The sequence below is a fragment of the Melitaea cinxia genome, chromosome 11, assembly GCF_905220565.1.
Source record: "Melitaea cinxia chromosome 11, ilMelCinx1.1, whole genome shotgun sequence".
Taxonomy (NCBI): domain Eukaryota; kingdom Metazoa; phylum Arthropoda; class Insecta; order Lepidoptera; family Nymphalidae; genus Melitaea; species Melitaea cinxia.
Genome location: NC_059404.1, coordinates 2899403 through 2971491, shown reverse-complemented (window position 1 = coordinate 2971491; position 72089 = coordinate 2899403). Strand labels below are relative to the sequence as shown.

General features: G+C 31.5%; 1 protein-coding gene across 1 annotated transcript; it reads left to right on the top strand.

Moving 5' to 3' along the window:
• The first annotated feature begins 36507 nt into the window (after positions 1 to 36507).
• On the top strand, positions 36508 to 58233 carry LOC123658001 (neuropeptide CCHamide-1). The gene is made up of 7 exons (XM_045593479.1): positions 36508 to 36538; positions 37206 to 37283; positions 43080 to 43115; positions 53461 to 53552; positions 54344 to 54423; positions 56982 to 57087; positions 57658 to 58233. The coding sequence occupies exons 1-7, from the start codon at positions 36508 to 36510 to the stop codon at positions 57679 to 57681; spliced, it is 447 nt and encodes a 148-aa protein (XP_045449435.1). The 3' UTR covers positions 57682 to 58233.
• The last annotated feature ends 13856 nt before the right edge of the window (positions 58234 to 72089 follow it).

The following is a 72089-nucleotide window of genomic DNA, read 5'->3' as shown; positions in this document are numbered from 1 at the left end:
ATACAGCCACCCCTCTCTTCTCGTGGGTGTCGTAAGAGGTGACGAAGGGGTAATATAGGTCTACTACCACCTTGGAACTTAAAAAGCCGACCGATGGCGGGATAACCATCCAACTGCTGGCTTTGAAATACACAAGCCGAAGACGGGCAGCCGCGGTTTTTGTGCGACAAAGCCAGCGCTGCGGTCACCAACCCGCCTGCCCAGCGTGGTGACTATGGGCAACACACATGAGTTCACGCCGTTTTTGGCATGAACTTGTGGATGCTTATATCCAGTAGTGGACTGCGATAGGCTGAAGTGATGAAGTGATGATTATTATTTAAGTGCTTTCTGAAGGCATCCAAAGTTTTGAGCTATAGATTACAAGTTTATAGTTTCTGCCCAACAAAGGCGTAACTAAAGTTACGGTTCATCCTCCCGTATGATTTAAACTGTGCCTTTAAACAACATACTATTCAGGCAAACTTATTTCCGGACATAGATCTAATAAAGACATAAATTTTTTGAAATAAGGGATGGTTATGTGTATTTATACAAATATTCCTTTCCGAGGGATGTCTGTCCTTGTGGGTCTTCCCACCCGTACCTCGCAGAACTCGTTAAGCACGTCGGTCCCGGTTGTTATCGTAGACACCTGATAGTGATCCTAACTCATAGTAGGAATATAGTAGAAGCAGTGGAACATCCTGATTGAAAAATAATAATTAAAAAAAAACTAAATTAATTATGGTCGAATTTCGACCGTTATTATTAAGAAGTAATAGTTTTGCTTTTATTGTAGACCTTTCCGTTGGCCGATGCCCAAATGTCTGAATTAAATAAGTTTATCATAAACTTAGAAATCACAAAGTTGTTACTCTTATAGTTCACTTGTAGCTTTTATCATATCAGATTTTAAAGTCAATTTTAACCTTATTACATTAAATTACCATAAAATATTACTTAAACATTAGTTGTTATCATACTAGTGTGATACGTCCAAAGAGTTTCGTGATGACACAATATTTTGACTGTGATTAGATATACGACTTAAATTTATAATATGAAGATTTGGAAACCATACTTTCAGATATAGATCATAAGCATGTAGATGACCCTACCTCGGCTGTGAACAGAACGTATTCCTAAGAGCTCTGCCTACCTAAATCACCACAGAGACACAATATTGCTGAAGACCTTTATTTAAACCCCTTAATAAATGAACGCCTCACACTCAACGCCCCCACTACGATTAACTCCTTTGTTTGGGGATCTTGAAACACACACAATACACAACCACAAATACACATACCACGGCAAACATCTTTATGGCCAATAGAAATGTTTGCCATGTGCGGAAATCGCAAATGCAATTGCCTGCGTAACAGCCACACTAGTGACCATTGGGCCACCGCGTCGTCTAAAATTTGGTTGGCTAAATTTAGCTGTATTCTGTAATTTTTGAAGGAGCTTACCCAGTCAGGCGTATCTTGTAAAGCAGAATTTTAAATCTTTTGATTAAAATTTTTAATGCATGTAGTGTATTTTTTGTTTCTAGTACCTGAAAATAAGTACATTGTTATGCTGTCATGTTTGAAAGTTTTTGTAATTATAAATATGTTTTGGTCAATTCCTAAGAATAATAAAATATAAAGTAATATTTGTTTTTTTTTATTTAAAATAAAAAAAAACTAAATTTCTGTTTTAATCTTATTATTTCTTTTAATATACTTTTACATTTAAAATATTAAAATAAATAGAAGTAAAGTTATCTCTAGGTGAGTTTTTATCTGAAAAAATCAGTTGTATGGAAACAGAATTCCTTTAAGAGTAAGCTTTTTAATAACTCTACAAGCAGTGAAATGCTGGACTCAATCGATTGTATCTTAATATAATATATTCTATTTTAAAACAACTGTGTTATTTATATCTTTTAAATACAAAAATAAAGTTATCAAAATATATTTGAGGTTTGAAAGATTTTTGATGATATATTTTTTAATAACACTAGGGTCAGCAAAAAGTGTAAGCGTGATGGTCAGCAGACATCATAGATTATAGACGCCTACAATCCAACTGCTGGCTTTGAAAAACACAGACCGAAGACGGGCAGCAGCGTCTTCGTTGCCACAAAGCCAGCTCTGGGGTCACCAACGCGCCTGCCCAGCATGGTGACTATGGGCAAAACACGTGAGTTCACGCCATTTTTGACGCGAACTGATGTGTGAGATGCCTACGATACCAGAAGTAACGCAAGCGCGTTCCTGACCCTACCACCGACCCTCCCCAGGAACTCTCCACCTTACTCACCACAAGAACACAACACTTTCAGAGCATTATTATTTAGCTGTGATCTTTTGTAAGGTTAAGATACTTCCCCAGCGGATCCAGTTATTGATTCAAAAAAAAAAAAATCTCCCATCTCTATGATTTTTTTTTTGCATTAGAAATTAATTTAAATCGAAATAAACAAACGATTCCATCATTTGCATTCCATTTGTAATGTTTCATTAGCTTTGCTCATCACCGCGACAAATTAACGTGACATTGCACGGCCGGAGAGTCTTAATTATTTACTACACTACTTTCTAATTTTATAACGCCTACATATTGATGTATATCTTTATAAAATGATTATTCGTAATGTATTTTATAACTGTATTATTTTAGCCTATTTTATAACTGTATTATTTTAGCTTATTATTGATAGCTTTAGAGTGAAAGGAAGTAATCAAAATCAGTTCTATGATTGGAGATTTTTGTAGAAATCATATAAACTGTTAATAAAATTCATTATCCTATTTACATTAACACATACATACATACATACATATAATCAGGCCTCTTTCCCGTAGGAGTAGGCAGAGACCTATTCTTTTCACTTGCTACGATCCTTACATACTTCTTTCGCTTCGTCCACTTTCATTATTCCCTTCATACATGCTCTTTGGTTTATGGTACTCTTGACCTGGCCTTTTTTCAAGACGTCCCTTATTTGATCTCGGAACGTCCGCCTAGGTCTACCCCTTCCAACCCTTCCATTCACAGTCGCCTTATCCACTTTTTTCGTCAATCGTTCTTCACTCATTCTCTCGACACGGCCAAACCATCTGAGCATACCTTTCTCAATTTTTGTTTCCTTATCTCACTATTTCTTATCCAGTTTCTCAGTTTAACATTTATATTTACATTAATAATATTATTTAAATAAAAAAATATAGGAAATATCTGTCGTCCTATCAATTAATAATTAATTAATAAACGCTTCACACTCAACGGATCCCCCAATAGGATTTTCTCCCGTGTTGGGGGTCCGGATTGATTTTAAGTGAAAAAAAACTTAAAATGAAGTACGCATATTGTTTTCTAATGTTTACGAGAATTTCACTTTTTAATGAAACAATTCTTTCCGATATTATCGTGGTTTATTAAGTTTACCATTCAGTCCTCCGGTGACCATGTTTACTGTATCCGAAACATCAGGCATTTAAAAAAAAAAAAAAAACCGCGATAAAATCCGAAAAAGTTGTTTCATTATTATCAAATACGTATTTGATATTTTAGTGTCTTTTAAGGTCATAACTGAAAAAGTATGTACATAAGAAATTGACAAAACTTTTTTATTAATTTTACCGGTTTTAATAATCTATCTATTTATCGCGGTAAGAATTACACATGTGAACTATATATGTAGATATTTTTTTTTTTACGTGGGGAAAATCCATCATGGATACCCTCCAGCACGGGGGCGCCAGAGGGTTATGTCAGACTCCTACTGACTAAAAACCACCACGTGTGAGCAGTCGTCCGCCTGGGTGGGGCGAGATGGGGTCGCGTTAGCATTCGCCATCTATATATGTAGATATAACTTAGCCCATTGGCGTAGTTTGTAAGGGGTCTTGTTATGTGCTTTCTGCTCCGCGGGTTGCGGGTTCGATTCTTGCCTGAGCCTGGGTGTAATACTTGTATTTATATAATTGTATGTGTATTGTTTCGAATTTTATTTATGAAAAAATAATAAGAGGCCTAATCGTGAATCGAAATATCATCATGTAGTAATGAAAAAACGCAAAAATTCAAAGCTTTTAAAATACAGTACGTAATAATTCACTTATGTACATAAAAACAATATTAGAAAAAATAACTATATTTATTACATAAATATATAAGAGCCATGTTTTTTTTATATTTAAATATAAACTACTTTGTCCACGGATAAGTTGCGATGGACGAGTCTTTTTAACTAAGAGAAATATGTGCTTAGAGGTATAAGAACTTGATTCATAGGAAAACTTCTGCAAAGATTAAAAACGTCTTTTATAAAATGATCTAATCTGTTATGAAAAGGTTTTACTTTACTTTTTATTTAAAGCTAGTTAGCCACACGGATTTACCTATGTCGATGGTTATAATGACAGATAGATAAACTGACAAACATAGCTTCAAGCGATGAAACGAAAAAAGATAAAAAACGCATATAGTAATGTATGTTTTAGTGGATGAACCTAAAATCATACATACATTTTTTTATTCAGATATATTTTTTATCTGTATTGATACAACAGTGTTTTAAGAAAAACACAAATACTAGTAAACCAACAATCAAATAAAAACTATAAATATAAAGGTTAGCCACTATATCTTCAATAGTCTTATAGTATAGTATAAAAATTAAATAAAAATGTTTGAAATATCATTTTATGTACGGAATGAGTTATATTACAATTTTATTATATGTGCATAAGATACAAATTAAAGTACAAACCAAGCTTAAAAGAATCCCACACAAAACATACAATAAAACTGTTCGCGCACTGTCGACTTTTTCACTAAAGCACTAAGGAGTTGCATGGTCCTATGAACATGGTTTACAGGAAATGTTACGTTCATAAGTCGTTAGTAAGTTGCCAACATAACGTTTTTGACGCGTATATAAGGCGGGAAATGGCTACGCTTTAAGTAGATACCTGTGTGCCGTTGACAGTGGTGGCCGTTAGGACAATAGTTACTGAAGTAAGTTTAAATTTCGATTTATAAAATTAAGTGTTAGACCTGTTTTTCGTAACATTATTTTTATTATATTTTTTTTTAACTTCCTGCATTTTAAAAAAAAGTTTCTATAATATTTTTACTAGTAAAAAATACCGTATTGAGTTAAGATGATTTTTTTTATGAATGAACTTATTTTTAGTTACAAACCCATGTTAATTATGAAATTAATATTTATGATCTTTAAGGGCTTAAAGTTAAAATGCCAAAAAGGTACTAATTTAAATTCCTTATTAATCTTTCCTTCTATGTTAATTTTCTCTAACTTATTTATTAAAATTTCTTTTTACACATACTCTTAAATTTTCTTTTTAAAAAAAATGTCAGAAAATTCTTAACATACCAAAAGATATTTTATTGTGTGATGATATTAAATTAAAATAATTGTTGTTAAGTTTTTCTTTTGTTTACTTTTGTTTTTACGTTGCAATAAAATGTTTTAGTTATTCATTTTCAAATAAATAAATATGTGTTTTAATAATAAAAATAACTTAAACCGATTTATCAACATTTAAAATAAAAGTAACTCAAAAATCGTATATGAACAATCATTTATTCAATCACCTGTAACATCCCATTGCTGGTCATAGGACTTTTTCTCCATGTCCTACATTAAAAGGATTATTGTATAGTGAAATATATTAAGTCAAGTTTTTCTTTTGTAATGATTACACCTCATTTTATTAAATAGTATGTATTAAAAAAATGTAGCGGACAATGCCAATGGGTGCTTCACGCATTCGTGATCACTGCCATAATCCATAAGTTGATGCTAGGATTTATAGAAAATGTATAACTTTGCGATTTTCCTATTTAAAATACTGTCCTAAACATTTACTAAAATCAATAGTATATCAGATATCAACGGTGCAAAAAAAATCGAAGGATTCAAAGTCCAACAAGACCAAGTCTTCCCTGTATTCCGAATCGCTAGTAGTTTCACGTTAATTATTGTTAATTATAATATAATCAGAAACAAGTATCATTTTAATTTGTAAAATAACAAAAGTGCTTTTGAAGTCTTCTTCAATAAAATAAAAAATTTGATCCTGATTACTTTATTTCTGATAAATAATAACCTCGTAGATTTAAAAACATAAATAAAAAATATGCGTCAGTATTATAAATCTGCTTCGGATTGTTTTTCCACATCGTACACTTATAGCATAATTCGACTGTCCCTACGTACAGTATCGAAACTGAAAATTTTCTATTTTTTTATTGCATAAAAAACTACTTTTTACGTATATTTTCAAAGAAAAAAAGAGAAAATGCTATAAAATACACATAAAATCAAAAAATAAAAATGAGTTTATACTCATTATGGATACTTAACAAATCATTCAGCGTAAAAAATGTAAAGTGCCTTTTTTCAATTTCGATATTATACGTAGGGACAGTAGAATTATATTTAGTTAAAGTAATAACAATTAACACATATACACATAAATTAATCACTAAAATTATACAAATGCTATAAATTTCTAAAACGAATCACAAATTAAAATTAATTTATTAAAATTAAAGAGAACCACCACTATAATCATGCACTAAATTGTTATATAAATCTATTTAAAAATAGATTTTTTCTAAATTTACCTTTTTCTAAGTTTTAAAAACTTTTTTAGTACCAGCCTCAGAAGGTAACTTAAATTAAGCTTAAATATATATATTTTATACTTAATATATTTTTCCTTGAAACGTGAACATTTTTGCACGTGTCATTTGAACATGTATTGTCAAGTTGAAGTCCACGGCTGTGAATAATTTTTTTTATTAGAATTATATACTAACTGAATTTACTAAAATAAACTCTAAACTAATGTCTCCTCAGTCACACTTGCTAACATATTTTACAGATATTGTAATAGGCTTTTAATAAACCATCGATGCTGAGTTTGTAACGATAGAATTCTGCTTATGAATTTTTACTCTATACCAAAATAAAATTAAAAATTTGTTAAATGTTTCTGTTAATAAATAAAAATATGGCTATTAAAATATACGTCTTTGTTTACGGGCCTTTGACTCTACCACAAAAACCAAAAACTTAATCGACCAAGATATAATAAAAATAACGTTTTGCATAATATACCCCAAATATAGCAAAATAAATGATCGGTAATAATTTATTTTAAAAATGATAATTTTAAGTACATTGTCCTTCCATAAACATTCCTTTTTAATTGAAAAAATAAGGTTAGTACCACTGTTGGAAAGAACATAAAATAAAAATTTAAAAAAAAAAATTGAATCAGTCTCTTCGAAGTCAGTTGGTAAATGTTTTTTTTTTTTTTTTAATTTAGAATTCGATAATTACGCAATTGAACTTAATCTGAAAAGGCCTAAATGATTTACTGTTGGGCAAATGTCCCTATTTTTTAAGGAAGCTTGGCTTGCTTTAACTAAGTTAGCTTTTGTATACCATTGCAAAAATATTACATCACATTTCCAATAAATTATATCCTAATACCCTTTCTCAAACAATATTCCATTCTGTTTGATTGCAAAAATTACTTTAAAAACTATTTTACAAATAACGTTTTTTTTTTTTTAAATATTGTTATTACGAAAATAAGTTTATTATTAGCGTATTTTATGAAAAGAGCTTGAGATTAACAACCATTTTGCTTCATTACAAAATTGTCTACACCATATTATACATAAAAACGCGTTCGTATTTTTTAATTTACCATAATCAAAGCTTAAACAAAATTAAAATTTCAATACACAAAGTTAACGACATAAATCAAATTAACACAATTACAACGATACACGGCGTAACGAATTTCGTTTCAAAAACGAAACCCTAAAACAAGTGGAAAGGTTGATGTCAAAACGAGATAAATGATGCTGGAATATGATCTTTAATCTAATGAGCACTCTAAAATATTATTTATGTTAAAACTTATATAAATTTTAGAAAATAATTTTACATTTATTTAATTTGATTAAAAATAACCTGATTTTTTTTACATTTGAATCGTTCACAAAAAAATCAAAATTCAAATCCTTTTTTGTTACTCTCAAAGCTATAACTTGTCATGACTAGTGTCATTTTTTTTTAATTTGACATTAGCGAATGTGAGTCGTCAAATGAAACTATTTTTAAAATTCGGTGTTATTTGTTGTAAAATGTTAAATTTCCCAAAAATATATATACGTGCTTGATAAGAAAGATATCGTAAAAAAAAACTCTCGGGAAAAATCAATGCATATATGTATGTATAGAGAAATATCCGCTAATCAAGATTGGTAAAAGCTTCAAGCTTTGATCTTCTCGAAAGAAGACGAAGTTTCCTAGCGATTAACATATAAATACCACATTATATAATACATTACGGCTACTGCCTTGGTTTTTTTTTTGGTTTTTCGATTTTCGAAATATAATTTTATTGAACTGTAATATAATAACAGGACTAAAATTAGTTAATTTTAGATTTCTAAAACCAGAATAATATTTTAAATTGAATTAAATCGACCCTAGGAAATCAAACAAAATCGTAATCTTTATTTTTTTTATATTTAAAACAAAGAAGCTGTAAGAAAGAAGTAAAGAAAGTAAGAATTGACTTTAAATTTACTACTTATACTTATATATTTACTATTTATTACTTTACATTTACTTTAATTACTTTAAATGCTGAGGTAGGGCACAGCAGAAGAAATATAAATATCCTACTCAAAATCTGGAGCAGCCCAATTGGAGAAGTCACTCGACCTTACAGAAGATAAGAGCAAAATAATACTGATTCAAGCTGGGTTGTGTTTTTGTGATGAGTAAGGTGACCAGAGCTCCTGGGGAAATGGGAGTAGGGTCGGCAACGCTCTTGCGATGCTTGTAGTGTTGCAGGCGTCTAAACGCTAGGGTAATGCTTACCATCAGTTGAACCGTACGCTTGTTTGCAAAATAGTTCTATAAAAAAAAAGAATCATAATTATAGTAATTTTGGGAGTAAATTTTATTATCTTTCCAAAGTAGAAATGTCTGTCAGAAAATAAAAAAAAGGGTTTTGTCTTCTGTTTTAGATGAAATGTACTAAAACCATTGCAGATATTTTTCTAGACGTGTAAGATTTTTTATGAATTTTCGTAACTAGGTAATAGTTTTAAACATTTCAAGTCATTACAGGTAATTCATATTTGTTACTTACAATATCTAAAGCAATTTTAAAAAAATGCACAACTATTGCAGTTAAATTGCAAAGGAAAAGCGATAGCTGAACCATATTCAGGGATAGTTTATTATCTGTTGAGCATATTGATAATGAAAATATCCAATCAAACAACTGTTCGACGAATGCTCAACGCTCAACGTATGTTTTACAAATGAATACTTATGTAATATGATCGCGTATGATTAATAAACAATGGTACCAATAAACTCTTTACAATTTCATATCAAATGTATCTGTACAAGTAATGTATCTGTAATGTATCTCACAAAGTAATCTGACCATCCCCGGTTGTGTAAGTGATGCAATTTACAAATGAATAAAATTGAAAGTGAAAACCGTGAATTAAAAGCTTTCTTTACTCATAGCAGGCTTTAAAAGTACTTTTTTAATCTATTCTTTACTAGCTGACCCGGCGAACTTCATATCGCCAAACAGTCGATTCTTTAATTTTATTATTTTTTTTTTAGAATTTTTCTCTCCGTAAGAACCATCCTCGTACTTCAAGGAATATTTTAAAAAAAGAATTAGCGAAATCGGTCCAACCGTTCTCGAGTTTTGCGCTTAGCAACACATTCAGCGACTCATTTTTATATTATAGATTACTCGATTAGTTAGCGGATATTTTCTCTACTATAAGTAACGATCGCTATCAGGTATTAATGATAACAACCGGGACTGACTGCTTAATTAGTGCTCTCCGAGGCAAGGGGGGGAGACCCAAAAGGAAAGGCATCCAAACCGGAATGAAATATTTGTACAAATACAAATTAATATCCATCTAACTACACTCATTATTACAGCAGAGCGGTTGTCTACATTACTAATTATTATTAATAAATAAAAATTTCTAAGTTAAAGTTAAAATGGAACTGATTTGATAGGTTAGTTGTCTAGAAAAAAACTGTTAAAACTCAACAAGTACCTTTTAAAAATTAGCAATATTTAATTCACTATGTAAAAGCATCAATTTCGCAATATAGTCTTCATAAAAGCTAGTCACTTAACCCTCTTTGCACATATGCACAGACATGAACCGTAAAAACTTCTTAACCCTAAACTTGGCAGCGATAAAAGTGATCGATTTATTATATTTTTTTTTATCTATATAGTTAATAAAGCATAATAATATATGAGAAAAATCCAAAAAAAAATATATTTTTTATATATTATGATATATAGCATGTATCTTATAAGATACATTGCCAAGTCTTCTACATTTTATTTGAAAATCAATGTGTGTCCTTAAGGATACATTGCCTAGGGAAGAGAGAAAAATAATTTTTTTTTAAGACAAAGTACTTTAATATGACATGACTTTTTAAACATGAAGTATGAAGAATAATAATGCTTATTAACACCTTTTTTCACTTCAGAACAATTACAAAACAAAACTTAAAAAATTAACGTACTTTTTTCTATCATAGCACACATAAAATGTGTTTTCTGTGCCTTCTACCTTCCTTCTTCCTACGACCTTCCGTCATAAATCGACCATTAAACAACTAAGACGAACACTTTCAAGAAATGGTCGGATTTTGTAATATCGATCACCGTTGTCTCGTAGATTATCTGCAAAATGCAGGTATTTCCGAATTTGCTGGAACCTTTTAATGCTCATTACATCTGCTACTTTATCGAATCTTAAAAAGGCTGACCAATAGTCAGTAGTATTTTACGCCAACAATGTACCTTTTAATTGGAAATGGTACAAGGTCGTTTGTTCCACCATCATTTGTATTATATCGTCAGATAGGAAGATAGCAAAATATTCTGCAGGAGACTGTGTATCTATTAGGAGGTTTGCTAAATATTTTTCGATTTCTGCATTCCCACGAAAATGTTGGGTTGTCCATTTTTTTTCTAGGTTTTTTGTTTGAAGGTTTTTTTATGACAACTGTAGATTTTTTCAATCTGGACCGAGTTGCATTAGAAGAGGAAACGGCCGGACCACTGCTCAAGCTATTTGTTGCAACTGATGGTAAGTGTGGATTTATGTCAGAAACTGCTACATTAAGTTGGAACTGTACATTTCGAGCAGCTGTAGAATTAGACTGTACTAATGGAGTCAGAGGTGAATGTGTTGGAGCCAGTGGACTACACGTAGTAACATCAGGACAAGACGAAGTCGATGTAGGGAGAACGACTGATTGATTTCCATCTTTAGTTGATACTACAATTTCGTCTGTTTCGCTATCATTGTCTAAAAGCAAATGTAAGTTTTCTAACGATGCAGCTTTAGATGGAACAGGTGAGCTGTCAGAATCAGATATATGTGCAGGAAGTTTCAATTCGTCTTCCGAAGTTTCGCTTTTTTCTAAATATGAATCTGCTCCTGGCTTAGTTACTAATGCCAAAATTCGCTGAGATCTTGTGATTGATTGCAAACCATGAAATTATTTAATGATAAAACAACGTAGAAGATTCAAACAAGACTTAATTAACTAAATAGTGTTTATTTTATTAATTATGTCAAGAAAAAGATAAAAAAATGTATATATTTATTTCACCGAATCACTGGCAATGCATCCAAAAATGCACATTACCACTCCCAAGCAATAATATTCGTAACATGGCAATGTATCTCTAAGTGCACACGACAAAATCAATGTAATCCGTCAGTGAACCTGGCAATGTGCATTTATGGATACATCAGGAAAGAAGTCTGTATTTTACCAAAAAATTAAACTATTTACTATCAGATACAAATTAAAACCTATAGCTCAATTATTTAACTATAAAATAAATACATTAGCTACTTCCTAAATAAGCAAAATAAGGAAATTTAGTGAATTCTTACCTTGAGCCTCGTAGCCGCACGCGCTGGGTCCGAGATCTTGCGAGCTACTGTCAAATTGTGTAACCAGGGCACAAAAATATATTTATTGGTAGAAAGTTTATAACTCATGCTACCATTATATGACAAAAATATATTATAAAGCAATCGCCGTAACCCAGCAGATTTTTTTAAATAAAATGTGCATTATTAGATACGCTGCCAAGTTTAGGGTTAAGGAACAAGTTATTACAATGTTATAAAAATAGTTCGAATATTACCTTTTTATTTGCAACATGACAAACATACAAATAAAAAAATTCAAATACTCTTCGGCGAAACGAACCCGTCTAAGGATAACAGATTATGTAATCTTTTGGCATTTTCAATTTTTTTTTTTAAATTCGAAATTCGAAAGAACGTCAAAGAAATTTCATGCTTTGTTTTTTTACTTAAAAATAATAACTATTTTATTATGAAGTCTAAAATAATTGTACTGTTTATTTAGCAATTAAGTAGGTACTAATAAAAGTCCAAAACTCAAGTTAAATCAAATTCAATGAATTTGATTTAGACTTGAAAGTTTGATGAGAAATGCAATAGACAGAACCCCAGACAACCTCCACACATAATCACATACATCGCAGTATTGTTTAGATCTTTGTGGCAGACGTGTCTATTTTTATAGTTAATAAAATGAATTGTTAAACAAATTTTTATATGCGCAGTAAAATTATTTCGGTAATTTTAATACACAACCGAAATAGCATATCTCATTTCAATTTCGAATTTTATTATCTATAAATAAATGTACTCTGTATTACAAGAGGCTTTAGTGTGTATAGTAAAAAAATTGTGTATGAGTATTAACTTATAATTACATTGAATGACAAATCAAAATATATTGTAATTTTACTTTATCTTATATTGTTAAATAATATAATACTTTGTAAAATACGATTCTTTTAAAGCTTACTTGAATTGAAATAATTTTTATTTTTTATTTAGACGCACAATACTCATGATACGGAGATTGGATGTACAATACTAAATAAGTTATCTATACATATAATAAAATCGTAGGAAAGTCAAAACTGTACATTGAATATTTTTTTAAAAGAATACTTGGGGTGTGATCTACAATCTATACCGAAGCCAAAAATAGTTTTTAGAATTTTGTCTGTTTGTCTGTATGTATGTCCGGGATAAACTCAAAAAGTACTGCATGGATTTACTTCAAATTTGGCACGAATATTATTAAGAATTCGAATCAACATATAGGCTACATATTATCATGCTATCACCTACCGGGAACGAGCAGTGAACCTTTATTTCCTCAACGCATTCTGTAACAACGTGTTATCTAACGATAAATGTTATTTTAAAAGGTATAATCGTAGGTATTTTTGGTGCTGTATAGCGTTCACGCAGACGACGTTGCGGGCAGCAGCTATTATATATACATATTAGAACATAACATCCTATTTCTTATATCAGGAAATAGGCTTTCCTCAATTTTTCACTGAGTAAATTGTGATTTCTATAAAATCACGATATGTCTTTATCCTATTAAATACCTCGACCTCACAGAATATTACAGTTAAATAACACTACTTTCGAGTAGTATTGTGATGTGATGTGATGCGTTAGTTGCCCAGAGCTCCTAAGGGGGGGGGGGGGGTAAGGTTAGCAACGCGCTTGCAATACTCCTGGTGTTGCAAGCGTCTATAGGACAAGCTACCAACAGGCGGACACGCTAGTTTTCCACCTTCTTACTTTAAAAAAACAACATATAAAATGCGTTTATAAATCATCTATTTATTTTATAAAAATATATCATAAACAGATATATTTTTATGCTAAAATAGAATGTAAAGAAAAATACAGTGAAATGCAATTCACGTCATTACACTTTTTAACCGTAACGTAGAAAGATAGGAAAAAGATAAAATTCGCATTATGTATTCATGATTCTCACGAGATACCTGTTGGTGGCAAAAGACATGCAAATCTATTGTCCAGATAAATGCAGCTTTCATAATGTCTAATGCAAAAAATCCGAAGGATTGTAGCGTAAAAGAATGTATTTATATATTTTATATGGTAACCGTAATGGCAATTATTTTGTGCTTAGTTATGCGGTTTATTTGGGTCGTTAAAAATTAATTGAAGTATTATATCTCTGGATCATTTTCCACTTACCCCTTATGGTGCATTAAAGCTTTATTCTTAATATGACATAACACCATACTTGGATATATATATGTATAAAAATCGTTATATGTATGGTTATTATATGGTTTTGTTTTGATATCCAACAGAAGCACGTATTCTGAAAAAAAAATAATATTATTCTTTAACATCATCAACATACGATGTCTATGAGTATATGTTCTATTAATCCTGTATATAAAACTAAAAAATTTATGACAATTTCGATCATAGTAATAATTTTACCATTTCTATTTCTATTTCTCCGACTCGCAAAATTTTTAGCAAATTTCACTCTCTCCCAGTAGTATTCCTAAACAATATCATATAAATTTTGCATGTGTTCTTAATATAATGCAAAATGAAACGTCATTTTAATAATTAGAACTAAAATTTCGTACATATTCAACTTTGTCGCGAATGTAGAATTTTAAGTATATCGTTACCGTCGTTACGTATAAAACTCTATGTAAGCTTAGAATATTATTAAATAATTAATAACTTATTTCAAGAATTAATTCTTGAAATGATGAAGACTACAATTTTCATATAAGATGCACAATCAAGACTTTATTTACCGCTAGATCCAAAGTGACGTGACAGTATTTAATTATACTACAAACCAATTTAAGCTAATTATTCAAGGTTTTTTTGGTCATAATTTTTTCAGAAAAATTCCAAATAATAATTTTTAATTGCAAACGAAAAAAAACCGACTTCAATAACATCGACAAGTAATACAATATAGGTTGACGAAAAAATTGTCAAGTAAATACGCATTATCAAAGATTACTCCAAAAGTTGCAATCAGATCTCGATGAAATTTAAATATGACCACATAGTAAACATCGCTTTTCGATTAAATTAAAAATCATCAAAATCGGTATACCCAGTAAAAAGTGATGCGGATATTCGAGGGTCAAAAAAATAATTATCAAAATTGGTTTATAAACGACAAAAGTTATCCCCGAACATACATTAAATATATATATACGGTCGAATTGAGTAACCTCCTCCTTTTTTGAAGTCGGTTAAAAATGAGGAAGTAATTCGATTATATTTTTTATGTTACGTCAGAACTTGACTGGGTGGACAACTTAATAGTAAAAACTTTTTTGCCATATAGGTAGTTGATCTGTTGTGACATAATATTTTCAAACCAAACAAGTCAAACTTTTTATCATTTAAAGTTAACATAAACAGTTTATCTCAAACAGTGTGTAAACTGACTACAAAATTCCTGTTGAGTCAAATCTTGATTATTGAAGACATATCATGAGTGCAGCAACGCGTATAATCTACCGTATTCGAGACTATGTTCTCAATGCTTTGAATCTGATATAGAAATTTAATTATATTCCAAATTTCTTTAGTAATCAATAAAATAATTTAGAATTTATGTCACATCTAATCTAATACTGTTAAACGAGCAATTCTTGTATATATATATAATCGGAATCTCGGAAACGGCTTCAACGAGTTTCATGAAATTTAGTATGCAGGGGACTTTAGGGGCGATTAATAAATAAAGCTAGGATTCATTTTTAGAAAATGTTGTTTTAACCCTGTTCTTAGGCAACGAAAAATTGGCTACAATATCGCTAGAATACGAAGGTAAATTTCACAATTGTCTATAAAGTTGTAATAGCTCAGGTGGGAAATCGGTCGGTCGGGCTTAACCGAGAAGACTACGGTTCAAATCCCTATGTCCTCCAATCGATGACTTTTTTCCTATTTTTCTAATTGCACTCATGATTTTTTATTTAAATAACCAGTTCATATTTTTTATTATTATTTCGGTAAAATCGGAAAATATTATTCATATTTTATCAATATGTAATTCATATTTAAATATGATTTCCAAAAAACACGATTTACTAAAAAACGACGGGTGCAAAGTAAAAAAAGTTAACTACAATTTTGAGATTTTTTTTTTATTGCAGTAACTAACTAAAAACTTTATATTTTACAACATGGCAAAATAAAAAATACAAATACCGCCTCATTTCTTGTACTTTTATCAAGTAAAAGAAGACTATGTAGAAACGACCAAGTGGTAGTTAATTCAGTTGTCATATTTTTAAGCACAATGTAGAGGCAGACAACTGCAATATCTCGTAAATTAAACATAATTAGAAGAAATGAAATATACAATTGTTTATCTTTCTAAAAAATATAGCAGTAATGAAAATTTCAACAAATTTGGTTTGAAATTGACAAAATGGGAGCACTTTTTCCTATTTTGCGCTCTCCTGAAAAGTTGCTGTTTTGTATATAACTCTTTTTACTTTGCACCCGTTGAAAATACCTAGCTAAGCTCGGTCACCCAGGTACTTAACATTAAGTTTGTATTAAACTTGGAATTAAAATACCACAACAGTACTATGATCTAAGCAATTGGCTCCATAAACGATGAGGGAAGCTTTTTTTATCTACTAGGATGGCAAATAGATGTACGGTCCTTCAGTTGTTAGCGGATAATCCAACTCTAGCACCACAAGCAGATTGCTTACCCCCGACACTCCAGAGGAACTCTGGCCGCCTTACTCACCATAGCAACACAAAACAGCTTGAAAACACTATTATTTATCTGTGAATTTCTGTTAGGTTTCTTCCAGTCGGACAGCTCGAAACTTTGGACACGGTTTTTCCTATTGTACCCGAGTTGCCCGACATCAATAATAACGATTTTAAAAATATTATATATTTTAACATTAATTTAAAAATTAAAGACGAAATTATTATATATAGTTTTTTTTTAATAATTATTATATATATAAATAACTGGCTTACACAAAACAACAACATTAACAAACTGCTTAACCCTAAATAATCAGATAAGTTTTCCGAATTTTCTACGCAATTTTCGTACTTATCGATTCCAGCTATTATATTCGAATTTTCTTTTAAATACCGAATAGAAAACGTAAAAAAAAATAGCGGAAATGGTCCGCCGTTCATGAATTCTATTTTTAGTAACACTTTTAATAATTACTCGTAATTTATAGCAAGTCATAAATTGTTATGAGATCAAGTGATAATAATTTTTGAAAATGCAAAAAAATGTCATTAAATAAGCTTTCATTCATTACAAACGAAAATTATAATTAAAAACTATAATCTAATATTACTAGGACGCTATGATAATATACCATATATAATATACCATGATGGTTTATCATTATTTATTTGCGCTGTACATTTATGTGTATCAAATCTAGTATCCAGTAGTCAAAGATAGCCTTTAGTAATGACTACTCCAATCAGGCATATAATTAGAATTTACTTGAAATTAACACATCGGGTATTGATCAAATCCTCAATTAGAAGAACGAGATTACAAATTATTGGTATGGTTAAACATGTCCACCGTTAAATCTCTCAATTAATACATTCAATAATTGTGTTTGCTCACAAACGAAAAATAAATGACTCAATTTACGTCGATATCCAACGCGGGTCGAAAAAAGCCCGCCTAGAATAGGACCATATCACAAGTACCAGCTATCTTAGGAGCTATCTTAGCAGCTGTCTTGCCAGCTACTTCACTGTCTGTAACTATATTTATGTTTGTTTTTAGTAGTTACTTTGTTTGTAGTATGTTTGTGGTGTACAATAAAGTATAAAATAAATTAAATATAATATAATATAAATTTATGAATATCTTACAACATATACACAGTGTCGTATGTTCCTATGATATGCAACTTAATGCTTGTGTTACAGGTAACAACCGACTGTTATAGCTAGATACATTTTTTTTAAATAAATAAACATAGAAATAATACATATATAAATACACATAGTACACCCAGACTCAGGCGGGAATCGACCCCACAACTCGCAAGAAGAAAGCAGGACCACTACAAACTGCACCAACGGGCTAGTCAAGTCTAAATAATAATAATAAATAATAATCATTAAAATCGGAGCTCAACTAGTAAACATTTATGAGATCATTCTATAAAAAATACAGTCGAATTAAAAATCCATTTTTTTTTTTGGTTTTTTGAAACGTTCGTTTTTTTACGGTCAATAAGAATACATTTTTATGAATTATTAGATTATAAATAACTTGTATATGTGGTATTTAATGATATTAGAAGTTATAATAATATTAGAATTTGTAAAACAGTCTTAGAAGTACAAAGCTAATATTATTGTTCTATATTTATTATTTACCTGATTTAAAAATACAGTTAAGTTTTGAGATATAAAAAAGTTGTCTAAGAACTATGCTAATATTAAAATATTCTGAATAATATTATTATTTAAATAACAATCTTTATGATGAAATTTCGAATTCACTAATATTACGGTAATATTGTAGAAATAATCAAAAAATATAGCCACCCCCTCTCTTCTCGTGGGTGTCGTAAGAGGCGACTAAGGCGATAATACAGTTCAACTACTACCTTAGAACTTAAAAAGCCGACCGATGGCGGAATAACCATCCAACTACTGGCTTTGAAATACACAGGCCGAAGACGGGCAGCAGCGTCTTCGGTGCGACAAAGCCAGCACCTGCGGTCACCAACCCGCCTGCCCAGCGTGGTGACTATGGGCAAAACACATGAGTTCACGCCATTTTTGGCGTAAACTTGTGGAGGCCTATGTCCAGCAGTGGACTGCGAAAGGCTGCTGTGATGATGATGATGGTGATTGTAGAAATATTTTGTTACCAAGGCCTGTCTCTCATAAAGTCGTGATCAAAGCATTAGAAGTTTTTCCTCCAAGTTTTCTATGGGGATCGTCGACAATCGATTATGTCATGCGATGTCACATGCGAGTGCATCTTTCTAAACTGATACAGTTATTATGATTAATTTTGTAAGTGATATTTTATAAAAATTACCTGTAAAAGTATTATTTTTAGCGAGAGTTAAAGGCTTTTTCATATAAATTTGAAACACTTATTACAATAAATACAATTATAGACCATATGGTCTTTGATGATGATGATTTAGCCTGTAACATCCCACCGCTGGGCACAAGCCTCTTTCTCCGTGTAGGCTAAGAACTGTAAAGGAGGACTATGGTCTATAGTTATATTTAATCAAAATTAGGCTATGGTTTAAGTATCGCTTTGTGTTTTCCCACGGTACAGAGGTAGGGGTACAGCAGGAATTTCGTGCTCAAAATTACCTTACAGAAGAACACAGCTAAATAATACTGTTTCACGCAGTATTGTGTTCTTGTTGGTGAGTAAAGTGACCAGAGTTCCTGAGAGTATTGGGGATTGGTCGACAACGCGCTTGCGATGTTTCTGGTGTTACAGGCGTCTAATAACTACGGCAATCGCCTACCATCAGGTGAGCGGTACTTTTGTTTGCCGACATAGTTATTAAATTTAGTAGTTAAATAAATAAAACGGTACCTCTGCCCAAATCAAGTCGATCATATTTGTTATCATAGAATCAAAGATAATGATTTTTACTAGTAAATTGGACAATATACACCAACCTCAATAGAGCACCCTATATGTTAAACTCCTAACCATCTCCTACACGAAAATGAAATTTTGCCAAGCAGCGGGACGCTTTCTGTCTGAATCAGTTCAAAGGCTATGTTAATAACATTATAATTATATTATATCTTAAGATATGTAAATATGGACTTGATTCAAATACGGTGTTATGCAATGGAATACGTTTGTCATGAAACACGACTTGAGTCATTTTTCTAATTATAAATAAAAATAGGTAAAAAAACTTTTTAAGTTAAACGGTTTTATGTTAAACATACATTGCAATGTTTAAGATAAATGTACTAAAAACCAAAAAATAATAAAATAGATACAGTCGTGGGAATTATAAACATATGCATAGACTAGACTAAAATAAAACCGTGGGGCACGTCAATTGTCTACAATCGTTGATTAAAATGTTTGTTTTGTAATGTTACACTATAATTAGGCAGTTGTTCAACCGACAACGATGGACGTGTGATAAGTAGGGCTAGAATGTGGAAACAAGCTAGCAAGCTCGATTATAAGCGAGTTTGAGGGTTTCATAGTGGTGAGCGAGTAGTACTTTTATCATATGTTTTGTCGATTAAAGACAAACTACGAGCAGTGAAACGATTCCTCGCCAGCCAGCAGTGTGAATGTCCAACGATAAACTAGTTGAAACATCTCTTTTATTTACATGGAGTGTATAACTATTGGAATTTCCATGAGCAAGAAAATAGTAAGTAATTTCCTCACCGTCTGCGGGCCAACTGCCTATTTTAACGACGAATTAAACGATTCTTCTATCGCACATTAAGTCGATAATTTGTAGACAATTGACGTGCCCCACGGTTTTATTTTAGTCTAGTCTATGCATATGTTTATAATTCCCACGACTGTATCTATTTTATTATTTTTTGGTTTTTAGTACATTTATCTTAAACATTGCAATGTATGTTTAACATAAAACCGTTTAACTTAAAAAGTTTTTTTACCTATTTTTATTTTCTAGTTTTTAGTTTTTATTTCGCATTCTGTTTAATTCATTTAGTGCTTCATTATTGCAAGGCCCATCTTAAATATTGAGGTTGTATAGTGCACTGTATTCTTCTTGTTAAGCCCTTTTATTTGATACCCATATTGGTGGGATTGATAAAAAATTGTTATCAGACATTTGGTAGCGGCGGCCAGCTTAGATTTCAATTTTGCATAGTAAATTGTATTCTACTTGTTGAGACCTTTCATTTGATACCCATGTTGATGGGATTTTTTTTTTTTAATTTAAATTTTAACATCCATAGGCTCTTGAGTGCCCATGCCTTTTTTATTTAAATTTTAATTTTCAAGTATTGAGGCGTATTATTTTCAACATTGCATTCGAATTACGAACTAAAGCTTATTTTCTCTATTTCGATGGTGAGTCCAAAACTGACCGTGAGAGATATATATAATTATATAATAATAATAATTAGAATAATTATTAGAATTAAATTAAATAACAATAACTAGAATAATGACTTACGACTATGGTTGTTTTTTTTTTTACATGCTCCATTAATTTTATAATGCACTACATGCTTTATAATTTACATTGTGTGACTTACATTGTTACTTTACTGCATTGTCGACGGCCACTCTCATTTTTCTAAACCAATTGTTGATGGGATTGATAAAACCTAAGTTATCCGCCATTTTGTAGAGGCCGCCATCTTGGATTTTAATTTTATATAGTACATTGATTATACTGGTTGAGCACTTTCATTTGATACCCATATTGATGGGATCGATAAAACCTACGTTATCCGCCATTTTGTAGCGGCCGCCATCTTGGATTTCAATTTTTTATAGTATATTGTATTCTGCTTGTTGAGCCCTTTCATTTGATACCCATATTGATGGGATGAATAAAACATAAATTATCCGCCATTTTGTAGCGGCGGCCATCTTGAATTTATAATGATAATGAATAAACATAATTGTATTGTCACCAAAATCCAAAGTGTATACAAAATTTCAGATCAATCGGTTGACAGGAAGAGGGTGAAATTTGAATTACTAAATTTGACCCAAGAATAATAAAAAATAAATAAAACAAACGGGGTGAGCTAAATAAAACCGTTTAAAAAGGCGGATACTGGATGAAAATTGCGGTAAGGCGAGATGGTTAGTGCAAGTTTTGAGAATCCTATGTCCAGAGATAGACTGCGATAGGCTGAATTGAAACAAAAGATATATCCTTACTTGGTATATATTTTAGAATAAACGACTTAAGCACATAGCTATAGGTATTAAAAAAGTTAAAAACCAAAACCCGACTACGGCAAAAACAATTAGTTCGTCAGTTTAAGTTAATTAGAGGGCGCCACATTCAATACAATCTAACACCATATAACCAGCGGACAATTAAGATGCTTCTAATAATACCCTAATCTAAATGTGACAAGTAGTTTGGGAGATATGATAGTTGGTGAATATACATACATTCATGCATACGAATACACAGACTGCTAAAATTATAACCCTCCTTTTGGATTTACCGTAGTCGGGTGATAAATAAGAATATATTATAAAAAATAAATATAAAGTACTGTATAAATAATTTGAAAGTGTGATTATGACGATTTAAAATCTATTATTTAACAATAAAAAAATATATATCATTATAGTAGGTATGTATAAGGATACAACAACAACCGCTCTGGTGCGAGTAGTTGCATGAAACATGAAACAGAATGAGTGTAGTTGGATGGATATTAATTTGTATTTGTACAAATATTCCTTTCGGGTTTGGATGTCTGTCCTTATGGGCCTCTCCATCGTGCCTCGGAGAGCACATTATGCCGTCGGTCCCGGTTGTTATCATAAATACCTGATAGCGATCGTTACTCATAGTTATAACAGTCGGCTGTTACCTATAACACAAGCATTCAGTTGCTTACCATAGGAACAGACGACTATGTGTGTATATTATATGATATTTATTTATTTATAGTATAGTGGCGAAAGAGGCCTATTCACAGCAGTGGTACAGGCTAAATGCATGTATAAGGATATAAAAAACCTTTTAAAAATAAATATATGTTAAAAAAATACTTTATTAAATTCATAAAGAGTAACTTGAAAGATCTTTTACGTTATAAGTCTGACATGTCAATTAAACGTAAAGCTACAAATTCTCAGAATACGTATTCCGTTAAAACGGACAGGTGAAGTAGTCGCTCTTTTGAACCCACTTCGTAAATAAATTATAAATTTATGTGTCCACTCAGATATACTTGCATCTAAATTTTCTGTTAGCGAAGGCAAAACTATTTTTGCTTCTTAGAATAATATAATTAAATCTATTACCTACGTCAAAAACATTATAACTGTACATGTTATATATCTATACTAATATTATTAAAGCTTAAATTTGTTTACTATACTTTGTTTTGTTTAGACCCGTTAATCTCAGAAACTACTCGTTCCAGTCGGAAAATTCTTTTTGTGTTAGATATAAATAGCCTATTTACCGAGAAAGGCTACAAGGCTATTATTATTTTTTCTCAAATTAACGCTTGCGAAACCGCGTCGCACAGCTAGCTTATATGAAGCAAAAACTATCTGATCTGAGAGAAATAGCTCTATCTTACAAAAAGAATCTATAGAGTATTAGCAACCTGGAAAAAAAAAGATAAAATCGGTATAGTCGTTTTCAATTTTTAGCATGTCCAGGGGAAAGAGGGATTAATATTTATATATAGGAATGAGGTAGATCTCTCTCTCGGTCATCGTTTCTGAGTATTCGGTCTACTTTGGGCTTCAGTGGTCAATGTTGGCACAAGTAAACACAATTTATGATATCACCAATTTATTGTGACACAGGAATCACTTAACAGAAGGGTAACGCAGCACGGAACGCGGGATAGTTATTAGTTAATGGGGCGGAGACTAGCTTCTTAGCATTCGATGGATTCACCGTGTGGGTGCCGAGTCTATCGTGTGGCAGAGGAAGTAACGCAGAGCAGTGCCTAGGACTTGCGACATAGGTGTAGGTTTAAGGAGATCCCCTTTGAGATGCGCATCAACGCTCACCTTCGCTGCTCGAGTTGTCCACCCTGCCTAGCCAAATTATAGATCGTTATGTAACAATTATACGTTTGCACAAATTAATTATTGAAAGAGTCTAGATTAAGCTACTAGCAGGATACAACAAGAACACCGTGCCAAGCCAGAGTCAAGACTGCCTTGCACCGTTCGTTTTATACACGTCAGAATAACTCGAGTAATATAATGAGTGAGGGTAGGTGACTATCGAACGATGTGCTAGGTGGCGTGCTCGGTGCATCTGTTGTTTATGAATTCCTTACTAATTACGTACAAAAGCGCAAGTGCCGACATATTTATACAGATTATAGATACATTAAAAATAATACTTTTTATGTTATATATCACTATATGTAGTAACGTCGTAGTCATATTTATAGGGAGGTGGGTCTCGGTGCCTAAGCAGCGCTGGGAAGGTAATTTATAAAACTTTTCAAACAACTTTTCTATAGCGAAGCATAGAATTATTGATTTGATCTATTACATCCAATGATGACCTAAAATAATTAATATTTAGATATATGATTAAATGATTGCAATTAAAACCTAATTGATGAGCGAATTTATACTGAACGTACATACTTAAATTATTTACAAACATCACATTATGTTCTATGAATTTTCCTAAAATTTTTAATTCTCAGTCTAAATATAATTCGAGATAAGGCGCAGAAGGAAATATCTAGTTCAAAATTTACAGCAGGCCGACTGGCAAAGTACCTAAAATTTATAAAAGAACACAGCCAAGAGACTTCCCTGAAGTAAGATTTTCTTTTTAATTTTTGTTAAATCGAAGCCGAAGCCGGGGTGGGATGGTTGTTTAATTTATAAAATATTAATTCAATTTCAAAGTTTAAATGTTTACGATTGAATACATTATTAGCGAAATTTTCATAATAATTTTATTATGATTACAGACTCTTGCGGTGGAATTCTTACAATTGATTTATTTAGTGAGTTTGGCTGAGCATTCAAACGTAATTAAGTAATTGTTTTTAAGGGTTGTTTATACAATCAGATCTGACGAAGCATTTTAAGGTCAATAATGGATGATATTCTAATTGGAAGGCTTTCATTGTTAAGATCTCGTGAAGCAAATTTCAATGTACTAGACTATTGTTAAATGTACTCAAATAATATTAAAGTGTAAATATTTATCGTTTTTTTAAATAACAAATTGATGAATATAAATAGCAAATCATATAAATATCCTACTAATATTATAAACGGGAAAGTATGTATGTATGGATGTTTGGATGTTTGTTCTTCTTTCACGCAAAAACTACCGAATGGATTTTAATGAAAGTTTACAATAATATAGCAACATACAATTATATATTAGAATAAGACATAGGCTATAATTTTTAAAGAAAGTGTGTGAATTGTCTAAAATATAACGGTCATTTTAAGTCGGAAAAAAGTCTGCCATCTGCGAGCTGTTCTGGCGTACGCTGCAAAAACTGTAGCGTTTACACGTATATAATGTATAAGAGAAATGTTTATCTTAATTAGTCCGACGAAAAAGTCCGCGACAGCATATATCTATATTTTATGAGTAAGCCATTATCGCAAAAACAGTGAACCATAAATACAATAAAAAAGTGATAATATATTTCTAATGCACATTTGGTAGTAACAAATTGGTTTTTATATCGCAGAATCAATTTTGATGAATTTTGGTATAAGGATATTGAGAAGATAATAAGCTACTCGAAGTACTTAATAATCCTGCGCAGACGAAGTCGCGAGTACCATCTAGTTAATGTATAATTATGATTATCAATATAATTATATATTAACAAGTAAACCTACATATGGTACACACAAACATTTGTACGCTTTACTAGCTAAACTTGCAATTATCGTGCGATTCATCGTGTATCGCATGTCGATTGCTATAACCATGACAATTAAAAATGTACTATGTAAAGTATTAATTGCTAATCGTCTGCTGAATGTTACAAAATTATTTTTACATAATTGTTTTAGTATTAAATAAGCCACAAAATGAAATTAAAGTACAGTATGTGTTATTAATTTTTGAAATAAGAAGAAGCTCTATAACATATTCCTAGTTAATTATCACGTAAAGAAAAGCTTTAAAAAAGTAATTACGAAATTCCGTGGACTCGAATTCCATTCTCTTTATACAAGTGTACATTAAGCATGTTTTTTTTAATTTGTATTTATAACGTTTGTTGTTTTTTTTTTTTGTAAACAGGGATATTTTTTTCACCCCCTTAACAATTTTCTGATTTGTCTTATGATGGATTGGTGAAAAACGCTAGAAGGCATAAAGTCAACCGTATATTCCAACTGAATGGTTTATTGATGAATAATAAAAAAAAACTTAATTTTTTATATTAGTAATGTAATGCTTGTATTTATTGATTTATGACTTATTAACTTACTGCAAATTATACTATATTGGATGCTCATTTGCCTCCTTTTAAAATATAGCCTATATGACTTAGTAATAAAGTAGAATTTTCAGTGACGGTAAAGTAATTTTTAAGTTTATCCATTACAATCATCGTCACAATAATAGTACACACAGATACCACATTTTAATTTACTGTATATGTATTTTTTTATAAGAAATATATTTTTTTTTTGCAGCAGGAAAAATCCTCAAAATGAAAAGCAAAGGAAGCGCGACGAAACCCACCGCAACTGTAAGAGCAGTGGTCTTGTTTTTGCTAATCGTTTGCCTCGTTAATTGTGCCGCAGGTAAGGAATTAATTATTGTAATCTAAATAATATCTAATCTATTTAATGTGAGATCAAAATAGTAGCTATAGTAAATACAAACAATTATTACTTCCTAATCAGCCGTTTCTTCAACTTTCTCAAAAATTTATTTCAGATCACCTTTAAGATATTTGCTACATATTTTGAGATATGTCAATCTAAGATATTTTGCGATATCCCATTTTAAAAACATCATGTGTTTTAAAAATAAAATAAAAGTGATCCACTTTTTTTGAAGATGATTAAATTATAATGATATTATTTTTACAGTCGTCGTTTTACGCAAATTTTTTTCTACAAAAAAAAATTGGAGAGTTTTCCTTATTTTCCTTTTTACGAGTACATTGTAAGATAACGTAATCTGATACGGTTTCTTTTCATTTAAATTTAAATAGATGTTTAATTTAATTTTGCATAATAGAAAAAATATTACGATAGTATAAACTTCATTATAAAACCTTAAAAAAAATACTATCCACGAAAAACGTAAACAATTTTATAGTGCTTAAAGTCTTGCAAATCTTCAGTAAAATTAAGATATATTAAACTTAAAATAACACACAACATAGCAATGATTTCATAATATACAAATAACGTCTAATTTAGAATATTCCCCCCACAAACGAGTTGCAAGTCGTCGTGACTGAACCATTTTAATAATGAAAATGAACGCATTAAGTAAACTCATACAAACACTGTAATATTACATACGTCTCAATTTGTTAGCTTATATTATATTAGGATAAGGTATCCCAGCTATTAAATAATTTTATATTTGATATTTATATATCTGTATAAGCCAGAAAATGTGAAGTAGATGCATTTAATATTAAATGATAACAACACACTGTATATACATAGGTGGCCATTTCTGTAAACTGTTGAATGGTTTTAACAATTTACGGAGTTTTTACGTAATAAGTAGCTTCCTTTTTTATCTAACAGACATCTCTGACAACAATTCGAACACAATAATAGTTGACTTCAAAGAATTTACGATTACAATATACGTATTACCAATGTTAATAGATAACCCTGCATTATTGTTAGTATTTGCGTCATCGACGGGTGCAAAATCACTCTTTATTATGCCTCGCTTCAGCCTGTAATATCCCACTGCTGGGCATAGGCCTCTTTCCCCATGTAGAAGAAGGATCAGAACTCAATCCACCACGCTGATCCAATGCGGGTTGGTTAGTGCTTATCTAATCAAAATCAACAGAATACAAAGAGAGATTTGACTGTAGAATAATTTGAGAAAAAAGACTAAATATTGTTTAACCGTCTATTTCTATAATCGTAAAAATTCTATTGAAGTTGTAATCTCAACCGCACCGATCAATTTCCTTCATGTACCTATTCTCTATTCGACGTGGCATTAGCGAAATCATGGTATCATTTGGACACTCTTAAAAGCTAAATAATTTAAATAAATAAATAAATGAGACTATTTTTTGAAAATTCCGTATTTAAATTGCTGCGATAGCTTCGTCAAAAAATTTAAATACTTCAAGTATACTTCAATATATAAATATACTAGCTGACCCCGCAAACGTTGTTTTGCCATATATTTTAATAACCTTTTCAATCCCCCCTCACCCCATTATAACTTAGGGGTATGAAAAATAGATTTTGTTCGATTCTCAGACCTACACGATGTGCACACATAATTTCATGAGAATCGGTCAAGCCGTTTCGGAGGAGTTTAACTACAAACACCGCGACACGAGAATTTTATATATTAGACTAGCTAACTCGGCAAACGTTGTCTTGCCCGCTAAACGCTATTTAAAAATAGGGGTTGGTGGTAGAAGGATGAAAATTTAGGGTTGTATGTATTTTTCAACGCCAAATCATAATAAAATAAAGAATAAATAATTCATCAAAAAATTAAAAAAAATTAGGAGTGGACTACCCTTAACATTCAGGGGGATGAAAAATAGATGTTGTTCGATTCTCAGACTTAACCAATATGCACACAAAATTTCATGAGAATCGGTCAAGCCGTTTCGGAGGAGTTTAACTACAAACACCGCGACACGAGAATTTTATATATTAGATATTTGGTGATTACTATCTTAATTTACATGTTTTGAAAAGGTCAGCAATATTATCTCCTACGAGGATATTTTTTCTAATAATTTTGGTAAATTATTTTCCTGTACAAATTGTGCAACTCCATTTTCGTCAAGTAACAAATGGATTAAACCAATATCCATTAGTTTTATTCTTACATGGATGTTACATAATACGTTTCAAGTCCATTAAACTATGATGATAAAAACATAATAACCTTTATATAACGGTATCATTTTAAAGAAAGTTTTACAAGAATTCTTTAAAATGTAGAATATTAGTTTAAAGAAGAGTTAGTTATTTTAAATATTTTTTTTTATAATCTACATATATAAACAAAAATTAATCGCCAATAATGTATGTATTATATGTATTGTTATGTAATTTATTAAATTATACGCACATACTTTTCCAACGACAGCAACAAATTAGATAATAATAATTATTATTATTGTTTTTTTTTTTTTTTTTATTGTAATACAAATCACGAAAATTATTTTAATTTTTAGTTACAATTATAAAATTAAAAATACTCATAAAATGTAAGTTACTCATAAAATGTAGTATTCTAAAATATCCATTAGAAGTGCTATAGTTATACTGCTAGAAGAAATGAACTTTCTCTCCCTAAGGTTATATGTGCATACCTTTTATCTTAATTATGATTAGCATAATTTAAAAAAAAAAAGTGACAGACAGCGAAGTTACGACAGACGACACTTTTTTCATCATTATATGACTATGATTACTTCAGTTTAAAAAAACCTTACCTACTTGTATAATTTTTATTTAAGTGACTTAATAAATTAATGAATGAATGATATTAGTGAAGAAAAGAAGAAAAAGAAAAGAACAGTTCTATTATGAGCCATTTCACAAAGCTCGGTAACAATCCGCGAAATTGTAATATTTTGACGTCGTTAATCTCAGTGTTGGATGCAATAATATAATTTATATTCTTGAAATATAATAAAGCAACCTTTGTTGTAGTCGATAGTCGGATCAGAATTTTGATTTATATTATGTGTATAAAATTATTAACCTTTTCATCAGCCTCCTCCCTGGGTAAACGGTCGCAATGTATACTTTGAAGTCCTACTTTTCAATAATCTCTACATTGAAACCATTTTTAAAAAATACGTAATATGTGGAATATAATTTTGTTGAATAATAGAACAGAGTTTTATTCCATTTGTATCTCTATTAATCGATAAAAAAAAATTAAAGTAACGAATATTTTCCAAATAAGTATAATTTTAAAAGCGATATTTTACTTAGAAAACTAAGAAATTTTAACGAACTATCTTCATCAAAGTAAACTTACATCATTAGGAATACTAAAAAAATAATTAAAAGATGTAATCATTTTTAATACATTTTATATTAAATAATAAAAAGACAGTATATTACCACGCATCAAGCCCAGTAAATCAGTCGAGCGCTAGCGCTCTTAGAGGTAAGGTCCACGCCAAATTCTGCGCAGCCGTCTCTTTCGCTCACACGCGCCAAGTGCCTTTTGTTATAGCGGATAAACCGTATTTGATACTTTCATAATAAAATATAAATAAAATAAACATATTACGAAAATGACTGTAAAATAATATAATGATAATTTCTGTAAACAAATGTATAATTTAATTTTCTTTTCTCACATTATCAATACAAATAGGCATTTCAATCTGTTTGTCTTGTTATTTGTTAATTAATATGTTTGTCGGTGTCGATGTCATAAAATACTATTTTATTCATATCGTAAATATTAGATTCATTCGTAAACTGAAAAAACTAAATCAATTTAAAAAAAAATGATTTATAAAATTGATTTTTTTATTTTTATTTTAAATTTATTGACTGTTGTTATATAACATACTTGAAATTTTTAACAAATTAATTATGTAAAAAACATTTTATACCATAGTTATTAATTTTTAGTATACATTAGAAAATGATCAAGATGGTCTTTTGGTTGTCACACTATACTTACTAGCACAAAGATCGCGCGGCTCGTACGACTCGCGCGATGCGACCAAATTTACCTAAACTTGCAGAGCGTAAAATTATGAAAGGGCTCTTAACCCAAAACAGTTTGTATCGTAGATACGCCTACACTCATTTAAATAAAGACAAAAAAATGTGAATATTTCTAGTGTAAAAGAATGAGGCAAAAAATAAAAAATTATGTATTATTTTATAATTATTAATTATAGATATAAAATTTAAGAACAAAGAAATTTCTCAAGCATATTACTGTAATATTTTCATTTATGGCAACACTAAAGAATTCGATTTCCAAAAATCCTGATATAATCTTATTTCATTTACACTATTACCGAAGAACAAAAAACATCGCGTTAACATAGAATAAAACTATTACAACTTTTTGTTGCTTTGACAGTTCGAATATTTGATTATAGAAAATTCACTTACTAACATTTAAGTTACGTGTTTTGGGAATTATCTGAAATTATTTAATAAAATCTTTACAAGTACGTGATGTGTAACAACTTATAGACTTCTTATGGATCAATTTATTTGCTTAACATTTTCATAAGTTTATTTTGGAAGAAGTCCTTATTTTGATAATCCATTAATAAATATTCTTGCGTTCATTGTTTGTCATTGCGTACATTCGTTAAATATATTATTGGAGTTATCAGGGAAGTGGAAATAAGGTGTCAATCAAAATACCAATTTTAAATGAGACGTGATGACTTGACAGTTTGAATTGTCATGGAGCACATGTACCTTTCATTGTTAAGAAAACTTAAAATGGCTTTGATGATGTTATTTATCACAGCTAAAGGATAATGGGTCTGTCATACTGGTTACACTGCACGTGAAGATTCTGGAACAAAGTTAAATTTTAGGAATCAAATAGATTTATAACATAAAATAAACAATAAAAAAAATATATAAAACTGTACGTATTGTTTTACCTTGATAAATTTAAGTAGTATTGTAATTGTCAATTGTTAAAATTCTTTAAAAAATCATAAAGCATTGTATGATTATGCATAATGAATGAATGATACACCTTATGTCCACTTCCCCGTTAACTTCAATAATATTCTTGCCTTCTTTTCGAATATATTTCTGTAACGATATTTCTATCACCTGATTATTTTAATTAGTTTTTTCTATGTAGAAGATTTCTTCTCTGTATGTATATTCTCCTATAGCTTCACAATAATAATACATTTGTAAAAAAAAATTCTGTTAAGTGTAAACTGTTTCTTGTAAATGTTTCAAATTGTCACCACCAGTCAATATTTTCAGTGCTACGACCAGTAGCTTCAAATGGGCTTGCTCCAACGGTTACGATAACCTTAGCTTATCTCCCATAGCTACTGATAGTCTTAATTCAAAGGATGTGAAAAGAAATATCTATAAAAGGATTTTTTGTAAAAATTAAAAATCAATCATAAACTTTTATATATTGTACTAGCGACCCACCCTGGCTTCCCGCGGGTGCAATGATATTAAATACTATCATCAACAAAAGATACATTAGAAACCTCTAAAATTATCAGTTTTTCTCTACCATATTATGCATGTATTATACATATAAACCTTCTCGAATTACTCTATCAAATAAAAAAACCATATCAAAATCCGTCACATAGTTTTAAAGATCTAAGCATAGATAGGTACAGACAGATGGGCGACTAGTTTTATACTATGGAGTGATACCGTTAAGTGTAAGGTAATATATCAGGGAGTGGAGCAACAGGTCCTGTAGCTGCTAATATCACACGCATAGATTTAAAAGCTTAAAAGATTGTATAGATAGATTAAAATGTATTGCTATTTTGTGCAAAATATAATAAAGTTATTGCTGTTAAACTAGAAATAACTAAATATTCATATTAAAACGGACAGATATTTACTAGAAGATACACATACATACTATAAAATAAATTTAAGAACATCATACATAGATTTTTAATTTACTTTTACTAGATCCACTTTCGTTTGACACATTGTAAAAATATAACGTAACGATGACGTCTGCCAATAAATCGTAAAGCGTGAGTGTTGACCGTTAATATTAAAGCTTTCGTTTAATATATGTCGTCAAAATATGTCAAATATTAGACGTAATTTGATTAAATCACGTAGGACATAACACATTATAAACACGAAAGTTGTAAGGATGGATGGATGGATGAAGTGATTCTTTCACGCAGAAACGACTAAACTTATTGTAATAAAACCTGGTACTCAGATAACCAGAGATCCGGAGTAACGTAGACTTCTTTTTATACACATGTACCCACGGGATCGGAAACTACATGAGTGAAACCGTGAGTTATAGTCAGATATATTTTTACTTCAATCAAAAATAGTTGTATAAATAAGTATAAAATACATTAAATAATTTAAAAAACGCTGTACTAGTAAACAAAATGCTTTCAGGTATTGTATTCCTGTGATATGTACCGTCAGAGTTTCAGAGTCGCATATTTATTATTACCGCATAACCAACAGTAGTAAGAAGGTCGTATGTACACAGTGACGAATTTTACAGGATGAGAGAAAAACTTAATATTTTCTTTATTTCGACGCCTTATGTTGACTGAACTATAACTTGACTACGAATTTACGTACTTTACCTCCTCTTATGTTTCGTTACACTTATCATTAATTATTTGTGGATTAAAAAAACACCTTCATAGTGTGGCATCTTTATAAAATCGTAATTGACCACATCCACATAATTCTGAAAAGTTACTTTTGGACTGTGTCCAATGGGAACTATTTTAACTTTTTATATTCTTATTTAAATGAAATTAAAGTTGTTTTGGGGCTTTGATTCAAATACATTTGTGGCAACGTCTGGGGTTCCACAAGGTTCAGGTCTGGATCCCATTTTATTTGATATTTTCGTTAATTGTGATGCTTTTTGTTTTTAATATAGCAAAATTAGTTTTTATGCATATAATCTATAATATTACATGAACTTTAATACAGTCCGGAATCTAAATTATTACAAAATTATCTCGATAATTTTGTACAAAAGTGCAGTAAAAATTGCAGGAAATTGAATGAAGCGAAATGTCACAGTATAACGAAAAATTAGAAATGTAAATTTTGATTATAACATAAATGATTATATTCTAAAAAAAGTAATACAAACAAAAGGTGTAGTCATAAAAGTTGATTTGAAATATTGAATATATATCTTTTATTAAAAGTGCAATACAGAGATTAACTTGCCATTTTTTAACCGACTTCCAAAAAAGGAGGAGGTTCTCAATTCGACTGTATTTTTTTTTTATGTATGTTACATCAGAACTTTTGACCGGGTAGACCGATTTCGACAAATTTTGTTTCAATCGAAAGGCGGTGTGTGTCAATTGGTCCCATTTAAATTTATTTGAGATCTAACAACTACTTTTCGAGTTATATCTAATAATGCGTTTTTACTTGACGCTTTTTTCGTCGACCTACGTTGTATTATACCGCATAACTTTCTACTGGATGTACCGATTTTGATAATTCTTTTTTTGTTGGAAAGGGAATATCCCTAGTTTGGTACCGCGAAGGAAACTAGGATCTGATGATGGGATTCCAGAGAAATCGAGGGAAACTCTCGAAAATCCGTAATAACTTTTTATTAGGTGTACCGATTTTGATAATTTTTAATTTAACCGAAAGCTGATGTTTATCATATGGTCACATATAAATTTTATCGAAATTTGATAACTACTTTTTGAGTAATCTTTGATAACGCGTAGTTGCTTGACGATTTTTTCGTCGATCTACGTTGTATTACTTGTCGATGTAATTGAAGTCGGTTTTTTTTTTTCGTTTGCGAGCAAACACAATTATTTAATGAAAACATTCGAACAATAAAACATACATTACTATTTTACAAATAACGTTAAAAATTCGACAGTAAATAAAATATAAAACTACTGACGTTAACTAGTTACGTTTTAAATTCCAAAACATTTTCCTGTTTACATGAGAAAATAACATATTTCAATTGAAACAACTACTGACAAATTCTAGAAAACAATTATACAAAAAAAGTTATTACAATTTTTTAAGTTTAAACTGTATATTAATTACTTTTTATTAATTAAAAAAAAGGTCGTGGACTTCTCGGTACTGTGTGTAGCGAGTAACGTGTGTGCTTGGGGTAGGTCACGGCATGCACAGAGTAATTAAAATGTAATTCCTATATAATTATTTAATTTATTTTATTAAAGTGAATTTTGACGATTATACGTTTTTAAACGACTTCATTATTTTTATTTATACTTTACTACCTGATTCGGTGGATTTACGCCATTTTTATTAATGAATACATTTTTTTAAATTTCATTTATATAAACGCGTTCCCGACAATAACGAAAAGAAGATTTACTTAATTTTGGTGCGGTCGTTTCGACATACATACGCGTACATACATTTTGGCGACTCATTTTGACTATTTAGCCTCATGTTGTAACTACACAATCTGTAACTATCATAAAATTATGTTCAAAAACCGGTACTTGAAGATTGATGAACACTAATTATTTTACATACCGAAAAATTCTCCAAAAAAAACCCCCTCTCAAATGTTATTCACATCCAATTAATGTTAGCCTAAATAAATGAAGAGACAACTAAAACACTGAAGCTTTATAGTATGACACATTATCGTTAAACAAATAAAAGTCCACAGCGCGAGGTTAAAAATCCCATATATTTCCAATGCAATTTGTATTAACGTAAACAAGCGGTGGCTATAACGGTCGCCCTGTAATCGGCTTGAAAATAATTCGAAAGGCAATTCACCCTATACGAGTACAAGCTCAATAAGCATTTAAAATGACATTATATTGCAGGGCGCGGTCGTGCATCTTTGTTTCACTGCAAGAGTAATTTATTAGTCTTACTGTAATATTTTAATACTTATTATTAGTTTTCCCTCACGTTTAAATAATAATAATAATAATAAGCGTTTTTTTCAGACGTGAACATCCATAGTGTATTAGTGTGTTAGTAACAATATTTACTTATAATCTATGTTAGTTATTGTTAGTAAGATGATAAAAAAAAAATAATCATTTTAGTTGGCCCGTCATTGTTTCTATCCAGTACTTTTGAATAGAACAATCAGGACGAGCCGTGATTGTCCTCAGAATGCTGTTGTTGCTGGCCCTCATGCGCCGCAGCAGAGACGATGCTTTTTTACGCATAATCGCGTGAAATCCATCGACCCGAGCATCCGCGAACATTCCTGAGGCGCTGCAAAACCGCGGTAGCCGCAACAGCACTCTGAAGGCATTATTATACTGAATACGTAGTGCGCTGTAGGCTCGACGCGTGTAGCTTACCCACAGACCACCCGAGTAAAAGGATTGACAAAAAGCCCGGAATAGGGTAATTTTGACAGCCGCAGTACCACGTGCGAACCTGCGTGCGAGCATATTGTTTCTCACCGCCAGCGCCCTACGCTCTCTCTCAATATCGTTATTAAAGTAGAAAGGAATAAAATCCCCAAGAATTCTTATAAAAACGTTTATTTTTAGAGCAACTAACTTTATTTATTTGTGTTTAGAAAACAAATAGTACAATATCACACGGAATAAGAAATAATAACAAAATAGCGCATATACCTAGCTAGCCTTAGCAGAAAGCATAAATAAACACAAAAATATTTAAAATCAGTAAAAGAAACATCCACAATCGGAGAAGAGAAAGTTCTTTCATTCGTATGTTAAAATGAATGATTTTTGGTATTGTCTGTACTAATAGAGCACAGATAATCTCGTCAATATCGCATAGAATGTAGATTAATGAAGGAGATTGTTAAATGCGGTCGAGACTACTACCTCAATATTATTTTGAATACTGTTGTTATAATATAAAATAAATATTTTTATTTATTTATTTTACATAAAAACACAAAGATCTAAAATACATTATGCTTGAACAATTAAAACATATAACAAAACTAAATGCAACAAAACGGTTACACAGTACTTTTTGGTAAGTATTTGTCATTTCTGCCGTGAAAAAACTACCGAGGTATAAAATTGTATTTTATAAGACGGTTCAGAAATTATACGAAAAAAATTTATTTCATTCTTATGTAAAAAAAATTAGCACATATGCACATATTTGCATGATTTTTTACTAAACTTACATTAAGCTAGAAGCACTTTACTTTTTATACAAATGATATTACTTCTATAGTGTTAATAATCCTTTATGATATTAACATTTAGTTATATAAATAAAATTTAAAAGTGTTTGAAAAGTGTATTCAAATCATTTTACAAGTTACATAAAGTTGTTCTGAAATGGCGTAAGCCCTAAGGAATTAAATAATGCTTTTTTACTTAATAGCGTCACGTGCTGGCTCAGTGTTATTTATTAATAAAATTTTCGTATAGGTTTTTGATGTTTATCTGATTAAATTAAGGATAATTCCTTGTAATTTTGAACACAGTAAACCACGCATTTGCGTTAAAACATAACCATTTGAAAATTAAGAATTGACAAAACATTGTTAATAAATAATTATTTAAAATAAATTAAATTAAAATAACAACATCGTTGTTGGAAACTTAAAAAAAAACATGCAAATACTTGTTTTACATTTAAATTACCGCCTAAATTAAAATGTGTTATTTATAATCTGTATAATCCACAGAGCAGAGAATTAACAGTAGAGGTAGCAAGGCATCGAATCTTATTCAGAAAGTCAACGGCTGGCGAAGTCAACGCGGAGGTATGTCAGGGTATACTGCTGATCATGGCTCAATGTTTCTAGTATTTCGAATAGTTGTCATGAATAGATTTTTTACATACACTATAAATAAGTCTGTACACACTGTTTATTTTGTAAATATAACGACAATTTTAAGAAAAATATCATTTTAAAAGAATTAGTCATTGTTATATGAATTTATAGTCGTATTAGCCATAATTAAAACTTTTTATTCAAGTAAGCTTTAAAATCTTCAAAATATTAAAAACACGTTTGCCCATAGACTTATAGAATGCTGTCTAAAGACAAAGTGAAGAATTTTCAAATCTATATAAATCTGTTGAAAATTCCAAAAAATGTGAAAATTTAACTACATCTATAAAAGCAAAAAAAAAATACATTTTGTTTGGGCTGTCGTGAAGTTGTTGTTTTTAATTTTTCATGAGCCACGTGAGAGCAGTATGACGATTGCATGTTGCTGTAATACTTTTTTTCATTGCACTGTAGATATATTATTATTATGATAAACGCAATCAAAACTGACACATCAGAAATCTAGAAATATCGACGAACCTTTTTTTAAAATTATCTGATTAAATTCGATCTTCAATCATTGGATTTAAATATCGTTTTATTTCTATCATCCGAAACAAAAAAAAAATATAATAATTAAACTATAATTACTTATATACGGCAAGCTTGACCGGTATGATATTCTTCCGGATAATTATTCAAAGAACTACGGTAGTAATTCTTCTCAAAGTGAATGAGCTAGTTTTTCCTTATTTGTCTACGTATTCTTTTCAATCTCTTTCTCTCTTTTTCTCGACTACTCTACCTATCTTTTTCTCTTTTAACTCACTCCTATACTCTTTCTCTTTACTAAGGAGTGTTAGAAACTTTATGCAATAAATAAGTCAGCATTAAATATAAGTGACAAGCGTCTGTACGTTTAGTAATCTTTTCCAAAAAAAAATATTATTAGAATACTAACAAATAGATAACTCAAGATTTTTGATATGTTAGTAATGCGTTTATTATACATAAAAATAACTGTTACCTCTGTTGTTCACTTCTCTGCACACATAGTTGAGTGCTTAACACGCTGGTCGAATAGAAATTATCATTTTATAAAAGCACCCAGGCGCTCATAACAGTGCATGTTGCATTATAATTGTTTAATAATATTTTTTTTTAATATATTTTACATAGAAACTGTTTAGTGCTTAACCTCGTTCAATTTCGCGGAAGTTTTACACATTATTTAACAAGCCAAGTGCATTGTCAAGGCTGATATTTAATTAATATAACTGAGTATGCACATATATTAATTCATTTTAATCGTATGTCATTCTTTTGTATATATGTGTTTTTGTTCTTTCTTTTTATTGTATATAGGATTTATTAGTTTACTGTTATTTGTAATTTAAATATTATTAATAAACCTAGTTTGATTCGGTATACATACAAAAAAATTAAAAAAAAATCTTATTGTAATTGGAAAAGTAAAAACTAGAAAGTGTAAAGCATCGATTTTGTATTTAAAAACATAACACGGTAACACTAAATAATTTAACAATAGTTTTGTTGCATTCATTCGTAGTTCAGGTTCTTTTGCTCTGGTTTAAGAAAAAATACGTTTGTATTCAAAATCACTCACAAACTGGAATACAAATAATATAAAAAAAAATAAACAATAATAGACACAACAACAACATACAACACAATTCTGAAACAAGTTTTAAATAATTATAAGTTAAATTATCTCTTAATAAACAAATCGTGGCATTGCGCCTATTCCGTGCGCTCGTGTTCGCCATGCTAGTCCTTGTATCTTTCCCAAATGTTAATAAATTTACTGTGGATTTTTTTTTTTTCAAACAATACCGTATCTATCTTTTTAATTATGAAACATTCCTTAATGTATTTCCGCACGAAAATTTGTTGTTACACATTAATATTTCTAAAAACGCTCCACCCAAAATGCGAAATTAGATTTAAACTTTTACTTTTAAGAGTGATGAAAGACTTTCAATAATTGGAGCATTTATACCAATGACTAATAATTGCCATTAGCAATTGCTAACCTCATTTATCAAAGAGACTGCAGGAAAGCGATGGACATGCAATTTTAAGATTCATTTGTTAAGTGAAGGTTCATTAGAATCGTAGATATGATGATTTTAAATAAAAAATACAATATCAACGACGTGACAATCGTTGACACGTTTTTACAACGAAAGTAGACGAATTGTATTAACAATAGGTTCAGAAATAAAAATCGTGCTAAACCATTAAAAACAATTAATATAACTTAGTGAGTTTGAGTGGTTCGTTGCGTAGTTTACAGTGAATCAGAGTATATTATATATAGGTAATTATTTATATATGTACATTTATAAAAAAATGTGGCAACATAAGCTGTTACAAAAACAGGCATTAACTTGTCTATCCGAGAAACAGTCAACTGTGTGTATCTATTAATTTTTTTTTTTTTTATATTTACAACATACACGTCATCTGTTCGTAGGGTTAGCAACTTAACACTTGTGTTATAGGTAACAGCCACCTGATATAGCTACATTTTTTTTCGATAAACATACAAATAAATATTACATATATAAATAAATATATATATTGCACCCAGATTTGGGGTGGGAATTGAAGTATCGAACCCACAACCTCCGGAACAGAAAGCAGGGTCACTACAAACTGCGCCAACGGGCTAGTCACATGCATGTTAAACATATGAAAACTGAATTCACAGAACCGTATAAAGACAAACAAATCCACAAAAGAATGTAGACAATAATTTAACATACTATGACACAATAGGTTCAAAGAAATAATGCACTAATAAAAATTTACGCCTGGGAAATCATTTACGCTCGCGTGAGTAGAAGACAGGAAAGCGTTTAAAATTTGAATATACGCTCCATATAATTTTTACTTAGTGCTAGCCGGCTTCAAAAAAAGGCGCTCTCAATTCGACTGTAATTTTGTGTTACCTCATAACTTTTTACTCGGCATACCAATTTTAATGATTCTTTACATTTAATCGAAAGCTGATGCTTGTTGTGTTATCCTATTTATTTATTTATTTTTTTAGTTTGGATGATTGAGGTCTGATCTTGATTTGAACCATTTTGAGTTGTCTCTAACAAGGTATTTCATTGATTATTTCTACGTTGTATACCAATCTATGACATTGTAGTCGGTTTTTTATCTACTAGACGTTTTAAGTTGTTTCATCCATTTTGATATTATGTGTTCTTTTTATATTATAGTGTATTTTTGCAGTAGCATAGTAAAAGTTTATACCTTGAAGTAAGGGTTCTCAACTTTTATTTTACCTTAACCTTTATAATAAAAATCTAAATATGAAAAAAGTAAGAATCTGGTAAAGAAGAAGATACAAGATGGTACAGTTTTTAATTCTAGATATATGTTGTGCTATAAGCTAAAAAATAACAGAGCTAATAATAACAATATTCTTAAAATTTTTACTATATGTATGTTATTCTTATAAAGACCGCAGTTAGCACTTATTCTTTAAGAATTCCAAGTTTTAATTATTAAAGTTATCTATAACTAGCATGGACAGATAGAAATGAAATCTTTTAATAGTGTTTTAAACGTTAAAAAAAGTTAGATATCAAGGAAAATTAGACGCGATTATATGAAGGACTATAAAGAGAAATTTCTGTTTTATATATACATAAATAATCGAAATTATGAAGCATACTGCAATACGATCTAGCTTGAAGATTTCGCTTTTTTCATTTATTTATAATAACGTCCTTCAATTCAAAAAAAATCTTATATTAAGTAGTAAATACTTCCCGATAAATGAAATCTTATTAACCACAAAATATCTTAAATAAATCTTTAAAAAAAACTCATAAAAACCAATGAACAAATAAATAATAAAACACGCTTCACAAGATTATTTCAAGGCATAATACAAACACTAGAACAAAATATGAGAAAACAACATTTTCAAATACTTTTTAATTGTAGATTCAAAAATAGAACAAGACTAGAGTTTTCTAATGTTAACGCGAATTTCACTCATTATAGTGAAACAAGATTGAGATTTTATTAGGTATTTTTATTTTTATTATTATTATTATTATTATTATTTTTACATGCCCGACGTTTAATATTTTACAACAACCATGGTCACAAAGTTGTTTCATTATAAATACTAGAGTTTTCAATACAATATTTCAAGTCATACTCCTCGTAGATATATTAACAGTTTTACAAAGACTTACATTAACAACAATACAAGCCCTCACAAAGCGTCTTAACAATACCTAGACACACTCAGGTCAACTTAGTTACCGCTAATAGAGGTTATGGACTTACATTACGTGGACACTCCCATAGTGCATCCAGTGATGGCATGTTTACGGTATACATATCCCTTTATAGCCTTAAGTAGTACTTGATGCATTTTATCTGCTTATTGTTTATGAGTTTATAACTTAGCTAAGTATAGTAAGTGGTATAAACTATTACGGACTTTGTTTTATTATTGAAAATAGAATTGTTTTTCCTTGGTCACGTCATTTCTTTTTAACCTAAAATTATATTAAAGCATCCGAGTTTTATATAACTTGTTTTACGACAAAAATGTGACGTTTTCATCATTTTCGTTATTTTAAATTCTGGATATGAGTCTCCTACATGGATCACCAACATTTAAATTGACATACAAACGTTTGTCGAATATTCGTTTTTTTTTTTATTAACAGCATAGTATTTATGTTTTAAAATTTGACATATCGTTTAAATGTTTTATTTTATTTAGCTCTACGTGTTTTATTATATGAGTTGGTTTTATTTTTAAATTAAAATTCTTATATAGTTATAAATAGTCGAGGTTAACGAGTTACTATAGTATAACAACTTCGGTATGTCAGTTGACGAAATTGGAATTGATCCTGTTTTCAGCTTGAGGATTGCAATTTGCATCCCGAGTCTGCGTATATTGTTTATATGAATATATTTCGAAGTTATATGTGAATGTATGCATTGACCATCTAATACATAGGTACTTTAAATTTTAACACGATCATCTATGTGTGTTGAAGTAGGACCTAGCAGGATATATCCTGTTCAAAATATGGAGCAGCCGACTGGGGAAGTACCTTGACTTTACAGAAGATCACAGCTGTATAATACTCTATTCAAATAGTGTTGTGTTCCTGTTGGTGAGTAAGGTGACCAGAGCAAAGAGGGGAGAGGGACTTGTGACTCTTCTCTCGCTTACCATCAGGTGAGCCGTACGCTTGTTTGCTGACCTAGTTGTATAAAAAATGTTTATCCGTATAGAAGTCTTTAAGTAGCGAATCGTAAGAATTCTTTTGCTAGTCAACTTTTACTAAAACATTACTTAAAAGGAGCCTAGAGTACTTCCTAAAAACTCTTACATTTAAGTACCTCTGGACCTTTGTTATAGATAATTGACTCTACTAGAAATCATTACTTATTATCGTTTGCCGTTTTCGAATTATACGTAAAAAATCATTTCCTTATTTTCACTTGAACTTGGCCTTTATACTCAATTGCCGATATCGTAAGTGTAAGAAAATTTATTCAAAAAGATTTCAACTAAGTTACAATGTCACTTGCATGTATAAATTCGTAGACTGTCAAATTCATTATCTTCTTTTCCCTGTAATAGGGTAAAAAAGATACAAAAAAATAAAAATGTACGCATGTAATTAACATTTAAAATTTGTGTATCTTTTTAATAGTCTTTTCGTATTTGGTTTTATACAATTACAATTAAATTTCACTATTTTACAGGTTCCTGTTTAAGTTACGGACACTCGTGCTGGGGAGGTAAGTAAAAATTGATTTATAGTTTTTTTTTATACATTGTGAATATGCTTCGCATATTTAAATTGTCAAAAATTATAATACCCCGAATAACTTATTAACGCACCGATTAATCTCCTTCGTGTCTTCTCCATTCTACGTGACATTGGCGAAATCATCTGTGCTAGTTTGGCACTGTTGGAAGCCATTAAGCTGAATGAATGAAACTTATTAACGCGTTCAAACAAATAAACTTAAAAGTTTTGTAATATTAGTCTATATTTAAAAGATAATAATGAATGATTTTAATAAGAAAAAAGATTATAATTTAACTATTGAATATACCTCAATAATAGGAAACGAGATATTTAAATACTTAATATTATTATAATTTAATTACATAGGTAATAATAGAGAAGACGACTCTATGAATATTACCTATATTCAAAAATTATAAAATAATAATACACAGTTTATCCAGAGTAAATACGTTTAAAAATTACATCTATCTCTCTCTGTCATATATTTAATTTAAACTCTATATCCACGTCAACATAATTTTGATCTAAATTAACATACTGTGCTGTGTGGCTACGGCACTAAAGAATTTAGCCACCCCCTCTCTTCCCGTGGGTGTCGTAAGAGGCGACTAAGGGATAACAAGGTTCCACAACCACCTTGGAACTTAAGAAGCCGACCGATGGCGGGATAACCATCCAACTGCTGGCTTTGAAATACACAGGCCGAAGACGGGCAGCAGCGTCTTCGGTGCGACAAAGCCAGTACTGCGGTCACCAACCCGCCTGCCCAGCGTGGTGACTATGGGCAAAACACATGAGTTCACGTTATTTTTGGCGTAAACTTGTGGAGGCCTATGTCCAGCAGTGGACTGTATAGGCTGTAATGATGAAATTAACATACAGAGAAATTAATCAAACAATTACCGTCAAAACTATTAATTGTGTATTCCATCCTAATTGCTTGTACGTTATTTCATTATTTTCAATTATTGGACGAAATTATTTGCAACCCACTTAACTATCTTTCGTAGGTTTGTTTCGATTTAATCACAGTTGAACTTAAATATATATATTTACAAATATATCCGCCAGTGAAATAAGAGTTCAATTTCAAAAATAGCGTGGTGTCGTCTCCTGTCAAAGATTTAAATTTTTTTTCTTACCACTTTTACTAACTTTGAATAGGTGCCACGGTTCGCTTAAACCGAATATAAAATCATCATATCAAAAATTTCGATCTAACGAATACATCGTTCCATAGCTTAATTGGCTAGAGCACCGACACGGTCAGTCGGAGATGCAGGTTCGATCCCCGCTGGAACGGTCGATTTTTGATATGATATTCAAAAAACGTTTAAAAGTTCAAATGCTGTGATAATGCTATTAAAAAAAATTAACACTTATTTCTACAATGCACAATATACTTTCTTAACGCTGTCCGATATTGCAATTTGCAATAATTGCACAATAATTGTGCCATTGATTGATTCTTTAAAACTCTTTACAAATTATTTATAGATTTTTTCGCATTTCTCGTTAATCGTTCATTCAGATAATTGCATTGAAACTAACACCAAAAACGTTTTCATTTGCCGAGTGCTTACTGGCTGCAACTATATGGCATAGATATTGCTAAGTGTCAACTTTATTTAGAGCCTAAATACTTAAAAGTTAAAAATTTATTAATCTACATATTTGTACTATCGTAGACTATCAGCAGAACTACAAGTTTCGTAAAATACCCCTTTTTTATCAAAATGTAACTAAGTGCTAACTTATATATACTTAATTATGAACACACCGGCAGTTGCAAAATGTGGACTATGTAATAATTATGCGAAATGATAAGTTTGTTATTAAATCAGGGATTTGATTTTAGGCACATGAATTATTATTCGTATAACTAAGCTACGCTTCAGCCTGTAATATCCCACTACTGGGCATAGACCTCTTTTCCCATATACGAGAAAAATCAGAGCTTAATCCACCACGCTGCTCCAATTCAGATTGGTGGATAGATTCCCTGATATCAAGGAACACCTATATGACAACATAAGCCCGTTTGTGTATTTTTCTAGTTTCCTAACTTTTATATATAGTTATAACTAACTAAAAACTAACTTTAAACCATGTAATAAGCAAACTAAATATAGGACCTCAAAAAATCCTTAAAATCTGTCGTTCTATTTAAATCTGAGCGAGATATGACGGATAATTTCTTAAGTTATATTTAACAGTGTTGTGTGTTCAATTGACTTTGACTTAATTGATATGTATATCCCGATATCCGAATTATTATGGAAAAGGCGCCCAAAAAAGGTTCCATTGTTTTTTTTTCTTGAATACAATCAGTTTAATTTAAAAAAAAATTGCCAATTTATTAAATATTAATAGATTTTGCTGTGCGGCTACGGCACTAAAGAATTTAGCCACCCCCTCTCTTCCCGTGGGTGTCGTAAGAGGCGACTAAGGGATAACAAGGTTCCACAACCACCTTGGAACTTAAGAAGACGACCGATGGCGGGATAACCATCCAACTGCTGGCTTTGAAATACACAGGCCGAAGACGGGCAGCAGCGTCTTCGGTGCGACAAAGCCAGTACTGCGGTCACCAACCCGCCTGCCCAGCGTGGTGACTATGGGTAAAACACATGAGTTCACGTTATTTTTGGCGTAAACTTGTGGAGGCCTATGTCCAGCAGTGGACTGTATAGGCTGTAATGATAATAGATTTTTACAAGCTAACAAAACATCACATTACTATAGGAAGTGTAAATAGATAATTTTGAAAGAGCGTTAAAATGGTAACCTTCAAAGAGCAAGAAGTACTTTGTTTCTCATCCAATATCCAATATAAACTATAAAGAGTGTGTAATTCTCAATTGGAGTGGCGTTATCTAAAAACAACGCCCTTCAAAAATTTTATTTTTATTATGGGTAGTGTTAGACCTTATACCTTTACTGGATAGTCAGAGTTTCTTGTATTGCCAGATGAACACTTCGCTAGCGCGATTTAACTGCGTACAGCGCTATCTAGTTGAAAATAAAGTAAACTCTCGTTGAAAATGTTCGCCATATTACAAACGTGAGTGGTGAATAATATGAAAAAAGTTAATGATGTACCTAAGTAATTAACGAGAATTATTATTTTTGTATATGATTGAAATATTTTGATATTTTATTTTGTTATTAAATTTCAAAGAATGGAGGAGATTCTTAACTCTTTTTACAAGTTAGGGTGAGAGATCTTTGTCTACTATTATCTTTCATACCAGTTTTCGCTTTCTCTTTTCTCGTACTTTCATGGCGCATACTTACTCATACATCGCCATTGGTACTCAGAGTGGGGTTCACTACATATTTTGTCCTGCCTCTAACTATTCTTTATTTAATTATATAACATTAGTGGATGAGAAAAACAAAGGGAAGAGATGATTTTATTTATTAACTAGCTGTGCCCGCGACTTTATCCGAGTGGAATTTAACAAAAAAAAAAAAAATTTCAGATCGCAGAGTTATAAAATAAATAAATTTCGAAAATAAAAGTAGCCTAAGTAACTCCTCATTACATTAGCTATCTGCCAGTGAAAGTCCCGTCAAAATCGGTCTAGCCGTTTATTAGACTAGCTGGAACAAACAGACAGACAGACAAAAATTGTAAAAATATTATTTCGGTATATGTATCGTGTATACATCCATATGCATTTAGTAAAAAGCGGTTATTTTAATATTATAAACAGACACTCCAATTTTATTTATTTGTATAGATAAATCTCAAATTATTGGATTAAACTAACTTGAACAGATATTACTAATGATGATATTATAGTGCTAATTCCTATTTATGCTAGCCGATTATATACTTGTGTCAATCGACATGACTCTCAAAACCAGAAGCGGGTCCTAGGTTCGAACCTCTTCGACCACAAGACCCGACCCTTCGTTTCCACTTTCATTGTTACCTTTTTTCTGTCATCGGTGAAAATCCCTCTGTTTTATGCACCGGAAAATATACTTGTCAATACGCTTACGATGCATCTGGAGTTGTAAGCGTCTATACGTTACGTTAATCACTTATCGTCGGGCAAACTGTACGGCTTTGCCTACCTATTAGGTTACCTAGTTGTAAAAACCTAAAAAAATAATTGATTTCGAATATGTTGATGACCTCATTTTATTAGTTACTAACTGCTGCCCGCGACGTCGTCTGCGTGAACGCTATACAGTACCAAAAAAACCTACGATTATACCTTTTTAAATAATTGTGTTTGCAGGCAAATTTAAATATAACCACATGATAAACATTGGCTTTCGATTAAATTAAAAATCATCAAAATCGGTACACCCACGAAAAAGTTATGTGGATTTTGAGAGTTTCCCTCGATTTCTCTGGGATCCCATCATCAGATCCTGGTTTCCTTATCATTATACCACACCAGGGATATCTCCTTTCTAACAAAAAAAGAAATATCAAAATCGGTTCATAAACGACGAAGTTATCCCCGAACATACATAATATATACGATCGAATTAAGTAACCTCCTTCTTTTTTGAAGTCAGTTAATAATATTCATTTACCCGTTTCTTCTTTACATTTTATATCTACAGAAAGTGCAATAACAGAGGGAGACTTCTTTTGTAAAATTGACCTTCAAAAATGCTTATTTTCAGCCTGCTTTAAATAAATGGCTTTATGGTGATTCTGCTGAATTAAGTCATAAGTTGTAACTGAAGCAGATAAGACGTAGATGAAGCAGCTTGAAACTTATATAAACACATTTTTGTCTTGCCTATCTCTGAAACGAATTAACGATACAATTTTTAAGAAGAAAATGCACAGCTCCATCGATAACTTTTGAAAACAACTATTAACCTTGTCAACATGATCAAATTTCAATTATTAATATCCAAAAAGGGATTGATGATGATGGTTTTGAAATCTCATAGATGGCGATGCTTTAAAATTGTCTTGAAATTACTTATATTTATTTTATTATGTTTATCGGCCTAAGTTACTTATATTGCGTGATTTTTATAGAGTGAAGCTAGATTATAGCATGGTTATTAACATAATAACAACAACATTCAAATATGCGTCGTTAGATTACACGTTTTTACAGAATGCGTTGAAGAAATAAAGGTTTACTGCTCGTTCCCCGTAGGTGATAGCGTGATAATTTGTAGCCTATATGTTGACCCGACTTCTTAATAATATTTTTGCCAAATTTGATGTAAATCCAAGCAGTACTTTTTGAGTTTATCCCGGCCATACATACAGACAGACAAATACAGATAGACAAAAATTCTAAAAACTATATTTTTGGCTTCGGTATCGTTTGTAGATAACAACCCGAGTATTATTTTAAAAAAATATTCAATGTCAGTACAGTTTTTACTTTCCTACCATTTTATTATATGAATAGATCAATATAAACCGAAGTCGTTTTTAAGTTTTTAACAACAATTACTTACAAATGCAATACACATTTCCGTAATTAAAGTGTAATAACTACTCAAAAGTACGTTAAAGAAATATCTATGTTAAGAAGTCAGGGAAGTAGTTGTGGCGCTTTTGCATGGAAGAAAAGGGTTAGAAATTAAGGCGAAAGTAAGTTCCCAAGAGTTAAATATGTTTAAATTTGCATGTTATCCTCTGAGGTAAAGTAAGCCTACACTAAACTTAGAAGTTCTAGTCACGTATATATCTACTATACATTTATACGAATAGTCATTGACAGAACAAAGACATTCTTTAAATACACACAAACACACACACACACACACACACACATACACACACATATCCGCGTTATCAAAGATTACTCAAAAAGCATCAAAAATTAGCCATCAAAAAGTAGCCATCAGATCTCGATCAAATTTAAATGGGACCATATGACAAGCATCAACTTTCGATTACAACAAGAATTATCAAAATTATTTATTAAGAATAAAATGCTACTATAAAAGCCATCTAGTGGATAATATAGCTCATCGTTATAGTAGGACGATAGTCCGAACCGAAGTAGTTTTACTGAATTGCGACAGATGGCGTCACGAGTACGCACAGTCATATATATGCGTCATCAAATATTACAAAAAAAATACTTATTATATCTCGATCAAAATTAAACGCGTCTACAAGACAAGCATCAGCTTTCGATTAAAATAAGAATCATCAAAATCGGTACACACAAAGAAAAGTTATGCGATATTATTACATGTAACTCGAAAGTTACTCATTAGATCACAATTAATTTTAAATGGGACCACATGAAACGCACCATTTTTTGATTAAAACAAAAATCATTGAAATCGGTCCACCCAGTAAAAGTTCTGAGGTAACATACATAATAAAATACAATCGAATAGAGAACCTCCTCTTTTTTTCGAAGTCGGTTAAAAATATACAGAAATACATTTCAAAACTTTGTAAGTCAATAAATTTTAAATTATTTGCAGAGATGTCTTCTCAAATTAATTGATGTCAATATGTATTCAAATAATCAGTTCGTTACTTTAGACATTTAAATGAAATTTAACTCATAAATTGTTCTTTTAAAATAAATACTTAGTTACAAAATTAAATGCAATAGAAGTTCCATTCATTCATTAACTTTGAGCTTTCAATATTTATTTATTTATTTATTTAAGGCATCATCAACACTAGGCACACAGCAAACTGTCTGGCATAAACACATTTGATAAAATGTTCACACTTCACACACACACACTTCACCCTAGGCCTCCCCAAGCTCGCGCCAGACATCCCGGTTTTCCGCAATCCTCATCCAGCCTACACCGGCAACCTTACGTAGATCGTCGGTCCAACGGGCCGGAGGACGTCCCACACTGCGTTTGCCAAGACGCGGTCTCCACCCCAGGACCCGTCTACTCCAACGGTCATCGGTCCTGCGACACAGATGACCAGCCCACTGCCACTTCAACTTGCTAATTCTATAAATATATATATAATATGATAAACTGTTTATGTACCCGCAATTACAGAAGGCACGGCATTTACAATACTGACGCTCGTATAATTAATTTAAAAAAAAAGGTTCGATGAGTACAACAAAAATCTTAATTCACTCGCATTCGCTATTATATTTTATATGCTGAGTAATTTACTCAGATCTCTAATAACATGTTATAGAAATAGTAACTATTTACATCCATGCGCATTTAAAAGTCCACTGCTGGCCATAGGCCTCCCTTAATGTTCGCCATTCCGTCCGGTCCTGCGACCTCTGAATCCAGCAGCTTCCCGCTGTCTTCTTCGAGTCGTCAGCCCACTCAGTTAGAGGGTGATCTGTACTCTTTTGTCGAGACATAGTCGCCATTCGAGGACTTGTACTCTCCAAAATATTACATGCCCATTTGCCTATGTCGGTGACCTTTGTTCGTCTACGGTATTCATCGGTATTTCACCTCTGAAACGGCTGGACCGGTTTTGACGAAACTTTCACTGGCAGATAGCTTATGTAATGAGAAACAACTTAGGCTACTTTTTTTTATAACTCTGAATAATAACTATTTTTTAAATTTCACGCGGGCGAAGTCGTTTGCACAGCTAGTCTTATATATAATACTATATGTTTAAGTAGTTATTTGTATACTTGTAACTAGGTACGTAGCAGCTTGTACAGGATACAAGTCAGTCATTACAGTTAAAAGTACAATACACGAGTGCCATACTGTATAAAAAAGTTTATAGTTAAAAGTTATCCTTAGGAAAGAAACGCAAGTTACGTGATTAAAAGTAATTTAATAGTTAATTTAAGCAATTATCTAATTTTAAATTTTAACAATTCAGTTGTACAACGGGTGTGTCCCGCACACTTCAAACAGTGAGAATAAATTTATGATAATAGCATACATCAAGGTAGACGAACCTTTCTACATCAACGTACCATTTTTGTAAAGAAATGTTTAATAGGTATGCCGACAAATAATTTTAATTTTGTGGAAAATAATAATAAAATACTCAAAACTCTTTACCTCAACACTCTGTCGACGTAAGATCATTTTACTTTACTCTGTGTTACTTTACTCTGTGCTTTCTCTTGTCATAAAGTGCCCGATTCCATTTTTTTCTTAGTAAATAATGATTTCGTAATCAGTGACGTACCCAAAATATTGGTGGCATTATATCGCTATCCCTGGCATACATTATTTATATTATAGTCTATTAGCGTTAATAAAATAGTGAGTCGTCACTATTACTTAAGTTAGCTACAAAACTTGACTACGTAATAAAATCTTAATAAACTAAAACAAAAACAACAACCCCGCGTCTTGACAAACGCACTATGGGATGTCCTCCGGCCCGCTGGGCCGACGATCTACGTAAGATTGCCGGTGTAGGCTGGATAAGGATTTCGGAAAACCGGATATCTGGCGCGAACTTGGAGAAGCCTATGTTTAGCTGCTATAGGCTGAACTGATTGACTGACTAAAACTAAAACATCGTGTTCAAATTAAAATAAATCCTTCACACAGTCATTTTAATTTCAGTCAAAGGAAGTGACGAAGTAACAGCGAAGAGCCAAACTTTTCTTAACGCGAATATTGGGGTAGTACCTCGACCTTACAGAAGATCACAACAAAATAATACTGTTTTCAAGCAGTATTGTGTTCCTGTTGGTGAGTAAGGTGACCAGAGCTCCTGGGGGGTTGGGGATTGGGTCGGCAACGCGCTTGCGATGCTTCTGGTATTGCAGGTGTCTATAAGCTACGGTAATCGCTTACCATCAGGTGAGCCGTACGCTTGTTTGCCGACCTAGTGACATAAAAAAAAGAAAACGTAAATAAAAATAAAAATCGTGAACAAGGGATTACTAAAATAGATATTAGACTTATGGGTTTATAATGATAAAGCGTAGGATTCATGTTATCACGGCTAACGTATGTAGTGTTATGGGAGTTATTATAAGCCGACATATTGACTCGGTGATTACTATCAAACTACCGTTAAGCCTTTGATAAGTCGATGTCCGAAGCACAATGGTTTTCCCATACAGAATTACGTATTAGGATTTATCATGGCACTTGATATGATATATAGTTTTTTTATGGATTAGCTTGACTTGACTAAGTAGTCACGATATCCCTGCTACTCTAGCGTTCCCATTTTCGATGCCCTCTGTCGTACAAAATCTAACAAGCTTGGACTTTTTTCTGCGTTTCTGGATCTCAAGCAAACTATTTTTATCCTTCTGGAAGAACTGTGAAACGTCTATTTTATATATAAAAAAAAATGTTACGCGATAATTGTACGGGATTATTAATATCAGTTCTCCTAAGGTATCTTTCAATCAAAAAGTTTTTATTCGAAAGTGCGAGCTTTTCGTGTGGTGGCATTTAAATTTGAGCGATTACTGACAAGTACTTTTTTGTATTGTCCTTAAAAATACGTATAATTTATTGTTTCATTTCCGACCACCTAAGTTGATAATGTTCTGATTTTATTTCTTGTTGATTTAAATTGAAATCGATTTTTTTTGTAACAAACGTTCAATTTGATTAAAACTTTAATAATGATGTCTTAATGACATTATAGGATTTTCATTTAATCGTATCTGTCAGAAAATGCAGACTTAAAAGGCAAATAACTGTCTCTTGTGTGTCTCTTTACCGACACGTTGATGTGAAGATTAAAACAACAGGCGTATTAAAAGCATTAGGTGCTCTATTAATATTCTATATACAAATTAAATTAAGCGATATTTTTATATGGAAGTGTTTGTTTATTTGTTTGAACGTGATAATATCAAGCCATAGACATTAGATTTTATTTTTATAGCCGACCTAAAAAAAATATGTATTTTTTTTACCTAAGAACTTTTTACTGGACCGATTTGATTATTCTTTTTTTTTAATTGTAAGGTGGCGCTTTTCATTTAGTCCCGTATGAATTTGATCGAGATTTGATGACTACTTTTTGAGTAGTCTTTGACACAGCGTATTTACTAGACTATTTTTTCGTATACCTACATTGACGTTTCTAACACAATTGTACTTTAAATTGCCAATTAATTGAAGAAAAAATTTATTTATTCGTTGAGCTTAATAGCTTATAACACAGAGATGGTTTAGATAATGTCCTATAGAATAAAAAATACGAATACGAATAAGATTGTTTGGTATATGGAAAATAAGCTACTAAGCATTATTTCATGACATAGTATCGATTTTAATTTACTTTACGTCAATAGTTGATGATACATGTACATAACACTTTTTAAAACTTCCTGATTTCATTAAACCCGGCTCCTGATTCATTTTGCTTGCGAAGTGTTAAATTTCAAACATGTCGCCTGGCTTTAATGGCATATCAATATATATTTCAGCCCACGGAAAGCGTTCAGGCAGAGCTCCCTCTTCCGCTCCCGACTGGTACATCACTAGGATTCTACGACGCATGGCAGCTAACAATAATATGGTGAGTCTTTACATTATTTCGAAGTAAAACTTCTTTATGCACGATTGACTTGGGGAATAAGCTGGTGAATGTATGACGAGAGCGTTACGAAAAGTGTGATCGGGCGAGTTAACGGAGCAAGAGAGAGGTGCGAGCACATATTTTCTTTCTATTTTTCTCTCATAGCCAAGTTTCGTATATCTAAGATACAATGCAGGCCTAAATTTTGTAGAAGTTTTACTTCAGTCGTGTGGTCTAAAGCACACTCGTTTTTTATTATTAAAATGCGTAAATAAAAAAATTAACTAATTTCATCGATATTGAATGTTTTTTTTTTTTTTTTTTGAAACACCCTCATCTCAGTAATTACTGGTTCTAATCGAAAAATTATTTTTATATTGGATTACCTGTTTCGCCCAATTTACCGAAGATGGCTATACTTTTTTTTTCGTCAAATTAATGCGTTTAAATTAAAATATGGAACAAATTTAAATGAACATTTTATGATTATTTTGATAATAAAAATATGTTGTTGTGTATAAGTACCATTAGTTTTCTGATACAATTTCGAACCCATCTAATAAGTTTGCAAAGTTATACTTCTAACAGATAAGGTAGTGTGTGGGATAGTTCCATAATCATAAACTATAAAACTGTTGACTTGTTTTAAGTATCTACGTAATTAAAAAACAATAAACTTCGATCGTCCTTATCTCATTTTAAAAATAAATTTTCATGGAGGGAAAATATATTATTTATATTTTCACAAACATATAATACAGTATAAAAAAAAGCGCCATCTGTTATTTCAGAACCGAGCCCAAAATGTTGAAGACCAGAACGAAAACGACATCTACCGAGTGGAAGATAACGCAACATCCAACAAGATTATGTTAGTACCTTCATAGTTAGTGAATATCATTACATAGATGGCGATACTATTATATAATAGCTGACGATATTTTACCAATTTAAATATTCTTTAAAATTATAGCTGAAATCAGATTTGTGATGAGTGTAGACGTCTTTACATCAGATATATTGTCTGCTAACTAACAGACGATTTGCTCTTATGACCTAATTATAAATCGTTACGTTTAAATATTTAAAAAATAAATTAATATTTGTCACTATTATTTAATGAATAGTCTTGACTTTGAATAAGTGTAATTTTCTAATGGGATTGTAAAAATTGAAATTATAATGAACAAAAATATAATAATAATTGAGAAACGTTACGAATTTTTTATAAAAATTGAGATTGAAATATTTGAGAGGTTTGGAAATTTTCCTTCTTTGAATAAAGTAATAAGTCTTGGTTATTGTATGGTAAACCGGACACTGGTTTTATTTATGATAAGATGCGTGACTCGAAAAAATTATTTAAAGCTAAGTTAAAATATTGTCAAAATAATGAAAAACAAATAAAATTAGATATTATTGCTCAAAATCATGCTGATAAAAATTTCAATAAATTTTGGAAAAATACTAATAAGCTTAATCCAAAATCGAGCCTCCCCGTGAGTGTAGATGGTAAGTTTGATCCGTCTGACATAGCAAATGCCTTCCGTGAACACTTTAAAGTGGAGTCTTCCCTCCCTATAGAGTCGCAGGTGTTCGATGTTGGGTGTTGCGACGGGGACTTTACTGTTAGGTTTTCTGAAGGTGAGGTCGCCTCGGTTATTAAAGGAATGGCCAGAGGTAAGTCTCCCGGTCACGATGATCTCAGTATCGAGCACCTGAAGTACGCGGGGGTGCACTTACCTCGAGTTCTGGCTACGTTTTTTAATTTATGTATAAGCCATTGCTACCTACCAAATGAATTAATGTATACTGTTGTTGTACCTATAATAAAGAATAGAACGGGGGATGCCTCCGACTTGTCCCATTACAGGCCTATATCTCTGGCTACGGTTATAGCCAAGGTGCTGGATGGTTTGCTTGACAGAAGACTGGCCGAAAATATTAAAATCCACGATTTACAGTTTGGTTTTAAGCCTGGCTTGTCCACAGAGAGTGCCATTTTCTGTCTCAAGCAAACTGTGCAGTACTACACGGCTCGAAAAACCCCAGTCTTTGCTTGCTTTTTGGACTTGTCGAAGGCATTCGATTTAGTATCGTACAATTTGTTGTGGAGAAAACTACGGTGTGAAAGCAGTCTACCTCTTGATGTCATATCAATATTTAAATATTGGTATGACAACCAGAGGAATTGCGTCAAATGGGCTGGCTCGCGATCGGATGAGTACGGGTTGGAATGTGGGATGAGGCAGGGGGGGTTGACCTCACCCAAGCTTTTTAACTTGTATATTAATAAGCTGATCGAGGAGCTCAGCAGCACCTACATAGGATGCCATGTAGGCGGGACTTGCATCAATAACATCAGCTACGCAGACGATATGGTGCTGCTGAGCCCATCGATCGGCGCCTTGACTAAGTTGCTTCACATATGTGAAGAGTACGCAGTGGCTCATGGGCTCAGATATAACGCGTTGAAAAGCGAATTCATGGTTTTTCGGGCGACGGGCGCGAGGAGACAACGGAGAGTAACTTGTGTTACTCTAGGGGGCTCTCAGTTGAAAAGAGTTGACCGATTCAAATATCTGGGTCACTGGGTCACTGAGAGCTTGACAGACACGGTGGATATTGAAAGAGAGCGTAGGGCGCTGTCTGTTCGATGTAACATGTTGATTCACAGATTTGCGCGTTGTAGTAAACAAGTCAAAATAACACTTTTCAACGCCTACTGTCAATCGTTCTACACGTGCGGTCTGTGGGTCGATTTCACGCAGCGAGCATACAGTGCACTCCGTGTCCAGTACAACAACGCGTTCAGGATGTTGTTTGGTTTGCCGCGCTTCTGTAGCGCGTCGTCTATGTTCGCCGAGGCGCGCACCGACTGCTTCCACGCGATCATTCGAAAGCGGTGTGCGTCGTTGTGGGCGCGAGTACGCGGAGCATCGAACGCCATCTTGAACGTCTTGGCCGACCGATGGGACTCCCCATTATTTTGTCGCTGGGTACAGCTTCATGCTCCTTCTGCTAACTATAATCTTTAGCACAGGGGTCCCATAGGAAGAAATTATTATATTACATTTATAAGTTTTACTAACTTAGTTGTAAGTTTAGTTCTAAGTTTTTTGTACCTAACACTATATATTTTGTTTATAATTTGTAAGTCCGAAATAAATATATTATTATTATTATTATTATTAAAAAATTTAAGTTTGATAGATATTTAGATATTTTGTAATTGTTTTATTAAAATTAACATTCACTTTAAAATTAATGTATTTATATCAACATAATGAGAATACCATTACAGTATTTTGAATATAATTACCATCATATTCGCTTATACCAACTCCGGAATATTTTAAAATCATCCATATTAAAAACATTTTTTACATACAAGTACAATGTTCTTATTATATAACATTTAATTCCCAGAAGCGAGAACGAGGAGGTCCCAATGATATTTAACGCGAGAACTGCAGAAGCTAAACCAATGCTGGATGATGATACGCTGTCCAGGATGAAGTTTTGGCAAATCATGGCAAGAAATTTTATTACATAAAATCTTCACTTTTGACAAAACTGTTATGGGGTCAATTTAATAATAATAATATTATTATTATTTTATGCTGGAGATATTTCGGAAAAAAATGGCGGTTGATATTTTAATGCCAATTTTTTTTATTAGCTGTCTGTGTGTGTAGCGGCCTTGCATTATATTTTCATACCCAAACAATTTATTAAAATTAAATCTACTCCCAACTTTGCACATCTAAAGTTCACATAACTAGGACACTGAAAGACTTATTCCAATATAAAGTTCTTTTGTCAGAGGGTAAAAGGAATGGTGTAAAAGTAAAAATGGTTTTTTTTTTTTTCGAACATAGACATGTGCTGCTTGTATTATAAAATATACTGTAACACCAACAATAGATTGATAGTTACTTGAAACCAAAAACGTTGTTGTATTAACACCGTACCTTTAACCTTTTGGCGTCTAAAATTAAACCTGTCATTACATTATGACAGGGTTAATTTGACAGGTTTTTTTTTTGTTATTTTAATATTGTCTTAGATTTAGATATAGTCAGTAAATTGTTTTTTTTTTCAGAGAGCAGCATCAGAAGAAAACTGAACTAGCCAAATGGACTGACCCTTTATTTAACCAAATCGTAATCGTTTCGTTTAATACTCCATGATTGAGTCAATTTACAAGGCTGGGTTGTAATTGACTTTGTAATATATAGAATAAGTATGTTTAACAAAGATTTAATATCGAAATTCATTTGATTTTAATATCAATTTTTTTAAACGTTTACAAGTATTTGGACATAGACAATGATTTATTGTATTTAATTTTATTTTTTTTCTCTTCTTTATTAACAAATCAACCCTTTAATACAGAAACTTTTTAAAATATGTTCGACAATGTTTTTTTTTATGTACCACACCTACGAGTTCTCAAAATTTCTGTTACATAAGCTATGTCCATTATGAAATAATTTTTCTTTAAAAATTGTTATAAACGGAATTAAAAAAATACGCTTTGGCTCAATTTACTAAAATTCATTTTAGAAAATAGATTAGAAAAGAAATTGTATTAACAAGTAATTTAATAGAAAGCATATGTTTCATTGTTGGTGTTGATTAATAAAAGCCTGTACTATATACCGCATATTCATTTAAAGAGTTTGATTTTATTACAAATAACCATTTCTATAATCCTTTTAATATATTTAAATTATTTTGAAGTTAACCTACACATAAAACCTCTTTTTTGTAAAGAGTACATTGAAATCAGTTTTTTTCTAAAATTTTCAAAATAAGGTTTTAATGAACAACAATTCTGGTTTCTCATATTCTTATTCAACAGCTAAAACAACGTCTGTCAGTTAGATTAAAGTCACTGGAATGGAGAAACAGATTATAAAATAAGCATGTTTTATTTCATCGCACTATTATTAGTTTACGTTTATAGAAGGACAAAGTAGATCTGAACACTCGTTACAAGTTTCCAGTTTTTTTTTTTAATAGTTTTCATCACTAAGCCAGCAATAAAAATCTGGTCCTTAATCATCTTGATAAGATCCTTCAACATTTTATCAAAAAAAAAATTACAAGACCTTACCTATCATACAATACAACTTTTAGTAGACTAACTTATATGTACATAATTGTGTTTGCTCGCAAACGAAAAAAAAACCGACTTCAATTACATCGACAAGTAATACAACGTAGTTATCAGATCTCGATAAAATTTATATGTGACCACATGATAAACACCAGCTTTCGATTAAATTAAAAATTATCAAAATCGGTACACCCAGTAAAATGTTATTACGGATTTTCGAGAGTTTCCCTCGATTCCTCTGGGATCCCATCATCAGATCCTGGTTTCCTTATCACGGTACCAAACTAGAAATATCCCCTTTCCAACAAAAAAAAAGAATTATCAAAATCGGTACATCCAGTAGAAAGTTATGCGGTATAATACAACGTAGGTCGACGAAAAAAGCGTCAAGTAAAAACGCATTATTAGATATAACTCGAAAAGTAATTGTTAGATCTCAAATAAATTTAAATGGGACCAATTGGCACACACCACCTTTCGATTAAAACAAAATTTGTCGAAATTCCGAAACCCGGTCAAAAGTTCTGATGTAACATACATAAAAAAAAAAATAAAAAAAAAATACAGTCGAATTGAGAACCTCCTCCTTTTTTGGAAGTCGGTTAAAAAGAATTTTCTTTACTAGTACTTAATATTCTACTACTACTATATAATTACTGAAATTTCCTGCTCAAAATATGGACCAGCTTGACTGGGGTAGTACCTTGACCTTACAGAAGATCACAGCAAAATAATACTGTTTTTAAGCATTGATGTGTTCCTGTTGGTGAGTAAGGTGACCAAAGTTTTTGGTGGGATAGGGTATAAGCGCTTGCGATGCTTCCGGTGTTCGAACACGTTTATAAGCTACGGTAATGGCTTTCCATTAGGTGAGCTACGCTTGTTTCCCGATAACTTGAGTTTCAAAATTTAACAAAAAAAAAATCATTTATTTTCTCTTTTGTACCCTTAACATGTGTATCAAACATTTATATCTATCAAATTAATCTAACGACGTTCGTATTACAGAATGCTCTCAACGATATGATAGTTTTAGGGTAAAAACTGTGCAAATGTATCCAGTACAGAGATAACGCGAGTTTACTAAAAGCATTCCAGCTCTACCCTTGGGATAAATGGGATAAAGGTAGCGTTAATTACTCCCTCGCGATTAGCATTTGTCTTAAGGTAGAAAAAAACAGCGAAAAATAAATTTGAATGAAATAGAACAGGAAGTGAAGTTTATGAATGAAAATATGGAAAATGAAAGAATAGTTTATTACTTCCCCAATATTGACTATTTGACTGACAATAATAAAATGTACAAATTAAATTTAAATCATTTTGAGAGGAACTGTCATCTGTGAGGAACTCTAACCGAAAGTACCTACAGATCACCAGAAAAGTAAATAGCTTTCACATCATCATCATATCGTCATCATCATTTAAGCCTATCGCAGTCCACTGCTGGACATAGGCCTCCACAAGTTCAAACTCATGTGTTTTGCCCATAGTCACCACGCTGGGCAAGCGGGCTGGTGACCGCAGGGCTGACTTTGTCGCACCGAAGACGCTGCTACCCGTCTTCGGCCTGTGTATTTCAAAGCCAGCAGTTGGATGTTTATCCCGCCATCGATCGGCTTTTTAAGTTCCAAGATGGTTTTGGAACTGTGTTATTCCTTAGTCGCCTCTTACGACATCCACGGGTAGAGATGGGGTGGCTATATTCTTTACTGCCGTAGCACACAAAATTTCCACATAGAGTTTTTTTTTTTGTAATCCCATTTTAAAAAAAACAAATGTTTTTGTTGTACCAAAAAGATGTAAAATATAATAAATAAATAACTAGAACATTAACCACAAATGCTAAATAACATAAAAATTATTTTATTACTTGGTAGCTTATACAAATGTAATATATAATAAATTTCTCCACAATCGCCAAAAGTATATATTTTAAACACGTGTAGCTCTGAAAAGCGGGCCCTACGCTTTACACTATATGCCAACACACAACATTTGAAGGTAAATTTCTTATTGGTCAGCTGTATTCATTCTTTTTTCAGAAATTGTAGTCAACAATTTATTATTCTGTGTACGTATTAATATTAATCGGTATTGTACATTTTGAACGTATTGTGAACTTGTGAAGGCCTAGGCCCAGCAGTAGAATGCGATAGGCTGAAATGATGATGATGATGATGATGATGATGATGATGATGATGATGTAGATTTTGTATAGCAGAAATTTATACAAAAAATATTTGTAATAAAAAATCCCCTGTATCCACTTTCAAATCCTCAATTAGCGCGTTAGCTCCTTAAAATAAGTAGACTAACTCTTTGGTATTTCTAATAATACGATTTACATTATTTATTTAAAAAATATATTTTAAAGCTTGCACATAGGTTATTCTTTAAAAGGCCATTTTGCTTAGTATATTAAGTAGAATGCTTAAGATAGAAGAGAAAATTAGAATCCTTACCATCAAAATCTTTACCTTAAAATTATTTTGTATGTCGTTTAGTGTCTTTATTTTGAATTATTAGTAATATTAAGTTAAAATTTAATAAAATTAAATCATTACAATTTAAAAAAACATATGAAAATCAAAATCGTCATTAAAACTTAGTTTAAACCAATATAACAACAAAGTGCATGAAACGCGGAATGATCCCCTACTACGAGTTCTATAAATTGTGATTTATTATGCCTTGGTCAAAATACATTCTCAGTGACTTCAAAGCGTTTAATAAGCATTACGTTCTTATGCGATGTGCTTATAAATTATGCCGTTTTAGTTTAAACCTACAAGCGTGAAATATTTTGTGGAAGAGTTTCAAATATTTTACAATATTGCATAGTTAACTTGAGCTGTAAGAAAAACTGTTTTATGATAATACTAGCGACCTCTGTCCATCCAGATTTTTTTACACGATTCGAAGGCTTTTTTTTGTTTGCGATCAAACACAATTGGGTATATATGCCTGATATTTCAAATACTTTACAGCAACCATGGTCACGGGAGAACTCTATGACCTATACAAACGTAAGCGAACAGCAATCGCAATGGGCAGTGCTGCGACCGCCTTCGCCAACGCATCGACAACAAAACATTTTAAGCAAATGGTTCAATTTTTTTTATTTTAGTCTAATTGTATAGCAAGTATAGCTTTTCATAAAATTATCACTTCATTGCTTTGGAAATAGTTTGATACACCCCATCCATTTTGAAGCATAATAATTAAAGCCAACCGACACAATAATTTCGGCAAACATATTAAACAACGGGCGTCAACGCGTTGACAAAAAAAAAAGTTGGCGAGATCAAATGGTATGAGCTAGCAATTACAGACACACAATTGAAATTAATTTTTTGGTTTTCCCGTCATGTTTACCGTTGACTGTGAACCTCGAAAACAGCTTACATTGTTCTCCGTAATAAAAGATTTTGCGGAACATTTTACTTCAATGTTTACGTAGTAGTTCTAACTTTTTTTAAATTTAATAAAAAGAAATGAGTAGATTATATTTATAGCTGCTTTTAAACGGTTTAATCTGCCTTGCCGGTTCTACAGATTATTCATTTTCTTTTTATTTATGTAGTTTTAATAATTTAAGATACAGTATAAAAATATACTAAGTAAACAAGATCTTGCTGCTGGCTGGAGAAATCTCTTCGTCTTTTCGAGTCATCGTTCTAGTGTATGTTGGTATGAATGCATATTCATATTTCTTCTCAGATATGTATATCTCGTTGTGTGTCAGTTCCAGTCACAAGACAAAACTTCAAATATACTAGTAACTAGAATACCAAATTATTCTCTTAAGTAGTAAGTCTTAAGGTTTTCATAAATCTATATATCTAAAAATATGCAAACAGACAAATGTGAAAAACCAGTTTAATCCAGTAAAACGACGGTACACGTGATGTAGTGCACTAGACTGCAAAATCCGTAGATCGGATCAAGTGTGTGGTGTGTAGACGTTTAAATTGAAACATTCGTTAGAACTGACGCGCTACACAAATATAGAACTACCCGTAGACTTCAAGACATTTTTTATATGGCAATAAAAGCCACTACTAGTTGGACATGTTGAGTTTGTTTACGTAGGCGTAGTGACATGATTATTGCACTGGAACCATTGTTTTGTTTTTTGCCTATCATATGCTTAATTGCATATAAGCACGTATCGTAAATCAAAAACTGCTAGATAACAAGTAAAAAATTTGGTTTATATTAATAATATAACAATATAGAGCTGAAAATTTTGTTTGTGTAAGCGCGCTTATCTCAGAACTCTTTCGAATTTAAAAATTATTTTTGTTTTGGATACCCCATTTACCGAGGAAGGCTAAAGGCTATTTTGTTTCCTCTAATTAAAGCGTGTGAAATCGCGGGGCACAGCCAGTATAACATATAAGAATAAGCTTCATAAAGTCATTTCTTGACTTAGACCCTCTTCATACGATATATGACTTAAAGACTAATCACTCTTTAAATATTTTCCAAGATTCCATTGTCAAGTCACAGATGTCAGAATTTGCCTAATATATATTACTTTGCAAGAAATTTCTTTGAGCCACTTCTTGTTTTACATAGATCTTTACAACTTCTAGTGCAATTTGAATTTTTTGTATCGCAACGTAATCACCTGTAGATCTCGACGCTTCCTCGTAATCGAACGCCAATATTAACGTAACGTTCGTGTAGTTAGAGTACTTTAAATAAATTTATAAGTTTAAATATATTTATTACTAGCTGTGCCCGCGGCTTCGCCCGCGTTGAAATCAGTGTGTCACAAAGTTGTCCTGGCAAACTTCCAGTGAAACTCTCATCAAAATCGTCAACCCGTTAAAATTCAATTCGAAAATTCCGTAAACCTTCCTCTTGAATCGCACGAAAATCCGTTCAGTAGATTTTGAGGAAATCGATGACATATACTTTTGGGGGCATTGTTTTATAAGACACGAACTGTTGCCCGCGACTACATCCGCGTGGTTATGAAGATATGCATTACTATTAAGATGTTTAACGCATTTTTTTTATTTCAATCACTTGAAATGCTTATCACACTGAGTAACTTTTTAAAAGGCACAATTTAGTATAATTTAATAGTTGTTTTTATAAAGCCTCTCTATACACCACATTCTTAGTTTTATTTTCAGGCTGCAGTATAAATAACCTATCGACGAACTTATAGCTGCTGTATATGCTTCATACAAACTATCAACCCCAATTAAGCCCTATTAGCGGTGGAATATCGCAAATCCATTCTTAGCGGACGTCTACTAACTATAATCTACCTCTCTGCCAAATTTCATCTTTATCCATCCTGGATGGATGGACCCTCCAGCAGTTTTTGGGTTCTCGTGATGATTGAGTCAGCGATCTTTCTCTTTTATATATATAGATTACGATGCATTATTTGGACACCTTCTGACCATCTATAGAGCATACATTTTAAATTTCAAGTCTCTTACTTAAAAAACATAGGACTTTCATATAAACTTCCAACCCCCGTTTTATCCTCTTAGGGGTCAAGTTTCGTAAAATCAGTTCTTATTATATGTTTACGCTCTATAAGGAACCTGCAAAATTTCAAGTTTGTAACTGTTATACTTTCGGAGATTTCATGATGAGTGAGTCAACATACCATCCCCCGTTTTAAACCCCAAAAGGTTGTTGATTTCTAAAGATAAATTATTTGGACACCTCCTCATCATCTATAGAGCATATATTTTAAATTTCAAGTCTCTTAATTCAAAAACATAGAGGACTTTCATACAAACTTCCAACCCCCGTTTTAGCCCTTTGAGGGTCCAGTTTCGTAAAATCAGTTCTTATTATATGTTTACGTTCTATAAGGAACCTACCTACCAAATTTCAAGTTTGTAACTGTTATACTTTCGGAGATTTCATGATGAGTGAGTCAACCTACCACCCCCGTTTTAACCACAAAAGGGAGTTGATTTCTAAAGATACATTATTTGGACACCTCCTCACCATCTATAGAGCATACATTTTAAATTTCAAGTTTCTTACTTCGAAAATATAGGACTTTCATACAAACTTCCAACCCCCGTTTTACCCCCTTAGGGGTCGAATTTCGTAAAATCAGTTCTTAGCGAATGTCTATGCCCTATAAGGAGTCTACCTGCTAAATTTCAAGTTTGTAGGTGTTATAGTTTCGGAGATTTTGTGATGAATGAGTCAACCTACCATCCCCCGTTTTAACCCCAAAAGGAAGTGTATTTCTAAAAATACGTTATTTGGATACCTTTTCACCATCTATAGAGTATACATTTTAAATTTCAAGTCTCTTACTTCAAAAACATAGGACTTTCATACAAACTTGCAACCCCCGTTTTACCCCTTAGGGGTCGAGTTTCGTAAAATCCGTTCTTAGCGAATGTTTACGTCTTATAAAGAGCCTACCTGCCAAATTTCAAGTTTGTAGGTGTTATAGTTTTGGAGATTTCGTGATGAGTGAGTGACCTTTCGCTTTTATATATATTATAGATTTATGGGAGTTAATGACTTTCACAAATATCTTTACATTACCGAAATCATCTGTGCAATCAAGACAGATTTTGGCAATCTTTAGAATAATATAAAAGACAGACAGTAGAATCGATAACAACCTAAAAAGAATTTTAGAACTTTAGAAAAAGTATGTATGTTTTTAGTTAATACTTATAAATCTAAGAACATAAGCATTTGAAATACCATTTTCATACCCTAGTATTTTTAGTGATCTATTTAGATGTTGGATTATAACAGAAATTGAAACAATTGGTTAGGTTTGTTTTATTATAGTTAATTATTTACACTAATATCATTATCATCGTGATTCAATCACTGTTCACTTAAATTTTAATTTCTGTCATCTACTAAATCAGGTCGTCGAACTTTCCAAAGATATTTTTAGTTGGAATTAGACTTGTCCAAATCTTTTTTTTTTTCGTTCTTAGTAATTTTAAGACAGCGTTAGACATAAAACCTTTACTATTTACTACCTTAACGTACTATTCGAACACAAATTCTTAAAAATGGCAATAACAAAAACTTCAACCAAAAACAAATTTATTCATTATATTGCAATTATAAAAAAAAACTCAAACAAAACAACTTACAATAAACAGTAAAATATATATTTCAATTCTGTAACAGACCTTTAAGTCAATACTAAAAGAACAAAATTAATTTTATTCTTTAAAATATTTTATATTTTAAGGAAGCCATGTTAATTTGAACGTGACGTCAGATAGCTAGTCAACGAACCATTAATATGCATGTATACCGCAATTTTTAAATTATGATATACTAACAGAATAGTTTAAAAAATGTTTTATTAAAAACACTAGTATTAAAAATTAGCTGTACGTAAATATTTCCTGAAATTATACGACCATTTAAATTCAATATATGCAGTAGAATCTATAACCAATCAACAACGTTTTATCAAATAGAGCGAGCGAACGTGGAAGTCGCATTGGAATATTATAGGTTCTTCGTATAAAGTAACGCTATCGGATACTCTGTTAAAAAAAGTCGTCGTTAACGCGCCTCATTTCCTTATTCAGGTGTAGCGATAGGGTTGAGACAAGAGAGATTCTTAAAAGATAAATAGGTATATATTATGGATCATATTTCGGATTCAGATATTAGTTTTTAAACTCCAAAAAAATAATTTTTATTCGATAGTATATATTCCGACAAAGTGACTATCTTAATAATATCAGGTCCGGACAGTTTGCCTTCATTCACTAAGGAATGCGCGGACTGTTACCTTATTAATACTCCTTTACTTGATATACATATAGCAAATCTTTACGCACTGGTAATCCTGAAGTATGGAAGTTAGTAAGGATAGTTCCTGTCTACAAAACGGACGATCGTCTATCAATACTCTCGATACTCGAAGGTTTCAAGTTCTTACTGCACCTAATTTTGTCACGCCACGTTCACCATGTGCTCTCAGAATCTGAACACGGATTTATTGGCTGTAGATCTACCATAACAAGTTTAGTTAATTTCATGAACATCGTTACAACATCTGTAGACTTGGGTGGACAAGTCAATGCAGTTTATGCGGATTTCTCGAAAGCATTTGATTGGTAAACTACAATTTTTTGGTGGCAAACTCTTAATTAAAAACTATCGGCTTCTTCTGTCATGTTTTTTTTTTCATATTTAACTGAGGGACGCTCATATGTTGTTAGAAAAAGTCACAACTCCCTGTTTTATCGCGATGTGTTTGGTGTTCTTCGGGGATAAATTTTAGGACGGATGATTGGACGGGCATCGAACCCGCAAACAGTCGGTCTGTAGGTGCTGACACGGCACACGCACCACTGCATAACCACTAAATAACAATATATAAAATCATGTTACTCCTGATTAAAATTAATCTGTACGTCATATAAAAAATACACGTTTTATTATATTTACTAATCGTGCAGCTTATAAAAATATTTAACATCGTCAACCCTTGAAATCTCAGTTGTCGTAAATACCGGAAAATGAAGCGCTGCTACAGAGCCGGGACGCCAATACCGACCTGTCCACGGGTAATTGGAAAGAGAACGTGAGCGCGACTCGCGTCACGAGTGTCTATCGACTCAAGTGTAAACTTATAACTGATTCGACGGTTAAGTAACATATGCTTATGATAATATAGATATATATATATTCCCTGATTTTCAAAATTCGTACAATATGTATGAAGTTAAATAAGGCACTGTTTGAATTCTAAAATTTATAATCTATGTATGTTAGTTAATTTATAAAATGTAAATATCACGGTACGGATTAGATAGTAGTTTTGTAATTAAATTGAGTTATTGAATGTTTCTGAGCTTTCTATAAATATTTTTAGAAAAGTTTTTCATGAAATAATGGAATGTATCATCCCAAAATCATAAAATACATCCTTGTAGTTTTAGTCTATATTCCGCTTAAATAAATGTACATTACAAACTGTCTTATCATTGAACACCTTACACACTCTCAGCTGAACGTTCAGTTTATTTGTTGTTCAAAATCAAATCAAAGATTACTTTATAGTGTTAGATTACAAAACCCAACTTTTAATAGTATTTTTACACATTAAAACTATATTTATTTTAAGTTTATTTTATTCACTTTAGCGCATTTATTAAAATAAAAAGTTTGTTTTTTAATAACATGTTACTTTTATATTATAAAATTAAATAAAAAATTTGACGTGTTATGTTAAGAATAAATCAAAGGTATCCTATTTAAATTTAAATAAAACTTATGAAAATAATATAAATCAATTACAAACAAGTTTTTACTCAAAATAATTTATATTAGCATCATTCGTTTTTCAATGTTAGAAAACTTAAGTATTTTTCGAAAACAAAGTCGTTTGAAACAAAACCACAATTCGATATCAAAGGTTCTATTCTCGGTCCCGTGTCCGAGGAAAATGTAGCACAAAAGGAAGCAATTATTTGTCGACTTAAACCCACGTTATATTTTTTAGAGACAAAGTCGTTAACAGTTACAGTCGTTGCCTGCTTAGATAAAAACGCAGTCAAGTATTAAACATAAAATCTGAGAAAAATGAGTTTAAAGTTCTCGATTTATCTTAAAAAATAATTTATAAATATAATTAATAAATATTAAAATATGTTTAATGATATATGTACCTATTAATGTTATATTATGTGACAAAATGTAATGGCGTCCAAATTTTACAAAAGTACCAAATGAAGTTTACCGCCTTTTACTTAAATACGTCAGAAAACGTGTTTTAACATACGCGATTTGCAAATATGAATAAACCATTATTATACCTCTGAAATGTTATTACGCTAAGTCGTTAACAAATAACAATGCTTGAAATATTTTAAAAGTTAACGTTTAGTAGCTTTTTAGACGAATTTCTTACTCAAATGCGTTGAGTTTCAAAACTCATTATAAAATATAATTAACATGTGTCGAGTGTTCATTATTAAATTTCTATTGTTTTAGGAAATTTCTTCATTATTATTTTATAATCATAAAATTGTTAAAAACAAACAAACACGTGATTTAAAACAATAATACATTTTCATTCACACTTTACTGTAATTAATTAACTTTTTAATTGCCACTTTCAATTATGTCTTTGATTTTGTTTACCAGAGATATTTAACAGAATTTAATCTACCTCAAAAAACCTAAATCTAGTTACAAAAACTAAAGATAAATAAAAACTAGCCTTGTTTTTTTAGAAATGATCTTGTATTGAAGTTACGCTTAGTTTTACCTCAGAGTCATGGTAAAAGTCATCTTCCGGAAACATCTGCTTTCTCTCTGCTACACGCTCTAAGTATTATTGTATGATTTAAACTCAGAAGGAGAGAAGCCTCCGTCCGTTACGATGCGCATGGATTCCTATTAGTTGTTACGTCATGGAAGGAGAGGCAAGCATAACGCATCGGCCAAGACTTTTTAATCTCAAAGAACTTAAAGTTATTAAAAGTTTTGTCAAGAGCTTTTTCCTAAGATTCATTTACCAGACAATTACCACATCTTACCCCGCAACTTCATGGAGCAAATAATATCATCAACTGAAGTAGGGCACAGCAGGAAATGTCATACTCAAAATCTGGAGCAACCCCACTGGAGAAGTACCACGACCTTTGTATTCCTGTGGTGAGTAAGGTGACCAAAGCTTCTAGGAGAAAAAAATGTGTGCTCACATCTCTCTCTTACTCCGTTCGCTTCACCCAATCACACTTTCGTAACGCTCTCGTAACGCTTTCACCAGCTTACTTCGAAAACTTCTCAATTTTATCATTTATAATTTTAAGCCCAATATTTCGACAACATTATTATTTGATAAGTGATATGTCAAATATCAATTGTCAGGTAAGGCTATTGATATATGCTTATAGTTCTACGAGATCATATTTCAATTATATCTTGATTTTACTTATTCAAGTGAAACGGTCTTTTGTTGTAACTTGATAAATACTTACATCTCTAACTGAGATTGAAATAGAACCATAAATGGAATTAATAGATACATTTTGAATCATCATTTTGAATCATCGTGGATTATCACTATTTAGTCAAATAGATACCCATCATGATTTTACTAACCGACTTCACAAAATGGAAAAGGGTTTTAATTCGTCTTTTTTAATCTGTATTATTTACCTCATAAGTGTTTTACTAGGTGTAAATTCGTTTTATGCTTGTTATAATAAAACAACTTTTTCGGATTTTATCGTGTTTTATTATATTTTTTACATGCCCGACTTTTCGGATACATTACAGCAACCATGGTCACGAGAGGACTTATATGCTTGTCTTGTGGTTCCACTTAAGTTTGAGAGAGATTTTGAGTAAGTTAGTGAGTTTTGAGTTACTGTTAATAGTTTAAACTACATTTGTCGATGCAATTAAATCAGTGTTTTTCGTTTAATAACAAACGCAATTGTCGACGGTCACATACATCAATTAAATATTTGATTAAATTAAATAATAATTGTAAATTATAATTAAAATATAATTAATTAATGTTGCAAAGACATGACATAAGATTAAAATTGTGTCAAATTAAAGAGTACAAGCTGATCGCAGTTGAGTATTATTAAGTGCTATACTTAAAACTACATTTTATTAAAATTACTATACAATAAAATCGAAACATGAAAATTCCATATCTATATTATTTCATTTATCTGTGCGCATTTGGCACTATTGATAGCCATCAACCCTAACGAAGAAGAATAAGAAGAAGATTACTTCATAAACACATCGGTAAACTAATGCAATAACCGTGACTGGTTCACTACTACGAGTCACTGCGTCACATTTTATAGCCTACGTAACTTTCGCTTAAAGTAAAAGAGTATATTATCGTTTTTATTCCAAAATTTACTTCGCTTCAGCCTGTAATATCCCACTGTTGGGCATAGATCTCTTTCACCGTGTAGGAGAAGGATCAGAGCTTAATCCACCACACTGCTCCAATGTGGGTTGGCGGATATATTCCCTACTATGAGTAACGATCGCTATCAGGTGTACATGATAACAACCGGGACCGACGCCATGTTTGCGCAACGGTCACAGCCATGGATTGTGTCGATTGCGCTGACAGTTGCAAGCTCGATCCCCGCACATGACAAACATTTGTATTGGCTATACAGATGACTGCCGTGGTATGGGTGTTTGTGCAGTCTTTGTGGGTCTCCCAACCGTAGCTCAGAGAGTACGTTAAGCCGTTGGTCCTAGTTGTTATCGTGTAGACCTGATAGCGATCGTTACTCATAATAGGGACTACATCCGACAACCCGCATTAAAGCAGCGTGGGAATCAAACTCTAATCCTTCTCCTACATGGGGAAAAAGGCATATGCCCAGCAGTGGGATATACAGGCTGAATCGTAAGACACGTAAATTAACAAATATTACAAAACGTATATGTATGTTAATATATGTGTCGAAATATTAATTCTTGAATTACTCGATGTAGAACAAGAGAATACGTAGTAATTAGCTAATGACACATCTCTTAAAGTTACCAAAATTTGCAATAATTGGGTTAAAGTTTGAGCAACTTGTTACTTTATAAGGACATTATGTTTTAAGTGATGGAATTAATAATAATTATGACACATACATACAACGTATGCGAAAACAATATAACAAAGAATGCGACTTCGGAGAAACGAACTTCAAAATAATTGTGTCTCCCAAACGAAAAAAAAAATCGATTTCAATTAGATCGAAAAGTAATACAATCGAAATAATAGGAATTAAATACGCATTACCATTTAGAAAGGAAGGCTTTAATTTTTTTTTTCAAATTAACGTGGATTAAACCCCGGAGCATACCAAAAATGTAATATGAAAGAATATAAATTGGCGCATTGTTCGTAATTTCATAAAGATATTTAGCAGGTATAATACCAGATAAATGATTCAACTAATGCTTAGCGTTATATCCTAATGACAGTTCTCTGACAACAAAAGAAAATACTAATATCGATAATCTGGAAAGATGAAGATAATGACAGAATCACGTGAAAAAATGTTATCATTTTGTACGTGGTTCTATGTTTTCTAATTATCGCATTATTTTTTAATAATAAAATCATAGCATTTGTTGTAAAAAAGAAACGACCAATACTGATCACTGCTTATTCTATCATAACTTTATTTTTCATAGTTGTGCCCACGACTTCGTCTGCGTGGAATTTAATGAAAAAGTTATTGTTTAGTTCACAGAGCTATAAAATAAATAAATTTCTAAAATAAAAGTAGCCTAAGGTTCCGAAAGTCCCGTCAAAATCGTTCTAGCCGTTTCAGAGATTATTAGCCGGAACAAACAAACAGTCAGACAGACAGACAGACAGACAGACAGGCAAAAATTTTTAAAAATGTTATTTTGTTATATATACCGTGTAT

Coding starts and splice junctions, on each gene's coding strand:
- LOC123658001 (XM_045593479.1), top strand. CDS start 36,508: ATGCAACAAAACGGTTACACAGTACTTTTTG. Junction 36,539..37,205: donor CGGTTACACAGTACTTTTTG/GTAAGTATTTGT, acceptor TATAATCCACAG/AGCAGAGAATTAACAGTAGA. Junction 53,553..54,343: donor TGGCAGCTAACAATAATATG/GTGAGTCTTTAC, acceptor CTGTTATTTCAG/AACCGAGCCCAAAATGTTGA.